This window comes from Episyrphus balteatus, chromosome 1 (genome assembly GCF_945859705.1).
Source record: "Episyrphus balteatus chromosome 1, idEpiBalt1.1, whole genome shotgun sequence".
NCBI classification, from domain to species: Eukaryota; Metazoa; Arthropoda; class Insecta; order Diptera; family Syrphidae; genus Episyrphus; species Episyrphus balteatus.
Genome location: NC_079134.1, coordinates 26,266,952 through 26,339,040, shown reverse-complemented (window position 1 = coordinate 26,339,040; position 72,089 = coordinate 26,266,952).

Genomic DNA, 72,089 nt, shown 5'->3' with positions numbered 1-72,089 from the left:
GAAGATGTCCCGAAGTTGTCCCGAAGTTGTCCCGAAGATGTCCCGAAGATGTCCCGAAGATGTCCCGAAGATGTCCCGAAGATGTCCCGAAGATGTCCCGAAGATGTCCCGAAGAAGTCCCGAAGATGTCCCGAGTATGTCCCGAGAATGTCCCGAAGATGTCCCGAAGATGTCCCGAGCATGTCCTGAAGATGTCCCGAAGATGTCCCGAAGATGTCCCGAAGATGTCCCGAGCATGTCCCGAAGATGTCCCGAAGATGTCCCGAGCATGTCCCGAAGATGTCCCGAAGATGTCCCGAAGATGTCCCGAAGAAGTCCCGAAGATGTCCCGAAGATGTCCCGAGCATGTCCCGAAGATGTCCCGAAGTTGTCCCGAGCATGTCCCGAAGATGTCCCGAAGATGTCCCGAAGATGTCCCGAAGATGTCCCGAAGATGTCCCGAGCATGTCCCGAGCATGTCCCGAAGATGTCCCGAAGTTGTCCCGAGCATGTCCCGAAGATGTCCCGAAGATGTCCCGAAGATGTCCCGAAGATGTCCCGAAGTTGTCCCGAGCATGTCCCGAAGATGTCCCGAAGATGTCCCGAAGATGTCCCGAAGATGTCCCGAAGATGTCCCGAAGATGTCCCGAAGATGTCCCGAGCATGTCCCGAAGATGTCCCGAAGTTGTCCCGAGCATGTCCCGAAGATGTCCCGAAGTTGTCCCGAAGATGTCCCGAAGATGTCCCGAAGATGTCCCGAGCATGTCCCGAGCATGTCCCGAAGATGTCCCGAAGTTGTCCCGAGCATGTCCCGAAGATGTCCCGAAGATGTCCCGAAGATGTCCCGAAGATGTCCCGAAGATGTCCCTAGCATGTCCCGAAGATGTCCCGAAGATGTCCCGAAGATGTCCTGAGAATGTCCCGAAGATGTCCCGAAGATGTCCCGAAGTTGTCCCGAAGATGTCCCGAGCATGTCCCGAAGATGTCATGAAGATGTCCCGAGCATGTCCCGAAGATGTCCCGAAGATGTCCCGAAGATGTCCCGAAGATGTCCCGAGCGTGTCCCGAAGATGTCCCGAAGATGTCCCGAAGATGTCCCGAGCATGTCCCGAAGTTGTCCCGAGCATGTCCCGAGCATGTCCCGAAGATGTCCCGAAGATGTCCCGAGCATGTCCCGAAGATGTCCTGAAGATGTCCCGAAGATGTCCCGAGCATGTCCCGAAGATGTCCCGAAGATGTTCCGAGCATGTCCCGAGCATGTCCCGAAGATGTCCCGAGCATGTCCCGAAGATGTCCCGAAGATGTCCCGAGCATGTCCCGAAGATGTCCCGAAGTTGTCCCGAAGTTGTCCCGAAGATGTCCCGAAGATGTCCCGAAGATGTCCCGAAGATGTCCCGAAGATGTCCCGAAGATGTCCCGAAGAAGTCCCGAAGATGTCCCGAGCATGTCCCGAGCATGTCCCGAGCATGTCCCGAAGATGTCCCGAAGTTGTCCCGAAGATGTCCCGAGCATGTCCCGAAGATGTCCCGAAGATGTCCCGAAGATGTCCCGAGCATGTCCCGAAGATGTCCCGAAGTTGTCCCGAAGATGTCCCGAAGATGTCCCGAAGATGTCCCGAAGAAGTCCCGAAGATGTCCCGAGCATGTCCCGAGAATGTCCCGAAGACGTCCCGAAGATGTCCCGAAGATGTCCCGAGCATGTCCCGAAGATGTCCCGAAGATATCCTGAAGATGTCCCGAAGATGTCCCGAAGATGTCCCGAAGATGTCCCGAAGATGTCCCGAAGTTGTCCCGAAGTTGTCCCGAAGATGTCCCGAAGATGTCCCGAAGATGTCCCGAAGATGTCCCGAAGATGTCCCGAAGATGTCCCGAAGATGTCCCGAAGAAGTCCCGAAGATGTCCCGAGTATGTCCCGAGAATGTCCCGAAGATGTCCCGAAGATGTCCCGAGCATGTCCTGAAGATGTCCCGAAGATGTCCCGAAGATGTCCCGAAGATGTCCCGAGCATGTCCCGAAGATGTCCCGAAGATGTCCCGAGCATGTCCCGAAGATGTCCCGAAGATGTCCCGAAGATGTCCCGAAGATGTCCCGAAGATGTCCCGAAGATGTCCCGAGCATGTCCCGAAGATGTCCCGAAGATGTCCCGAAGATGTCCCGAGCATGTCCCGAGCATGTCCCGAGCATGTCCCGAAGTTGTCCCGAAGATGTCCCGAGCATGTCCCGAAGATGTCCCGAGCATGTCCCGAAGATGTCCCGAAGATGTCCCGAGCATGTCCCGAAGATATCCCGAAGATGTCCCGAAGATGTCCCGAAGATGTCCCGAAGATGTCCCGAAGATGTCCCGAAGATGTCCCGAAGATGTCCCGAAATGTCCCGAAGATATCCCGAAGATGTCCCGAAGATGTCCCGAGCATGTCCCGAAGATGTCCCGAAGTTGTCCCGAAGATGTCCCGAAGATGTCCCGAAGAAGTCCCGAAGATGTCCCGAGCATGTCCCGAGAATGTCCCGAAGATGTCCCGAAGATGTCCCGAAGATGTCCCGAGCATGTCCCGAAGATGTCCCGAAGATATCCCGAAGATGTCCCAAAGATGTCCCGAAGATGTCCCGAAGATGTCCCGAAGATGTCCCGAAGTTGTCCCGAAGTTGTCAAGAAGATGTCCCGAAGATGTCCCGAAGATGTCCCGAGCATGTCCCGAAGATGTCCCGAAGATGTCCCGAAGTTGTCCCGAAGATGTCCCGAAGATGTCCCGAAGATGTCCCGAAGAAGTCCCGAAGATGTCCCGAGCATGTCCCGAGAATGTCCCGAAGATGTCCCGAAGATGTCCCGAAGATGTCCCGAGCATGTCCCGAAGATGTCCCGAAGATGTCCCGAAGATGTCCCGAAGATGTCCCGAGCATGTCCCGAAGATGTCCCGAAGATGTCCCGAAGATGTCCCGAGCATGTCCCGAAGATGTCCCGAAGATGTCCCGAAGATGTCCCGAAGATGTCCCGAAGATGTCCCGAAGAAGTCCCGAAGATGTCCCGAGCATGTCCCGAGAATGTCCCGAAGATGTCCCGAAGATGTCCCGAGCATGTCCCGAAGATGTCCCGAAGATGTCCCGAAGATGTCCCGAGCATGTCCCGAAGATGTAGATGTCCCGAAGATGTCCCGAGCATGTCCCGAGCATGTCCCGAAGATGTCCCGAAGTTGTCCCGAAGATGTCCCGAGCATGTCCCGAAGATGTCCCGAGCATGTCCCGAGCATGTCCCGAAGATGTCCCGAAGATGTCCCGAAGATGTCCCGAGCATGTCCCGAAGATGTCCCGAAGATGTCCCGAAGATGTCCCGAAGATGTCCCGAAGATGTCCCGAGCATGTCCCGAAGATGTCCCGAAGATGTCCCGAAGATGTCCCGAAGATGTCCCGAAGATGTCCCGAGCATGTCCCGAGCATGTCCCGAAGATGTCCCGAAGTTGTCCCGAAGATGTCCCGAAGATGTCCCGAGCATGTCCCGAAGATGTATCGAGGATGTCCCGAAGAAGTCCCGAAGATGTCCCGAGCATGTCCCGAGAATGTCCCGAAGATGTCCCGAAGATGTCCCGAAGATGTCCCGAGCATGTCCCGAAGATGTCCCGAAGATATCCCGAAGATGTCCCGAAGATGTCCCGAAGATGTCCCGAAGATGTCCCGAAGATGTCCCGAAGATGTCCCGAAGTTGTCCCGAAGTTGTCCCGAAGATGTCCCGAAGATGTCTCGAAGATGTCCCGAAGATGTCCCGAAGATGTCCCGAAGATGTCCCGAAGAAGTCCCGAAGATGTCCCGAGCATGTCCCGAGAATGTCCCGAAGATGTCCCGAAGATGTCCCGAGCATGTCCCGAAGATGTCCCTAAGATGTCCCGAAGATGTCCCGAGCATGTCCCGTGCATGTCCCGAAGATGTCCCGAAGATGTCCCGAGCATGTCCCGAAGATGTCCCGAAGATGTCCCGAGCATGTCCCGAAGATGTCGCGAAGATGTCCCGAAGATGTCCCGAGCATGTCCCGAGCATGTCCCGAAGATGTCCCGAAGTTGTCCCGAAGATGTCCCGAGCATGTCCCGAAGATGTCCCGAGCATGTCCCGAAGATGTCCCGAAGATGTCCCGAAGATGTCCCTAAGATGTCCCGAAGATGTCCCGAGCATGTCCCGTGCATGTCCCGAAGATGTCCCGAAGATGTCCCGAGCATGTCCCGAAGATATCCCGAAGATGTCCCGAAGATGTCCCGAAGATGTCCCGAAGATGTCCCGAAGATGTCCCGAAGATGTCCCGAAGATGTCCCGAGCATGCCCCGAGCATATCCCGAGGATATCCCGAGCTGTTGTCCGATGTTGACTCGTCGACGACCATGGGCCAACTGAATAAATTTCTTGTGGAGTTGCCCTTTTATAGGAAATTTTTCATTTATTTTGTTTGTGTATTTTGTTTTTCTTTAGCCCGCCTTATTAATTTGAATAAAAATCTCTTGTTTGTATTGCTTCGTTGACAATCTTAAAAAAATCGAAACAATGAAATTTTATGAAAAATAGACTACTCGTTTATTGAAATTGTCGTTGAGTTTTTGAAAATTTTGAAAAAAAAAATTGAAAACTTTGAAAAAATTGAAAAATCCTTATAATCCAGTCAAATAATAAGGGTCGGAATGAATGCTAATAGAAATTTTTTTTGCTCAATAGGTACCTTCGTTTTGGCATTCTATAACATACCTTAAAAGTCTAGAAAAATCTCATGCCCGCAAGTTGCGATTTTCAAGGTCAAAGCGCGATATGGAGATTTTCAAAATTAACAATAATAAACAATGTTACTATATACACATACACATATGATACATGATTTCAGGGTATTTTGAAATGTTGATTCCAAAAAATCTAAAATCAAGGAAATCTGAAGTCTCTGAAAAAAATTATACCTGTATTCCATCTGTCAACCTATATTTTTATAACAAATGCAAAATTACTACCGAAAAACCCTTAAAAGTTATGGTAGAGGAACCAAATTTTGCATGAAGGTTTTTATATCCATTATCATTAAGAACTTGCCTCTTACTCCTGCTGACATCTTTTAAACTCAATTTTAAGAAATTACTAGAAAACCTGTATGCATCACCGTTCTTTCTCCACTCTCCCTTACTTACAACTAACAATATCCTTGAAAACATCAAGAGTAAAATCTTCCAACTGAAAATTCCTTTCGTATAAAATCAACCATCACAAACTATTTCTAAAAAAAAAAAAAAACTAACTTCATTCGAACGTGCTTTCACTATCTCAGGAAATAACCCAAGACTCATGATAATAAGACAAAACCCCAAAATGCCACTAAACGTCCCCATAAATTATGTTTCTTTCTAAATGCAAAGAAAATCTCAAACTCTCTTTGCTTAGACAATGTTAGTGTTCTCTTAAATAAATTGAAAATGTTTGTTTTCATTGCAACCAAACCCAAAAACTTCTCCAAGAAAACCAAAAACGAAAAAAAAAAAAACCATCAAAATGATGGCCACAAAACTCATTAATTTTCCAAAATGCACTCAACCACTTTACTTATTCTGCAAATACTCATCGCCTCATGGAACACCACTCGAACATATATTTATCAGAAAAAGGAACACAGAATTTCACGAAAAATAAAAACGACGACAAGTGAAGTAGTCAAGAGTCACCATTCATTCATTCACTCACTCACTCATTCACCATTCATTCCACCAAGAACCAGATCCACCAACTCTCTAGAACCAGAACCCGAACTCACTATCAGATCGAATTCTCGGATATGTGAGTTGACTTTTCGCTTGAAAAGTTTTAATATCAAATGATGCACATATTGCAGATACTCATTTCGTATTCCCTTTTCTACATGGTTAATTCGAAATGAATATCCCAAGTGAGTCCTGCTGCTCCTCCTGTGTGTGTGTGTGCAAATGGAAAAGTAGTATAGTCCTAGTGAGGAATAGTATAATATGTGAATATGCTGCCTGCCACGTCTCTGTGGCGTAGCATGGCACAAGGCAACAGCACAGTGAAATACTGCTGCCATGTGATATAGCCGTAGGTGAATATACGGGGTCAAAACTCAGCACAACTCGATATCAATGAGAGAGCGAGAGTCCTTCCATATAATACACGAAAAACTGCACTCGTACCTACTATATGTATCCACCTCACCATAATTGGGTTGTTTCGCTTGTGGCCATGAATAAAATATAACTTCGGTTGTCACTGTCAAAGTGTATGCGGGAATGGCAACACGGGAGAACGGGCAACTTACATGCATTTAAAGGACACACGGATTTAAATGACGAAGAATCCGTACCCGGGCGCCATTTCATCCTCAACTCAGCCCTCTTCGCGAAGTTACAACATGTTGTATCAGAAAACTCACAAGTATTCGGCAGTGCGAATGACATGGATAAACATGGGCTATCCAATCAAAAGAATGTGTACTTAAGGATGGAATCGTTTTCGCTTTGGTACATGTACGCTGCGCTGCTGCTTTGCAATGATGGACGTCAATGAGTTGGCCGGGGTAGGGACAGTGTTTATCTTTTTCTGTGAAATATTTCAGTGAAAATTGATTTTTTTTTCTTCATTTTTTTTTTTTTTTTTGAAATATACAGATTTTGTGGAAAGGACTGGACATTATTTGGTGTCCAGATAAGACTTGTTTGTGGCTTCAAAAATTCTGTAAATAAGAATAAACATTTTCTAATTAGAATTTAGACGAGATTTGATATCCTTGGATTCTTATCGTTGGTTGGGGTTATTCAACTCTAATTAACGCTGAATGAATTCGGATTCAGACTTCTTTATTTAAACATTAATTAAAAATGCGGTTTGTATATGACAAAATTCTTAATCATACCAAGCCTTTTTAATGACATTGACATAAGACTTTAGTATTTCATTCTCATATTTTTACTTTTTAAAAAAGGCTTACACTCAAGTCGTTAAAAAATTTCTTTTTTAAATAAATAAATAGCAGTTAAAGGTGTCCTTTTCAGTCTTAATATCACAGACAATAATATCAAAAAGCTTTGAAATATAATTTCTTCTTCGTTCTTCGCAGAACGAGAAAGAGAAGTTGTTTTATAATACCACAAAGCAAACAAAATTCCTTCTCCATTTACCAAATTAAAATAAATATTTATGAGTTCTTAATTTTACGAGTATAATGATAATGAGTTGAGAAATGGACATTTTATTTATTTTTATTTTGTTTTTAAGCTTCAAAAGTTACTTTGGTGATGATGAGCTCTGTTCAGTCGTAAATTTATTATTATCATTGTTATTTTTGTTGTTATTTTCTTTAACTTTATTAATTTAATTATAAATTTATTGCGTGTTAAGATTTAAAGAATAATTAATTTGATAGTAAAGGGGGAAAAAAAGGATTTAATTGACATAATTTTTGGTAAAAAAAAAACAAGAGACTGAAAGAGATTATTAAAAGTTTTTTTGTTTTCGAAATACTACGGTTATAAAATTAAAAATAAAAAGTTATTTTGACTGATTTTGAGGTAATGCTTTAATTTGTTAATGAATTTAAACAAATATATTGATAGTGTGTTAAGAACCTTACTTTACTTTGTTTTTTTTTTTTTTTTTTTCAAAAACTGTGTAAATTTATTCAATATTTCTTTTATTGCCCGAGATATCTTAAGTTAGAAGTAATAAGCCAATGGATCTAAAGTGTAAGCTACTGGTCAACAAGATTTTTGCCATAAGAACCAACGTTTACTGTTCTGAAGGTTTTAGAGATGCTGAATTCGAAAGCTACGCCAAAAATATACTATTAGTTAGTACCCGTTTTTGAAATATAATCGTTAAAAATTGCAAATAAAGTAGATTATTAATAACGATTGTTTGATTAGAACTTTTTTTTACTTGCTCTATAGGGCAAGTATTGGTTTCGTGTCGAAAAAAAAATTGAGGTTTTAATCAAAACCAACATTACGATGATGGAGAATTCCGAAAAAGTGGGTCCCGCAATTCCGTCCGTGCGTCTGTGCGTCCATCTGTACACATTTCCACAGCCTAAACGGGTGGATGGTTTTTCTTCAAATTTGGTACAGATGATTTTTATGGAATTCTGAAAGTGGTTTTTTTTTTGTTTTTTTATATCTCGTTTAGAACGTATACCACCCATACAAAAAAATACGATATTACGAATTTCTCGAAAACGGCTCTAAAGATTTTGATTAAACTTCGTATACGTAATATTTAAAGCAGTGGCAATAAAACTGCATTTTTATTTTTTCTCAAAAAAGTCAAATAACAAAAAAAATTTTTTTCATTTAACAAAATTTTGCCCTAAATGTCGGCTCTTCCCCAATATCAATTTTTTTAAAATTTAGATCCAGCTTTTAAAATCTACAAGTAGACTAACATAAAAGTGCTTTGAACTGCAAGAGCAAGTACGTGCGACCCCAATCGTAAGATTTTTTAACTGATTTCAACGAAAATTTTTGTACGAATATACTTAAGTAATTTCGATTAAAGAAATAAGAAAAACTTTCAAAAATATCAAATTTGGATTTTTGAAAAAAAAACTAATATTTTTTTTTTAATTTCTGCATATTCAAAAAATTTTTTTTTTAAGAAACGGCTGAAAAAACGAAATTAATGATGAAAATTAAATAAAATTATTCTTTTATGAATTCAGTAATAACTTTAATGGTCTAGGCAACTTTACCCTTAAAAAAAAGTACGTGCAACCCAGTCAAGCAATTAATTTATTTAAATTAAAAAACAAAACAAAAATGAAATGCCATGACACAAATAACTCTAATATTAAAGCTTTTTATTGAACAAAATTAATTTGTATAATTAATTATAAATAAACAACGTTTTGAATAAACTTTTACACTAATCCAAGGATTCTATTTGATTTCTTGTATATAAAAGAATTTTCAGGAAAAAAATCCGAAAATCGTTAGAGTCATTTTAAAAAACAAAATATTTTTTTATACATAAAAATTTTCCAAAATTTTTCAAAAAATGCCAAATATTATTCAACACATAAAACAAATTTCAAGAACTTAAAAAAAAAAATTAAATATTTTAAAAAAATCCAAAAATGTGTTTGTGTGTTTTATAAAATTTGTATATAACGTTCATTTTAGCGTTTCCTTAAAAAAATTTTGCTTGAAATATGCTTGTTCGTACGAGAAATTAAAAAAATAAAAAAAAAACCGTAATCCAGTCAAATAAGGGTTTAACCTCGGAATGAATGTTAGTAGACATTTTTTTTGCTCAATATCTTCCTTTTGCCATTCTATAACATATCTCAAAAGTCTAGAAAAATCTCATGTCCGCTTGTCGCGATTTCAAGGTCAAATCGTGAAATGGAGATTTTCAAAATTAGCAAAAATAGGCTATGTATACACATATGATACATGATTTCAAGGTATTTTTTAATGCTGATTCCAAAAAATCTAAAATCAAGACAATCTGACGTTTTTGGAAAAAGTTATACCTATTTTTCATCTGTCAACTCATATTATTATAACAGTTGCAAACTTACTGCCGAAAAACCCTTAAAAGTTATGGTAGATGAACCAAATTTTGCATGAAGATTTTAGAATCCATCATTATTAAAAATCAAAACAATCCATTACAAAAAATTTATATACCTACGAAATAATGGTATTTTTTGATGGAGGGGCAAATTTTAGGATATGCACTAAAGAAGATTCTTGTTCATCTTAGGAATAAGTGCTAATAGGCTAATTTTTTCATTTTAATCTTTGTTTGGATATATTCTTTAACTACCCTCAAAAATCTAAAAAAAATCTTATGTCCGCAAGTCCTAATTTTCTTGGTTTGAAAATAAGGTGCAGATTTTAAAAAATTAATAAGAAAAGTTTAAATTTTTATATGTATACCAACATAAGCGACATGATTTAAAGGTATTTTTTAACACTTATTCCAACAAAACTCACAAACAAGTCAACTTGACCATCCCTGAAAAGTAATTCATGTTGATCTGACACAAATATCTAAAGTGTAGTTTTTCAATTTTTTAAAATCTGCACCTTATTTTCAAACCAAGAAAATTAAGACTTGCGGACATGAGATTTTTTTAGATTTTTGAGGGTAGTTAAAGAATATCCAAACAAAGATTAAAATGAAAAAATTAGTTTATTAGCACTTTTTCCTAAGATGAACAAGAATCTTCTTTAGTGCATATCCTAAAATTTGCCCCTCCATCAAAAAATACCATTATTTCGTAGGTATATATATTTTTTGTAATGGATTGTTTTCATTTTTAATAATGATGGATTCTAAAATCTTCATGCAAAATTTGGTTCATCTACCATAACTTTTAAGGGTTTTTCGGCAGTAAGTTTGCAACTGTTATAATAATATGAGTTGACAGATGAAAAATAGGTATAACTTTTTCCAAAAACGTCAGATTGTCTTGATTTTAGATTTTTTGGAATCAGCATTAAAAAATACCTTGAAATCATGTATCATATGTGTATATAATACCATAGCCTATTATTGCTAATTTTGAAAATCTCCATTTCGCAATTTGACCTTGACAAGCGCGACAAGCGGACATGAGATTTTTCTAGACTTTTGAGATATGTTTTAGAATGGCAAAAGGAAGATATTGAGCAAAAAAAATGTCTACTAACATTCATTCCGAGGTTAAACCCTTATTTGACTGGATTATTTATTGCCCGAGATATCTTAAGTTAAAAGTAATAGGTAAGCCAATGACTAATCTAAAGTTTAAGCTACTGGCAAACAAGATTTTTGCCAAAAGAACCAATGTTTACTGTTCTGAAGGTTTTAGAGATGCTGAATTTGAATGCTACCCTAGAAATATACTATTAGTTAGTACCCGTTTTTGAAATATAATCGTTAAAAATTACAAATAAAGTAGATTTTTAATAACGATTCATTGATTAGAACTTTTTTTTATTTTTGATTTCCTCGTAAAATTCTTAACCGATTCCAACGAAAATTTTTGTACGAATATACTTAAGTAATTTCGATTAAAGAAATAAGAAAAACTTTCAAAAATATCAATTTTGGATTTTTGAAAAAAGTTTTTTTTTTTAATTTCTGAGAGTAAAATCTAATGGCCGAATAACTCTTATATTAAAGCTTTTTATTGAACAAAATTAGTTTTTATAATTGTGCCCATTATTATGAAAGTTGACTAAGTCACTTTTTGCATTGTTTAAAGAAAAACTTACATAATAATTTTATTATAACGATTTAATTATATTTCTTTTATGAAATAACTATAGGAGCAATAAAGAAGTTTATTTACTGCAATTTCGCTTTCAAATAAACTTTACCTCTTAAATTATAATTATTTCAAGGCTAGATTTGAGGCCATTTTTAGGAGTGACTTAGTCCACTTTCATAATTAAGGGCACTGTTAATTAATTAAACAATGTTTTGAATAGTCCTTTACACTAAATCATGTATTCTATTTGATTTCTTGTATATAAAAGAATTTTCAGGAAAAAAATCCGAAAATCGTTAGAGTCATTTTAAAAAACAAAATATTTTTTTGTAAAAGATCATTTTAAACGGTGTTTAATTAGTTTTAAAAACAGATTTTACTTCTTTTTTTAATTTCTTGAAAATATAAAATTTTAATTTTTTCTCTTATTTTCTTTTATAAAAAGCTTTAACATAAGAGTTACTTTTAGCATAAGAGCAAGTACGTGCGACCCCAGTCGTGCAATTTATTTTTTATTAATTCCATATTATCTCCTTTAACCTTTAAGGCTTAATCGATTTTGTTCTAATTTTGCACAATTATATTAACAATGATTGATTGATAAAATAATTGAAGTGGTTATTTTACACAAACAGAATCTAATGTTGCGTATACACCTCAGTGATCAAATAGGATATCTAATAGGAAATTCGATTTTTGACAATTCTTATAAAAACTTTAAGATTCCCAAAGGAAATAGAACAGTTGTTAATATTTAAACATATTTAAATATTATCTCAAACTGATTTTTTTAAGTTAGTTAGAGTTAATCGAATGGTATTATTCGATTACAGATAAAATTGAAAAAAACTCGAAAAAAGTTTATAAAATCTGTTCATACAAAAAAAGCAATACTGTCCTTAAAATGAAAGCAAAAAACTCCAACAACAAATGACAAAGTCCAAAAATCTAGCACAAACATTTCGGTAAATAGAACACAGACAAATATTTGTTCCAGAAATAAAAAATAATAATCATTACAATTATTATTATTATTTCGGTCAATGCAAAGACTTTTACTCGAAAGCTGTTTATTTTATAATGGATGACTTCTTTATTATTATGAGTTTAATAACCGACGAAAAAACATTAAACAAAACGATTGCGATAAAAAGATACTAAAAACCAAAAGAGAGAGAGAAATGCATAGTTAAAAGATACTTGCCAGATTAATTGCCTCTCATAACAATAATAAACATTTCATCAAAAAAAAAAAAAAAAATACCAACATAAACTGTTATTTCTATACAGTATATAGGTTAAAAGATAGCAACTCTGTTATATACATTTGATGAGAGTATATTCTTGTGAATAAATGTATGTATGTCATTTTTAAATAAAAATGAATTTTCGCGGGATGTAACTCATTTTCATGATATTTTGTCAAGGACATTTTTTTTAGGGCTAACAACGACGACGGCGACGGACGATTCTATCAGATACAAGCCTTCTGATGTTTTTGTTGGTTTGATAAATTCCCTTTCCCTATCTTTATTATTTTGGTTATGGTCATTTAACTGCTGCTACAAGTGACAGACAAGGTGGCTTTTGTGTAAAATGATGAGAGTACGGTTTCGGGTAAGGATTCTTTTATTATCATATTTTGTCATAAAAAAAAGTTGTCCGTTTTTAATATTATTTATGCTGTGTAAAAAATTTAAATAAAAGGTTAATTTTTTTTTTTTGGCTTGAGTAAAGTTGTATAAATTCATTTCATTTTGGTGGGTTTTAAGGATTCTGTTATTAACACGATGATTTACTAGGTACAATAGAAAGTGTCAATTTCGCTTTCCGCATGAATTATTAAAAAAAAAAAATAACTCACAAGGAAAATATTTGAATTTATTCTTTATTTTATCTTTTTTGTCAGGATTTTAAGGAAATGTGTGCAATTAACATTTATCAAATATAATTAAATTTATATAATTTAATTTTTTAAATTATCAAATTATCAATACATCAAATTCTTAAATTTGCAACAGCGACATACTCACTAACTTTTTTTTGCAAACTTTCAACAGCAACAAAACTAAAATCTTTTAATCAAAAAAAGTTACAACACATAAAAAAAAAAAAAAAACTAAACTTAATCTCATGGTAATCCAAAAATATTTTATTCTTTTAATTTTTTTTTTTTATTTTGTTTCATGCACATGCATATTTTATTATCAGAAAACAACACAAAGTCATTAAAAGTTTAAATCCTGTTAGTGTTTTGTTCATTAAATATCAAACTAACATCCTGTGGTTTGTTCACAGTTTTGTGACTCTGCGTTCATGATATATGACTTAATATCCTCTTCTGTTAGACCACCAAAGTTTTGTTGCATTCTACAATCAATGCTGTTAAAATCCTAATGGAAGTTACATGCAAAATTTTACATGACTAAGTTGGTATTGGTAGCAATATGCAACATTGTTTTGAGGATTGTTATTACTATTTTGAAAAAGTTATAAGGACAAAAAAATAATAACTTTCTAACCCGCATCGTTTGTTCGTCTGTTATTTTATAGTTAAAATATAAATTTTTCAATTATTGTCAAATAGAAAAGTTTTTTTTTGGAGTTTTAATTGACCACAAAATATTTTAAAATTACTTTCTAAGATACCAACTGAATGTGTTATTTAATTTTTAAAATAATTGTTATTTTTTTTTTAAATAAATGTTTTTATTTTTAGAATTAAGTTGAAAAGTTGGAAAAAATAAGCATCCAATAGCTTAAGGGGTAATAACACCTTGTAAACCATGAAATCGAGCGTCATATTCATCAGCGTATAAAACAAAGAAGAAATATTATTTTCTTTTGGTGTTTGTTAAGTTTAATTAAGTATATTAATAGGCAACAGAATAGGCTAATGTTAAACTTTTTAATGATGTGAAATTTTTTAAATGGCGGTGTAGTTCAGGATGATAGTAAAATCCTGTGCTCCCATCGGGCGACCAACTAACTCCTACAGTTTTTAACCGATTGGGCTGAAATTTTGTGCGGAGCTTAAAAATACTATTTTTTAGTGAAGTACGTAGGATTTTTTAATTTTAAAAGATATGACATTAGTTTGAATAAAATTATTTCATTCCAAAAACAAAATTCGTTGAAAAAAAGACCATAAAATCGTAAATATATAATATTTCAAAAAAATCCTACGTACTTCACTAGAGAATAGTATTTTTAAGCTCCACACAAAATCGGTTAAAAACTGTAGGAGTTAGTTGGTCGCCCGATGGGAGCACAGGATTTTACTATCATCCTGAACTACACCGCCATTTAAAAAAATTTACATCATTAAAAAACTTAACATTAGCCTATTCTGTTACCTATTAATATACTTAATTAAACTAAACAAACACCAAAAGAAAATAATATTTTTTCTTTGTTTTATACGCTGATGAAAATGACGCTGGATTTCGTGGTTTACAAGGTGTTATTACCCCTTAAAGAATGCAATGAATAAGTTAATATTTTTGGCAAATATAAGAGGTGTTTATTGTTCAAACTCTTCAATAATAATTATTAATATCAGAACTAAAAAAAAAAAAAACGTGTGTGTACACATGTACACGCGACTGAAGTTTTACTTCTCACTTTTTTTTTTGCAAAACTACAAATTTTATTTCTAATAACATTCATTAATTTCTAATAACATAGGGTAGAGTTGCCTATTTTCTGCCGTCTCCAGTTTCCGGCCACCTTTCGAAAAATCGTTATAACTAGTGATTTCGAAGGCGTTTATTCCAAATTTTCCCTCGTATGCTGTTCTAACAAATAAGAAAACAGCATAAGAACAAAATTTTGGAATAAACCCTATGAAATCCCTAGCTATAACGATTTTCCAAAAGGTGGCCGAAAATAGGCAACTCTACCCTACCTAATAAGTTCAGGACTAATGATATTGCAATAGAAAACAATACCATTCTGATTAAAGAAAGCCGACTAGGCTCTTCAAAAATTTCACATCTTATTTCACATAATTATGTAGATTAAAAAAGAATCGATTTTTTGTTCAGTACAACAGACTTCGCGAATTATTTACGACAAGTAAAACGCAATGAGATCGATTTTAATTCGATTTTAGAAGAAGTTTGTGTATGGGCAATTCCATGGTAACTCACGTTACATTCACAAAAATTTCCAACACATAAATAATTTTTTTTTCAATTTTAATGTAAATTGATACGAAATTACTATCCATGAATGGAGCATAACTATTACTTTCATAATTCACTAAAAAAATTGTCTTTATGTTTAACATTTACTTGGGAAAAATAAAAGTTTGATGGTAACTCACGTTACAAAAATCGGACACGAATTTTAAGGGTCCGACAGTATGAAGTTTTTATGTGAAATTAAGTATCTTAATTTGTTTTCAATGAAGATTCCATACATACTAAATTACAAGCTTTTAATATGAGTGACAAAACCAAACATTTTTTCAATATTTCAAGGAAAAATTTTTAAATATTTAGGTAACTCACGTTACATTATTTTGGTAACTCATGTTACCTGCGATTTGTGGTTCCAAAAGTAAAAAAAAGATGCATTTTCACTCAAGTTTTGTTTTAATCGAATAGTGTGTAACGAAGCTTGCTTAAATGTTAACTTATTTTAGCACTCACCAGGGGATATTGTCATCGTCACTATTAGACTCATCATATTTTCAGTTTGCTTGTTTTTCCGTCATTTTCATGTGAAATTCTTCTGTTGCTGGCAAGCTTATGCTATAAAAATGCTTTAAGATTATTAAACTCCCTGAATTTTTATGTTGCTATTTATAAATAGTAATTTTCTAATAAAAAAAGTTAAAATGACTGCATAATTTGTTCAAAATTCGTGTCCACTTTTTCATGGAATTACCCGTATGGCTTTTCATTCTTGCAGGGAAGCTGCCTATGTAATCAATTTATATTGAAGGTTTTGAGTGAACAACAACAACTTGTGTGTACTTTCAAATAAACTACAAGAAACAAGAATCTTATGTCAAAATTCAAATAAAAAAAAACACTACTGGAAAAGTCAAAATGACATTTTCCTATAGCGTAGATAACTCAGCAGCTACATGTGCATTATTTTTGTGTGCATTATTGTGCCTGTTCACACGTGAAGAACGTCTAGGGTTATCATACGTGAAGAATTACTTCTGCGTATTTTGTTTTTCATTTTATGTTTAAAGAAAAATATAAAAATGGTTTTGAAACCAAATTTATGTTTTTTGCATCTTTGTTTAAAATTTTGTCACAAAATGACTTTGTAAATTTGCACTTTTCTCTTTTGGCAAATAGTAGTAATGGAATGACGACACCAGAAAGAGATGCGTACCTACGGGAACGGGTAGTTGTATGAAAAAATTCCAAACCAGAAAGTCAAAGTTCACGTGTGGAAAAGTTTCTCATGTAAACGTCGGTCGTCGCCGTTCCAGCTTGGAATTTTTCCACACGTGAGCGTTGACGTAAATCACCGGTTTGGAATTTTTTTTCATACAATTTCCCGTGTGGAACTGTTCCGGCTTGGAATTTTTCCCTACCGTAGTGCCACCGTATTCACTTTTTCGATTTTGGTTAACAGCTGTGGTGAGTTAAAAAATTTATTTTTCCGAAAAAATCTTAAAAAATTGGGTGATTTGCCTACGGCCTCTAATGGCCCTATTCTGGCAAACCTCACAAGTTATGAGGACCTCACAAGGTGAGCTGATTTTGATTTTGTGAGGTTTTCGCGTCACAAAAACTTTCGAATTTGTGATCTGCTCTGAAGGAGGTCACAACTCACAAGTTGGATTTTTGCTAGTAAGAAGTTTGTGAGAAATAAATTCTTACAAAATCGAGTTATGATCACCTTGTGAGGTTTTTGTGACTTGTGAGGTTTGCCAGAATAGGGGGGTAAATCACTTGATTTACCATACAAATATAAAGGCTTGGCCACACCGGAGGGTACATGCGGTAGCGGTACGGGTATTTGTATGAACAAAATTCCAAACTGACACATCAACGTTCAGATGTGGAATTTCTTTCATACAAATACCCGTAGCGGCAACGATATTTGTATTAAAAAAATTCCACACCCGAACGTTGATGTGTCAGTTTGGAATTTTTTCCATACAAATACACGTACCGTTACCTGTACCTCTACCGCGTAGCGGTGAGGGTACTTGTATGAAAAAATTCCAAACTGACACATCAACGTTCAGGTGTGGAATTTTTTTAGTACAAATATCGTTACCGCTATACCGCATACCCTCCGGTGTGGCCAAGCCTTTAAAGGCTTGGCCACACTGGAGGGTATGCGGTAGCGGTACGGGTAGCGGTGAGGGTACTTGTATGAAAAAATTTCCAAACTGACACGTCAACGTTCAGGTGTGGAATTTTTTTAGTACAAATATCGTTACCGCTATACCGCATACCCTCCGGTGTGGCCAAGCCTTTAAATCTCCCCAAAACAAGATTTAGGCCGTTTTTGAATTGGGTTAAATACTTAACCTCTGTTAAATTTTTGACACTATTGTGGTGAATAAAAATGTTAAGTTGTTAAAAATTTAATGGGCTCTGGGACCAGGTTAAATTTTGTTGGCAGATGTTTTTTTTTTTTTATTGAAAAGGAGTAGTATCATGGTAGAAAGAGGCAGAGAAAAATATTAAACAATAAGCTATACAACTGAAAATTTTTTTATTCACCTGAATAGTGTCAAAAATTTAACAGAGGTTAAATATTTAACCCAATTCACACACGGCCTTATAATCGAAATCGAAAATGAGGAAATCAAACATACCCAAACACACAGATTTTGATGTGCTGAACGCACTCATTTTCTTTTTTGACAACTTATGAAAAAAATGTCATAATAGGGGGGTTCACATTGACCAACTTACCGGACAGACTAGCTGCCATTTGGTCTGATCGGATAGTATTTTGATAATGGGAACACACATCCGACGGCCACCCAACTAACTATTTCGATGTTATAACGATGGTGAGAAGCTTCTCGTCATGACTAATTTCACACCTAAAAGACTCATATAACCCTGTTTATCATCAAAAAGGCCCCCTTTTTCACTCCTATTAAACTTATGAGAAGTGCAATGAAATACTCCTGTAAAGTTTCTCATCAGTAGCCGAAAGTGGTATTCGATCCTATAAGTGTGGGAAGAAGTACACTGTAAGACTACTGTAAAGTTTGTCATCAACAAACGCAAGTGGAGGAGAAATAAAAGGTGAGTGAGGATATAAAAGGAGTGGAAATAAAACGAGGAGAAATAAAAAGAAATTAAATTGTGTTGCATTTATGTTGATTTTTATTTAAGTATTAATTTATTTTTATAAAGTTTATCTGAGGAGCTAGGAACAACTAGCACAACAGCTTCTATAAATTGAGATCTCTACTACTAATACTACTTTTTATACAGCTTGTATTGAGCTTGCTTCAGAATTTAATTTCTTATAGAAGTTCGAACTTGTTTAACAACTTCTAATAAGTTGTTTAAATACTGTTAAAGAAACTTAAACGAAAAAAAAAAATTGTTGTCGGAAAAGCCTGCTTAATGAATTTATACAAGCTTTACAGAAATTACCAAGTTTAGTAATTGATTTTTGGTTTTGATATTGAATAATCTAGCTCGGACACTTTTTGGTTTTGACATTGAATAACTTAGCTCAGACATTTTTTTTTGACATTTCTGATATTTGAACTGATTAAGTTTTTGATTTCATTAATGAATATACTAGGATGGCCGAAAGTAAAAAAGAATTCTTTTTTGTTTTTGTAGTTGTTTTTTTTTTTTTTAATTTCGATAAGACATGTATTAAAGAGCTATACAAGTTCTTCCGAAGCTATCTGTCAAATCTCACAGCTTCGGTAAAGCTTCATTTAAACTTCTTAAAGAGTTTCAAACTTGTATAACGTTCTCCTTTTTCCATGCCCAACAACCTTACTAAAGTTTAAAAGAAGCTGAAATGTAGCTTTTGTAATATCTTAACCGAAGCTGAAATTTTAGTTGGGTACTGTGTAACAAAAAATAAAGTATCTTGGCACTACTGTTTTCATCGAGATAATAGTAAAATCTGGATAATGATCTGGATTTTTCAAATATTTATACAATTAAAGTTGTTGTTGTTGTTTTTAATGCGTAAATTGTCTTGATTTCAAATGTCTCGATTTCGTTTTTTTGAGCAAAACTCTATATAGAAAAACAAAAAAGCACACCAAATAGCACAAACTTAAACAAATTTTGAATTCATTTAAAAAATAAAGAAATATCTAATTGTTAAATATAATTGAGAAAATTGAACGAAATTATCATCTTTAAATTGTTTGCATTTCCGATTTACAATTGTAGAGATAAAATTTAGTAAAGCGCGATTTGTATACTGGACTTTTGGCCAGAAATTCACTTTCTACCGTGTGAACATTAATTATTATAATGTGCGCAATAATTATGCCCATGTAGCTGCTAAGTTATTTAATATTGGTACTTGTAATAGAGCTAGGTGGCGCTACTTGCTAATCCTTTTGACAGTTCTTGTCAAAAAGTAAATTTTCACAGTCCACCGCCGGAAAAGAAGTAAAACTTCAAAAATTAAAAACAATTTCAGTAAAGATGTGAGTGTAATGACTCACATGGCGCATTTCCTAATTCCCCCGGTGGGAAATTAGCACGTAGGGCATTTGGAAATGCTCCAAGTGGGGCATTAAAAATATTTATCTCAAAATACGGTGAGAAATGGGTCTCTACTTTTTTGCTGCTCTGGGGCCTCCCTCCACATCTTAAAATCCAGCCCTATGTCAGACCATTCACGAACGAACGAAATATGCTATAATGACGAATTCAGAGTGAGATGGTGGGTTACCTTTGAAGGAGATGGGAAATGACCAAACTCAAAGTGAGATGGTGGCCTCGGAGAGAGACCTACCTAACTAACTCAAGAAAACTTGACAAAATTAGGAACAATTTTATAATAATCTATTATATACAGGGTGTCCCACAGTCACCGCCCCAAATGAAAACCATGGATTCCTGAGGTCATTTTAAGTCGAAAAACTTAAGAGGTAATTTTCTCGTTTTCGTCCCGTTTTCGAGTTACCACAGTTTTTATGATTTTTGCTCTCTTGTCCTTTAACTGGCCTTATCTTTGCCAAACTACGTTTGATTTGAAAGACTTTTTTTACAAGCAATCAAGAATTTATTACAGTTTAAGTTTGTCTCAAAACTTTTTTTTCTGCGGACATCCGTTTCTCCACAATTTTGCATCAAACACAATTTTCTTCGTTTTTTAAGTTGTTTTTTACACTTTCATATCATTTAAGTCAAAAAAACACGTTAATGAGTATTAATTTTTTGTGCTTTTTATTAAAGCCCAGTTTATTTCCATAAAAAAATAAGTTTTATTTCATAAAAAAGGCTACTGAAAGTAATTAAAAAAAAAAAAAAATAAACAAACTGAGTGAATTAAAAAAAAATAATTTTTAAATACAAAATTAATTTAAATGAATTAAAACTTTTTCTGAGCTTTATCTATTTGTTCTTTTCTTAACCACAATAGCTCAGTAAAAGTTTATAATTCATTTAAATTAATTTTTTATTTAAAAATTATTTTTTTTTAATTCACTCAGTTTGTTTATTTTTTTTTTTTAATTACTTTCAGTAGCCTTTTTTATGAAATAAAACTTATTTTTTTATGGAAATAAACTGGGCTTTAATAAAAAGCACAAAAAATTAATACTCATTAACGTGTTTTTTTGACTTAAATGATATGAAAGTGTAAAAAACAACTTAAAAAACGAAGAAAAATGTGTTTGATGCAAAATTGTGGAGAAACGGATGTCCGCAGAAAAAAAAGTTTTGAGACAAACTTAAACTGTAATAAACTCTTGATTGGTTGTAAAAAAAATCTTTCAAATCAAACTTAGTTTGGCAAAGATAAGGCCAGTTAAAGGACAAGAGAGCAAAAATCATAAAAACCGTGGTAACTCGAAAACGGGACGAAAACGAGAAAATTACCTCTTAAGTTTTTCGACTTAAAATGAGCTCAGGAATCTATGGTTTTCATTTGGGGCGGTGACTGTGGGACACCCTGTATATTAAAGTTTTGTGTACGTTCGCTAACCGGCCAAACCGGCTGACTTATTTCCTTAATTTTTTTTTAAATCAAAGAGGCATAAGAGGAGAAGGCTTAAGGCAAAAAAAATTTAAGATTTTATAGGGTAAATAGGGGTAACACAACATTGAAAAAAGAGGCTATTTTCTAAACGGTAAACGGTAAGATAGACAAATTTATTCAATAGTTAAAAAAGGTATTGAAAAAATTCAAAAAAATTTCAAAACCAAGTTGTGAAGGTTTTTTTGCAGTCATAGACCTTCCACAAAAGACTAATTAGAGGTACGCAAAATTTTGCACAGAAATTTGAGTTACACCATGAGAAAGATATTAAAAAAAAAATTAGGGGGTCTAAAACGGATTTTTTCATAGGCATTGTATTTTGAAATACAAATTTTTGAAAAACAACCAAATTTTTAGGGACATTTTTGAGTAGTCTTTTATTTTTTTTTGAATTTTTTAAAGTCTGAAAAAAATCTAAAACTTATAGGAAATATAGGTTTTAATCATGCGCATGCATGTACAAAATTTTTAAAATTATTTTTGACCGAATAACTTGAAAAACAAGTTTTTTTGACCCAAATTTTTTGCCGTTTTTAACATAGGATACTTTTGCTTAAAGTTTAAAAGTGAATATTTTAAAAGTCATTTTACGAACTTTTCAAGTTTTGATTCTCTTTTTTTATTGGAAATTATGACTTATTACAGAGTCGAAAGTTAGAAATAAACACATGAAATGGCGGAACGAAGTCCGCCGGGTCAGCTAGTACTATAACTATTATAAGAACTATAAAGTATAAATCTATTATGGCTTAAATTAATGTATTGAGGGGAGATCATCTACTAATAAATGAAGACTAAGAATAAGAAAATCTCTAATTTTACGCTTCTACTTGCTAAAATTTTTGTAAAAAGCAAATGTGAATTATATAAAGTCAAACAGTAAAATTGAACTCAAATTAATATTAATAATATTTTCGCATTCAAATTACAAAATAAAGATTACTGTAGTGTTGCTGCTGTTCTTGTCATTTAAATTCTGGCTTTCTATGTTGCAAAATATTATTATAGTAAGGGAAGTAAAGTTGTCGGATTATTAATAATGGAATGTTGTGTTTATACTGAAAGCGGTTGCATTTCAAATGACGCCAGTTGACGGTGGTATAGTCAAAAGTTGATGGGCGGAAGGAAAGTGTGACGCAACGTTGCTGTAAGAATGCACCTTTTTCTACCTCAAAACTCTATAAATTACCTTAAGGAACACAACATTTATATCAAGTCAATAAAATTGGCTCATTTATACTCCTGGGATAAATTTCTTCTAAATTAAGTGTGTTTTTTGAAGAACGACCTTATGAAACGTGTTATGCAATTTATGTATCCGAAATATCTGGTAACAATAATAATTATTATTATTTGCAGCAATAAAACTCTATACACAATAAACTTCATTTCTATTATTAACTATACTTTTCTAACCACCAAATAAATATAAATTATAAAATATCCATCCCCAAGGATATAAGTAAGAATTATTTCCTTGCCAAATTACCAAACAACACTTAAAGTTATTCTTCTTCCAAAACTTCTACTACTAACTGCTGCTTAACACACAAAAACACCAAAATACACAGCAAAAACCATCTCAAAATATCATCCCACCTCGACTCGACTACTGTCGCTTTTTTGCTCTTCGTTCGTCCTTCTTCTATGCCAAAACCATCGAATTTTATTCCTGGGAATTAATTAAACGCCTATTGGCAGTATTATGGGAATAAAACATCTGTTGAATATTGATATTCGTGGCAGAATAAATTTCTATATATTCGCTTCTGATGGCTGTGGTGGGTTTGTGTAATTTGTTGTTTTTGTTGTTGTTGGTTGTTTTGTGTATGGTTGTCAGATCTGGGATCCTTCCTTAACTCGAGAATGAGGGTGAACAACTGATAGTTTCCGCAATTTATGGTTTTCTATCGGCTGCTAGGTATATGTAGAGTAGATTGGGAATAGGGACTTTGCTTGCTTGTGATATGTAGGACTGTTTTTATTGCAACATTCAAGGAGTGATGTAGTGCCACTGTAATAATACTTGACGGTGACGGTGGTGTTGGTGGTGGCATTCTTTGGTGGCCTGGATGTATCGATAGTGATCTAGAAACACATATTTATTTTTGTATTATTGTTAGTTTTGAGGAGAAAGGAAAAGCTTTGGGGAAATCGTTTTTGTATCGCTAACAGGAGCGAGGATTTGCATTGTGTAAATAAATTATTTGAATTCAATCGATTTCAGTGGAAAAATAATAACGAAATCATCAATTTTTTATTGCGCGACTTCGTGTTCGCGGGACATTAGGTTATGTATCTATTTTATTTTCATTTTCACTAAAAAATAATGGAAATATAAAATTGAGTAGCTTTTTTTTTTGGTTTATGAGTTTTTAAGGGTGATAGTAAAAAGTTATGAGTTATGAAGCCTTTTCATTCTTAGGAGTCACAATTTTCACTTCGTGGAATTCTAATACAATATGAAGACTTTTACTCAGCATAAATTTGCATTTTGAATGAAGTCTTTTCACTCCAGGGAGTAACAATTTTCACTTCCTGGAGTTCTAATACAATATGAAGACTTTTACTCAGCATAAATTCGCATTTTGAATGAAGTCTTTTCACTCCAGGGAGTAACAATTTTCACTTCGTGGAGTTCTAATACAATATGAAGACTTTTACTCAGCATAAATTCGCATTTTGAATGAAGTCTTTCACTCCAGGGAGTAACAATTTTCACTTCGTGGAGTTCTAATACAATATGAAGACTTTTACTCAGCATAAATTCGCATTTTGAATGAAGTCTTTTCACTCCAGGGAGTAACAATTTTCACTTCGTGGAGTTCTAATACAATATGAAGACTTTTACTCAGCATAAATTCGCATTTTGAATGAAGTCTTTTCACTCCTAAGAGTCACAATTTTCACTTCGTGGAGTTCTAATACAATATGAAGACTTTTACCTAGCATAAATTCGCATTTTGAATGAAGTCTTTTCACTCCTAAGAGTCACAATTTTCACTTCGTGGGGTTCTAATACAATATGAAGACTTTTACTCAGCATAAATTCGCATTTTGAATGAAGTCTTTTCATTCCTAGGAGTCACAATTTTCACTTCGTGGAATTCTAATACAATATGAAGACTTTTAGTCAGCATAAATTCGAATTTTGAATGAAGTCTTTTCACTCCGGAGTGTCACAATTTTTACTTCGTGGAATTCTAATACAATATGGAGACCATTACACAGCATAAATTCGCATTTTGAATGAAGTCTTTTCATTCCTAGGAGTCACAATTTTCACTTCGTGGAATTCTAATACAATATGAAGACTTTTAGTCAGCATAAATTCGAATTTTGAATAAAGTCTTTTCACTCCTAGGAGTCACAATTTTCACTTCGTGGAGTTCTAATACAATATGAAGACTTTTACTCAGCATAAATTTGCATTTTGAATGAAGTCTTTTCACTCCAGGGAGTAACAATTTTCACTTCGTGGAGTTCTAATACAATATGAAGACTTTTACTCAGCATAAATTTGCATTTTGAATGAAGTCTTTTCACTCCAGGGAGTCACAATTTTCACTTCGTGGAGTTCTAATACAATATGAAAACTTTTACTCAGCATAAATTTGCATTTTGAATGAAGTCTTTTCACTCCAGGGAGTCACAATTTTCACTTCGTGGAGTTCTAATACAATATGAAGACTTTTACTCAGCATAAATTCGCATTTTGAATGAAGTCTTTCACTCCAGGGAGTAACAATTTTCACTTCCTGGAGTTCTAATACAATATGAAGACTTTTACTCAGCATAAATTTGCATTTTGAATGAAGTCTTTTCACTCCAGGGAGTAACAATTTTCACTTCGTGGAGTTCTAATACAATATGAAGACTTTTACTCAGCATAAATTTGCATTTTAAATGAAGTCTTTTCACTCCAGGGAGTCACAATTTTCACTTCGTGGAGTTCTAATACAATATGAAGACTTTTACTCAGCATAAATTTGCATTTTGAATGAAGTCTTTTCACTCCAGGGAGTCACAATTTTCACTTCGTGGAGTTCTAATACAATATGAAAACTTTTACTCAGCATAAATTTGCATTTTGAATGAAGTCTTTTCATTCCTAGGAGTCACAATTTTCACTTCGTGGAGTTCTAATACAATATGAAGACTTTTACTCAGCATAAATTCGCATTTTGAATGAAGTCTTTTCACTCCAGGGAGTAACAATTTTCACTTCCTGGAGTTCTAATACAATATGAAGACTTTTACTCAGCATAAATTTGCATTTTGAATGAAGTCTTTTCACTCCAGGGAGTCACAATTTTCACTTCGTGGAGTTCTAATACAATATGAAAACTTTTACTCAGCATAAATTTGCATTTTGAATGAAGTCTTTTCACTCCAGGGAGTCACAATTTTCACTTCGTGGAGTTCTAATACAATATGAAGACTTTTACTCAGCATAAATTCGCATTTTGAATGAAGTCTTTTCACTCCAGGGAGTAACAATTTTCACTTCGTGGAGTTCTAATACAATATGAAGACTTTTACTCAGCATAAATTCGCATTTTGAATGAAGTCTTTTCACTCCAGGGAGTAACAATTTTCACTTCGTGGAGTTCTAATACAATATGAAGACTTTTACTCAGCATAAATTTGCATTTTGAATGAAGTCTTTTCACTCCAGGGAGTCACAATTTTCACTTCGTGGAGTTCTAATACAATATGAAAACTTTTACTCAGCATAAATTTGCATTTTGAATGAAGTCTTTTCACTCCAGGGAGTCACAATTTTCACTTCGTGGAGTTCTAATACAATATGAAGACTTTTACTCAGCATAAATTTGCATTTTGAATGAAGTCTTTTCACTCCAGGGAGTCACAATTTTCACTTCGTGGAGTTCTAAAACAATATGAAAACGTTTACTCAGCATAAATTTGCATTTTGAATGAAGTCTTTTCACTCCAGGGAGTCACAATTTTCACTTCGTGGAGTTCTAATACAATATGAAGACTTTTACTCAGCATAAATTTGCATTTTGAATGAAGTCTTTTCACTCCAGGGAGTCACAATTTTCACTTCGTGGAGTTCTAATACAATATGAAAACTTTTACTCAGCATAAATTTGCATTTTGAATGAAGTCTTTTCACTCCAGGGAGTCACAATTTTCACTTCGTGGAGTTCTAATACAATATGAAGACTTTTACTCAGCATAAATTCGCATTTTGAATGAAGTCTTTTCACTCCAGGGAGTAACAATTTTCACTTCGTGGAGTTCTAATACAATATGAAGACTTTTACTCAGCATAAATTCGCATTTTGAATGAAGTCTTTTCACTCCTTAGAGTCACAATTTTCACTTCGTGGAGTTCTAATACAATATGAAGACTTTTACCTAGCATAAATTCGCATTTTGAATGAAGTCTTTTCACTCCTAAGAGTCACAATTTTCACTTCGTGGGGTTCTAATACAATATGAAGACTTTTACTCAGCATAAATTCGCATTTTGAATGAAGTCTTTTCATTCCTAGGAGTCACAATTTTCACTTCGTGGAGTTCTAATACAATATGAAGACTTTTACCTAGCATAAATTCGCATTTTGAATGAAGTCTTTTCACTCCTAAGAGTCACAATTTTCACTTCGTGGGGTTCTAATACAATATGAAGACTTTTACTCAGCATAAATTTGCATTTTGAATGAAGTCTTTTCACTCCAGGGAGTCACAATTTTCACTTCGTGGAGTTCTAATACAATATGAAAACTTTTACTCAGCATAAATTTGCATTTTGAATGAAGTCTTTTCACTCCAGGGAGTCACAATTTTCACTTCGTGGAGTTCTAATACAATATGAAGACTTTTACTCAGCATAAATTCGCATTTTGAATGAAGTCTTTTCACTCCAGGGAGTAACAATTTTCACTTCGTGGAGTTCTAATACAATATGAAGACTTTTACTCAGCATAAATTCGCATTTTGAATGAAGTCTTTTCACTCCTTAGAGTCACAATTTTCACTTCGTGGAGTTCTAATACAATATGAAGACTTTTACCTAGCATAAATTCGCATTTTGAATGAAGTCTTTTCACTCCTAAGAGTCACAATTTTCACTTCGTGGAGTTCTAATACAATATGAAAACTTTTACTCAGCATAAATTTGCATTTTGAATGAAGTCTTTTCACTCCAGGGAGTCACAATTTTCACTTCGTGGAGTTCTAATACAATATGAAGACTTTTACTCAGCATAAATTTGCATTTTGAATGAAGTCTTTTCACTCCAGGGAGTCACAATTTTCACTTCGTGGAGTTCTAATACAATATGAAAACTTTTACTCAGCATAAATTTGCATTTTGAATGAAGTCTTTTCACTCCAGGGAGTCACAATTTTCACTTCGTGGAGTTCTAATACAATATGAAGACTTTTACTCAGCATAAATTCGCATTTTGAATGAAGTCTTTTCACTCCAGGGAGTAACAATTTTCACTTCGTGGAGTTCTAATACAATATGAAGACTTTTACTCAGCATAAATTCGCATTTTGAATGAAGTCTTTTCACTCCTTAGAGTCACAATTTTCACTTCGTGGAGTTCTAATACAATATGAAGACTTTTACCTAGCATAAATTCGCATTTTGAATGAAGTCTTTTCACTCCTAAGAGTCACAATTTTCACTTCGTGGGGTTCTAATACAATATGAAGACTTTTACTCAGCATAAATTCGCATTTTGAATGAAGTCTTTTCATTCCTAGGAGTCACAATTTTCACTTCGTGGAATTCTAATACAATATGAAGACTTTTAGTCAGCATAAATTCGAATTTTGAATAAAGTCTTTTCACTCCTAGGAGTCACAATTTTCACTTCGTGGAGTTCTAATACAATATGAAGACTTTTACTCAGCATAAATTCGCATTTTGAATGAAGTCTTTTCACTCCAGGGAGTAACAATTTTCACTTCCTGGAGTTCTAATACAATATGAAGACTTTTACTCAGCATAAATTTGCATTTTGAATGAAGTCTTTTCACTCCAGGGAGTAACAATTTTCACTTCGTGGAGTTCTAATACAATATGAAGACTTTTACTCAGCATAAATTTGCATTTTGAATGAAGTCTTTTCATTCCTAGGAGTCACAATTTTCACTTCGTGGAGTTCTAATACAATATGAAGACTTTTACTCAGCATAAATTTGCATTTTGAATGAAGTCTTTTCACTCCAGGGAGTCACAATTTTCACTTCGTGGAGTTCTAATACAATATGAAAACTTTTACTCAGCATAAATTTGCATTTTGAATGAAGTCTTTTCACTCCAGGGAGTAACAATTTTCACTTCGTGGAGTTCTAATACAATATGAAAACTTTTACTCAGCATAAATTTGCATTTTGAATGAAGTCTTTTCACTCCTAGGAGTCACAATTTTCACTTAGTGGAATTCTAATACAATTTGAAGACTTTTACTCAGCATAAATTCGCATTTTGAATGAAGTCTTTTCATTCCTAGGAGTCACAATTTTCACTTCGTGGAGTTCTAATACAATATGAAGACTTTTACTCAGCATAAATTTGCATTTTGAATGAAGTCTTTTCATTCCTAGGAGTCACAATTTTCACTTCGTGGAGTTCTAATACAATATGAAGACTTTTACTCAGCATAAATTTGCATTTTGAATGAAGTCTTTTCACTCCAGGGAGTAACAATTTTCACTTCCTGGAGTTCTAATACAATATGAAGACTTTTACTCAGCATAAATTTGCATTTTGAATGAAGTCTTTTCACTCCAGGGAGTAACAATTTTCACTTCGTGGAGTTCTAATACAATATGAAGACTTTTACTCAGCATAAATTCGCATTTTGAATGAAGTCTTTTCACTCCTAAGAGTCACAATTTTCACTTCGTGGAGTTCTAATACAATATGAAGACTTTTACCTAGCATAAATTCGCATTTTGAATGAAGTCTTTTCACTCCTAAGAGTCACAATTTTCACTTCGTGGGGTTCTAATACAATATGAAGACTTTTACTCAGCATAAATTCGCATTTTGAATGAAGTCTTTTCATTCCTAGGAGTCACAATTTTCACTTCGTGGAATTCTAATACAATATGAAGACTTTTAGTCAGCATAAATTCGAATTTTGAATGAAGTCTTTTCACTCCGGAGTGTCACAATTTTTACTTCGTGGAATTCTAATACAATAATACAATATGGAGACCATTACACAGCATAAATTCGCATTTTGAATGAAGTCTTTTCATTCCTAGGAGTCACAATTTTCACTTCGTGGAATTCTAATACAATATGAAGACTTTTAGTCAGCATAAATTCGAATTTTGAATGAAGTCTTTTCACTCCGGAGTGTCACAATTTTTACTTCGTGGAATTCTAATACAATAATACAATATGGAGACCATTACACAGCATAAATTCGCATTTTGAATGAAGTCTTTTCATTCCTAGGAGTCACAATTTTCACTTCGTGGAATTCTAATACAATATGAAGACTTTTAGTCAGCATAAATTCGAATTTTGAATAAAGTCTTTTCACTCCTAGGAGTCACAATTTTCACTTCGTGGAGTTCTAATACAATATGAAGACTTTTACTCAGCATAAATTCGCATTTTGAATGAAGTCTTTTCACTCCAGGGAGTAACAATTTTCACTTCCTGGAGTTCTAATACAATATGAAGACTTTTACTCAGCATAAATTTGCATTTTGAATGAAGTCTTTTCACTCCAGGGAGTAACAATTTTCCCTTCGTGGAGTTCTAATACAATATGAAGACTTTTACTCAGCATAAATTTGCATTTTGAATGAAGTCTTTTCACTCCAGGGAGTCACAATTTTCACTTCGTGGAGTTCTAATACAATATGAAGACTTTTACTCAGCATAAATTTGCATTTTGAATGAAGTCTTTTCACTCCAGGGAGTCACAATTTTCACTTCGTGGAGTTCTAATACAATATGAAAACTTTTACTCAGCATAAATTTGCATTTTGAATGAAGTCTTTTCATTCCTAGGAGTCACAATTTTCACTTCGTGGAGTTCTAATACAATATGAAGACTTTTACTCAGCATAAATTCGCATTTTGAATGAAGTCTTTTCACTCCAGGGAGTAACAATTTTCACTTCCTGGAGTTCTAATACAATATGAAGACTTTTACTCAGCATAAATTTGCATTTTGAATGAAGTCTTTTCACTCCAGGGAGTCACAATTTTCACTTCGTGGAGTTCTAATACAATATGAAGACTTTTACTCAGCATAAATTCGCATTTTGAATGAAGTCTTTTCACTCCAGGGAGTAACAATTTTCACTTCGTGGAGTTCTAATACAATATGAAGACTTTTACTCAGCATAAATTCGCATTTTGAATGAAGTCTTTTCACTCCTAAGAGTCACAATTTTCACTTCGTGGAGTTCTAATACAATATGAAGACTTTTACCTAGCATAAATTCGCATTTTGAATGAAGTCTTTTCACTCCTAAGAGTCACAATTTTCACTTCGTGGGGTTCTAATACAATATGAAGACTTTTACTCAGCATAAATTCGCATTTTGAATGAAGTCTTTTCATTCCTAGGAGTCACAATTTTCACTTCGTGGAATTCTAATACAATATGAAGACTTTTAGTCAGCATAAATTCGAATTTTGAATGAAGTCTTTTCACTTCGGAGTGTCACAATTTTTACTTCGTGGAATTCTAATACAATATGGAGACCATTACACAGCATAAATTCGCATTTTGAATGAAGTCTTTTCATTCCTAGGAGTCACAATTTTCACTTCGTGGAATTCTAATACAATATGAAGACTTTTAGTCAGCATAAATTCGAATTTTGAATAAAGTCTTTTCACTCCTAGGAGTCACAATTTTCACTTCGTGGAGTTCTAATACAATATGAAGACTTTTACTCAGCATAAATTCGCATTTTGAATGAAGTCTTTTCACTCCAGGGAGTAACAATTTTCACTTCCTGGAGTTCTAATACAATATGAAGACTTTTACTCAGCATAAATTTGCATTTTGAATGAAGTCTTTTCACTCCAGGGAGTAACAATTTTCACTTCGTGGAGTTCTAATACAATATGAAGACTTTTACTCAGCATAAATTTGCATTTTGAATGAAGTCTTTTCATTCCTAGGAGTCACAATTTTCACTTCGTGGAGTTCTAATACAATATGAAGACTTTTACTCAGCATAAATTTGCATTTTGAATGAAGTCTTTTCACTCCAGGGAGTCACAATTTTCACTTCGTGGAGTTCTAATACAATATGAAAACTTTTACTCAGCATAAATTTGCATTTTGAATGAAGTCTTTTCACTCCAGGGAGTAACAATTTTCACTTCGTGGAGTTCTAATACAATATGAAGACTTTTACTCAGCATAAATTTGCATTTTGAATGAAGTCTTTTCACTCCTAGGAGTCACAATTTTCACTTAGTGGAATTCTAATACAATTTGAAGACTTTTACTCAGCATAAATTCGCATTTTGAATGAAGTCTTTTCATTCCTAGGAGTCACAATTTTCACTTCGTGGAGTTCTAATACAATATGAAGACTTTTACTCAGCATAAATTTGCATTTTGAATGAAGTCTTTTCATTCCTAGGAGTCACAATTTTCACTTCGTGGAGTTCTAATACAATATGAAGACTTTTACTCAGCATAAATTTGCATTTTGAATGAAGTCTTTTCACTCCAGGGAGTAACAATTTTCACTTCCTGGAGTTCTAATACAATATGAAGACTTTTACTCAGCATAAATTTGCATTTTGAATGAAGTCTTTTCACTCCAGGGAGTAACAATTTTCACTTCGTGGAGTTCTAATACAATATGAAGACTTTTACTCAGCATAAATTCGCATTTTGAATGAAGTCTTTTCACTCCTAAGAGTCACAATTTTCACTTCGTGGAGTTCTAATACAATATGAAGACTTTTACCTAGCATAAATTCGCATTTTGAATGAAGTCTTTTCACTCCTAAGAGTCACAATTTTCACTTCGTGGGGTTCTAATACAATATGAAGACTTTTACTCAGCATAAATTCGCATTTTGAATGAAGTCTTTTCATTCCTAGGAGTCACAATTTTCACTTCGTGGAATTCTAATACAATATGAAGACTTTTAGTCAGCATAAATTCGAATTTTGAATGAAGTCTTTTCACTCCGGAGTGTCACAATTTTTACTTCGTGGAATTCTAATACAATAATACAATATGGAGACCATTACACAGCATAAATTCGCATTTTGAATGAAGTCTTTTCATTCCTAGGAGTCACAATTTTCACTTCGTGGAATTCTAATACAATATGAAGACTTTTAGTCAGCATAAATTCGAATTTTGAATAAAGTCTTTTCACTCCTAGGAGTCACAATTTTCACTTCGTGGAGTTCTAATACAATATGAAGACTTTTACTCAGCATAAATTCGCATTTTGAATGAAGTCTTTTCACTCCAGGGAGTAACAATTTTCACTTCCTGGAGTTCTAATACAATATGAAGACTTTTACTCAGCATAAATTTGCATTTTGAATGAAGTCTTTTCACTCCAGGGAGTAACAATTTTCACTTCGTGGAGTTCTAATACAATATGAAGACTTTTACTCAGCATAAATTTGCATTTTGAATGAAGTCTTTTCACTCCGGAGTGTCACAATTTTTACTTCGTGGAATTCTAATACAATATGGAGACCATTACACAGCATAAATTCGCATTTTGAATGAAGTCTTTTCATTCCTAGGAGTCACAATTTTCACTTCGTGGAATTCTAATACAATATGAAGACTTTTAGTCAGCATAAATTCGAATTTTGAATGAAGTCTTTTCACTCCGGAGTGTCACAATTTTTACTTCGTGGAATTCTAATACAATATGGAGACCATTAAACAGCATAAATTCGCATTTTGAATGAAGTCTTTTCATTCCTAGGAGTCACAATTTTCACTTAGTGGAATTCTAATACAATTTGAAGACTTTTACTCAGCATAAATTCGCATTTTGAATGAAGTCTTTTCACTCCGGAATAACACAATTTTTACTTCGTGGAATTTTATAACAATATGAAGGGGTTTATACAGCATAAATTTGCATTTTGAATGAAGTCTTTTCACTCCAGGGAGTAACAATTTTCCCTTCGTGGAGTTCTAATACAATATGAAGACTTTTACTCAGCATAAATTTGCATTTTGAATGAAGTCTTTTCACTCCGGAGTGTCACAATTTTTACTTCGTGGAATTCTAATACAATATGGAGACCATTAAACAGCATAAATTCGCATTTTGAATGAAGTCTTTTCATTCCTAGGAGTCACAATTTTCACTTAGTGGAATTCTAATACAATTTGAAGACTTTTACTCAGCATAAATTCGCATTTTGAATGAAGTCTTTTCACTCCGGAATAACACAATTTTTACTTCGTGGAATTTTATAACAATATGAAGGCCTTTATACAGCATAAATTTGCATTTTGAATGAAGTCTTTTCACTCCAGGGAGTAACAATTTTCCCTTCGTGGAGTTCTAATACAATATGAAGACTTTTACTCAGCATAAATTTGCATTTTGAATGAAGTCTTTTCACTCCAGGGAGTCACAATTTTCACTTCGTGGAGTTCTAATACAATATGAAAACTTTTACTCAGCATAAATTTGCATTTTGAATGAAGTCTTTTCATTCCTAGGAGTCACAATTTTCACTTCGTGGAGTTCTAATACAATATGAAGAGTTTTACTCAGCATAAATTCGCATTTTGAATGAAGTCTTTTCACTCCAGGGAGTAACAATTTTCACTTCCTGGAGTTCTAATACAATATGAAGACTTTTACTCAGCATAAATTTGCATTTTGAATGAAGTCTTTTCACTCCAGGGAGTAACAATTTTCACTTCGTGGAGTTCTAATACAATATGAAGACTTTTACTCAGCATAAATTTGCATTTTGAATGAAGTCTTTTCACTCCAGGGAGTCACAATTTTCACTTCGTGGAGTTCTAATACAATATGAAAACTTTTACTCAGCATAAATTTGCATTTTGAATGAAGTCTTTTCATTCCTAGGAGTCACAATTTTCACTTCGTGGAGTTCTAATACAATATGAAGAGTTTTACTCAGCATAAATTCGCATTTTGAATGAAGTCTTTTCACTCCAGGGAGTAACAATTTTCACTTCCTGGAGTTCTAATACAATATGAAGACTTTTACTCAGCATAAATTTGCATTTTGAATGAAGTCTTTTCACTCCAGGGAGTAACAATTTTCACTTCGTGGAGTTCTAATACAATATGAAGACTTTTACTCAGCATAAATTTGCATTTTGAATGAAGTCTTTTCACTCCGGAGTGTCACAATTTTTACTTCGTGGAATTCTAATACAATATGGAGACCATTACACAGCATAAATTCGCATTTTGAATGAAGTCTTTTCATTCCTAGGAGTCACAATTTTCACTTCGTGGAATTCTAATACAATATGAAGACTTTTAGTCAGCATAAATTCGAATTTTGAATGAAGTCTTTTCACTCCGGAGTGTCACAATTTTTACTTCGTGGAATTCTAATACAATATGGAGACCATTACACAGCATAAATTCGCATTTTGAATGAAGTCTTTTCATTCCTAGGAGTCACAATTTTCACTTCGTGGAATTCTAATACAATATGAAGACTTTTAGTCAGCATAAATTCGAATTTTGAATGAAGTCTTTTCACTCCGGAGTGTCACAATTTTTACTTCGTGGAATTCTAATACAATATGGAGACCATTACACAGCATAAATTCGCATTTTGAATGAAGTCTTTTCATTCCTAGGAGTCACAATTTTCACTTCGTGGAATTCTAATACAATATGAAGACTTTTAGTCAGCATAAATTCGAATTTTGAATGAAGTCTTTTCACTCCGGAGTGTCACAATTTTTACTTCGTGGAATTCTAATACAATATGGAGACCATTACACAGCATAAATTCGCATTTTGAATGAAGTCTTTTCATTCCTAGGAGTCACAATTTTCACTTCGTGGAATTCTAATACAATATGAAGACTTTTACTCAGCATAAATTTGCATTTTGAATGAAGTCTTTTCACTCCAGGGAGTCACAATTTTCACTTCGTGGAGTTCTAATACAATATGAAAACTTTTACTCAGCATAAATTTGCATTTTGAATGAAGTCTTTTCATTCCTAGGAGTCACAATTTTCACTTCGTGGAGTTCTAATACAATATGAAGACTTTTACTCAGCATAAATTCGCATTTTGAATGAAGTCTTTTCACTCCAGGGAGTAACAATTTTCACTTCCTGGAGTTCTAATACAATATGAAGACTTTTACTCAGCATAAATTTGCATTTTGAATGAAGTCTTTTCACTCCAGGGAGTAACAATTTTCACTTCGTGGAGTTCTAATACAATATGAAGACTTTTACTCAGCATAAATTTGCATTTTGAATGAAGTCTTTTCACTCCGGAGTGTCACAATTTTTACTTCGTGGAATTCTAATACAATATGGAGACCATTACACAGCATAAATTCGCATTTTGAATGAAGTCTTTTCATTCCTAGGAGTCACAATTTTCACTTCGTGGAATTCTAATACAATATGAAGACTTTTAGTCAGCATAAATTCGAATTTTGAATGAAGTCTTTTCACTCCGGAGTGTCACAATTTTTACTTCGTGGAGTTCTAATACAATATGGAGACCATTAAACAGCATAAATTCGCATTTTGAATGAAGTCTTTTCATTCCTAGGAGTCACAATTTTCACTTCGTGGAATTCTAATACAATATGAAGACTTTTAGTCAGCATAAATTCGAATTTTGAATGAAGTCTTTTCACTCCGGAGTGTCACAATTTTTACTTCGTGGAATTCTAATACAATATGGAGACCATTACACAGCATAAATTCGCATTTTGAATGAAGTCTTTTCATTCCTAGGAGTCACAATTTTCACTTCGTGGAATTCTAATACAATATGAAGACTTTTAGTCAGCATAAATTCGAATTTTGAATGAAGTCTTTTCACTCCGGAGTGTCACAATTTTTACTTCGTGGAATTCTAATACAATATGGAGACCATTACACAGCATAAATTCGCATTTTGAATGAAGTCTTTTCATTCCTAGGAGTCACAATTTTCACTTCGTGGAATTCTAATACAATATGAAGACTTTTACTCAGCATAAATTTGCATTTTGAATGAAGTCTTTTCACTCCAGGGAGTCACAATTTTCACTTCGTGGAGTTCTAATACAATATGAAAACTTTTACTCAGCATAAATTTGCATTTTGAATGAAGTCTTTTCATTCCTAGGAGTCACAATTTTCACTTCGTGGAGTTCTAATACAATATGAAGACTTTTACTCAGCATAAATTCGCATTTTGAATGAAGTCTTTTCACTCCAGGGAGTAACAATTTTCACTTCCTGGAGTTCTAATACAATATGAAGACTTTTACTCAGCATAAATTTGCATTTTGAATGAAGTCTTTTCACTCCTAGGAGTCACAATTTTCACTTAGTGGAATTCTAATACAATTTGAAGACTTTTACTCAGCATAAATTCGCATTTTGAATAAAGTCTTTTCACTCCTAGGAGTCACAATTTTCACTTCGTGGAGTTCTAATACAATATGAAGACTTTTACTCAGCATAAATTCGCATTTTGAATGAAGTCTTTTCATTTCTAGGAGTCACAATTTTCACTTCTTGTTTCACCTTGAATATTTAAAAAATTATAAAACTAACTAATCAAAAACTTGTGTTACAAGTTTTGATTTAAGATTCGTTGCTATCAGAATTATTACATATATCGGTTTCCAACAAATGAAAAAAACTTCTTCCCTCAGGTAAATTATTTCTGTAAAACACACCTTTTGTTTGTATTTCTAGACGAAAATTATTTTACTCAAAAAAATCTGAAAATGAAAAAAAGAACAAAAAACAACAAGTAACCAACCAACCTACATATTCCAAAGATGAATAATAAATGCCAGAGGATATCCATCAGGTGAGCAAAAAAAAAAAAAAAAAAAACAGAAATCCACTGGAAGCTTCTCACTTATTCATTCTGTTGAATTCATATTCCGAAAGAAGGTTCTTTTTTTTTGTATGTATTTCCATTTTACCCTGGCATTGATTGTTTATGCAAGTCGAAGGTTTTCCAGAGAAAATTTTACCTTCAAGTATCCTTCGAGCGAGTGTCCTTAAAGTAAAAAAAAAATAAAAATAATAAACAAACACAACACAAAACTCACTTAAGTGCGTTTTGAACCATAAAACACACAGCTTTGCTACAGAAAGGACATACTGCATATAGCCCAACTCATGTGTATGTTATGTAAACTAAAGATGTAAAATATTAAACTTAAAATAGAGATATATTGAAAAGTCTCTGTGATATCCTTCACAAGGATATTTCAATAGAAGTAGAGTAGGTATTAGTCCGGTGGTGTCTATGATTTTCATAACTTGAACAATTTTCAAATTAAAACCTCTTGAAAATTAATCGAGTTTTAGCTCTATCGCAAAAGTGTTCTTTGAAATTGATTGAAGATGAATTACAATCTATACATGCAATGGAGCTTAACTCCTGTTGAGGAGAGAAAGAGAGTGCCAATGAATTCACAGACAAGACATCGTCTATAAGGCACTCTACCTTTACCAATAATAGAAAATGAAGGGAAAAGTTTATCTTTCCTGTCAGCATCTATCTGTTAATACGCCTACACATAAATTGAAATTTCGGTTCATTCAAAGGATATATCCGAAACAGGATATCTTTCTATTGATCATGTATCTTTTATACTATACCTCTGGTCAACTAGAAACAACATGACTATGGTTGCAAAGTAATTGAATGTCAGACAAATATTTAATAAACTTCTGGAGAAGACCACTCATTGGCTTTATAGGTATAGGAACCAATAATTGCAAATAGGTTCTTTGGAAAATACTGTTATCTTGGTGTTTTCTAGAGGCGATTTTATGAAAATATTCCAAAATTACAAAGAGTGTATTTTACCATATTATCTAACATAAACCAGGTAGCTAAAGAAACTTTTAGTGTACGCTATCAAAGTTCAACAAAATTTGTTGGTTTTAATATAAAAGGTTAAAATATTGTTCTTTGGAAAGATATGTAATTTTTCGACAATTAGCATTGCTTGTTTTGCAAAAAGCAGATATATTATGATTTAAGTTTAATAAACCCAATATTAATAGAGTTTTTCAAAAATTTAATACAAATATGATGCAATATCCTGATTTAAAAATACATGTAGCTTAAGAGACAAGAAGCTAGTGGGTATTTGTCTGAGGAAAATGTCGTTTGAGGACAGTTCTCCTGAAATGAAATGACTTCAGCTTTTTAGGTCAAAAATTTCTTATAATGTCTCTTATAAAAAATGATCCTAAGAAACATGGCGTAAGAGACTTGTCTTTAAGGTATGTCCACCAGAAAGAAACTTGTCACTTGGGAACTTGTCACTTAATGATGTGTCTTACAAAGGTTTTTATAGATTTTTTTTAAATTTTATCTGTAGGTATTCATCGCAATTTTTGTTTTAACACATTGTTATTACTGACGTAATTTTATGGATTTATTCTTTGTTTAATTTATTTTAGGCGTATGAGCAACATTTTGTGAAATTAAAAATGTTGCTCATACGCCACATTGACCTCAAAACCGTGACTACTTAAGATGGTACATCCATTGAAATTTTAACTTTTTATAACAAAATAAATATTTTTCAGTAAGCTTAAAACTTTTAAAAATAATGGAACGTTACTAAAATTTGGCATTGATTTTGAATTGGCTTCACAAATAAATATTACATAATGTCTTTTTTTTTATTTTGCACATGAGCAGGTAGCTTTTTGAAGGATATGGGGGATTTAGAACTAATAACGAAACACCCTATGAATAAAACAAATTTGTGAAACTAAGCGAAAGTGTTGCAGTTAGTAACATATTCAAAATTAAAGTTGATTGTTGCTTAAATTTTTAAGACTTTTTATATAGAAATTTGGGAAATATGTAGTTATACATAAAAGAAACAAAAATTTAAAAAAAAACATAAAATTGGTTTTTTTTAAAGCAATAAAACAACATCTCAAATCAAATTGGCCTCTAAAACAAGTATTCAGTTTTATTTGATATATTAAGATGCATTTTTAGGAAAAACAATTTATAATCGTAAGAGCCGGTTTTTTTAAAAAACTATTTTTTTTTAAATAATTTTTTTTTTCAAAATTTTTATTTAAATTACATAAGTGCTTCAGTATAAATTTTGTTTGAAATTGAATGAGTAGTTTAGGAGAAAATCCGATTTGAAAAAAAAAAAACAGTTTTATGGCAGGTACCGTTAATAATGATATTCAAAAACAACTTTTTTCTATAGAAAGATAGACCTTGATTCGTGTAAAACGTCTAAGAACTTAAATATAAACTTTCAATTTGTCATCAATACCAAAAATAATATGAATCAATGGCTTTTTTGGACCAATTGCAGATTTTACTGTCTCTTCGAAAAAAAACACCCTTTCACCTAGTTTTTTTTTTTTATAAAAAACTCTTTATTCTTGCTTTCTATCCCAAATTCAACGTTTTTACCAAATTTCATTAGGGTAACCCATCATTTTTGTTTTCACCATGAAATTCTTATAGACACTTTATAGATTCTTGTTTATTAGTAGAGTAACTAAAGCAAATTATTAGGGAACCCGGCCGAACAGCTCTGATTTTGACGATTTTTTTTTTCAAACGTAGGTAATTAAAAATACTTTAAAGTCTATATTTTAAAAATTGCCGGTGTTGCCGTATTGTTTTTAAAATTCAAATTAAATTTTTTTTAACAAAACCATTTTTTTTTGCTTAAATTTCATAAAACAAATGATAGCAAAAGATTCTCTAGGTAATTTAAGGAAAATATATAAAAAGCAGTTAGGGAAAATCTTCCATCGTTTAAGCGATAAATACAATTTTCTAACATTCTGACCTCAAACACAAAAAAAATATTTTGAAAACAACGGCAACACCTACAATATTTTAAAATACATTTTTAAAAAGCCAGAAGCTCATTCTTATCTCTTAAATTTAAATCCACTTAAGTTAATCAAGACTTTTTGAAAAAATGATCCTCAAACTCAGAATTAAAAAAAAAAATGTTATTAGAAAAATTTAAAATGACTTTTTTCCAAACTTTTTCTAATAAAATATGAATTTATTTAAAAAAAATTTTTGGCCATAAATATTATCAGTTGAATTTCGAAGTAAAAAAGGTAAAATATATCACACTTGAAAAAAAAAAAAATGAAAAATTACTTCAATTTGAATGGTTTTTTTTTTATTAAAACTGAATTTTTGCATTGAAATAATTAATTTTCTCAAAGACTGTGGTAAATAGGAACTTTAAATTTTTGCTATTTAACTTTCAACAGTAAGGGTTATTTAATGAATAAAAAATAATTTTATGTTTAAATGTTGAACTTTAAAAAAAAAATAAGTTACATTTTTTTCAAAACTTTTATTAAAAAAAGTTCTTCGAAAATGAAATACTTTTTGTTGTTTTTTTCATAAACCGTAATACATATTGACATTTCCTTTTATAATTTGAAATCATAATAAATGCGGCCAAAAAAATTTGAAAATAAATACATTTTATATTACGACCAAGTTTAAAAAACGACATGTTAAAATTTTTTCAATAATTTTTTTTTTCAAAAATCTGATCAATCTGATCATTCTTTCAAAAGCCGTTCATTCAATGAACTTAATTTTAATTTTAAATATATGACTTAGCTTCTAGCTTTTAAAAAATGTATATTTGAATATTGTAGGTGTTGCCGTTGTGTTCAAATATTTTTTTTTGTGTTTGAAGTCAATTAATAAGAAAAGTGCATCTATCACTTGAACTATGGAAGACTGTCCCTCACTCCCATATATTTTTTTTCCTTGAATTTACTAGACAATCTTTAAGCATCAATTAATTTATGAAATTTAAGAAAAATTTTTGAAAAAAATTTGTTTTTGTTCACAAAAATCTTCAATTAAATTTAAAAAATCAAAACGGCAACACCGGAAATTTTTAATCTATAGACTTTAAAGTATTTTTAATTACCGACGCTTGAAAAAAAAGATCATCAAAATCTAAGCTGTTCGGCCGGGTTCCCTAATATTGCCAATTTTTGAGCTTTAGTTACTATACTATATTATCTAAAAAGTAACATAATTCCTGAATTTCAATAGGGTACCACTTGTATTACTCTAGTATTGCACACTTTTCCAAATATACACATACTTTCTCTACACCTAAAAAATGTATAGTATAACATTATTCGTAATTCGTAAGGGTAACTTATTTCCCAAAAAAAAAAAAACACCCTTTCACATAAAATATTTGTATAGACTACTTAGATTCTTGTTTTCTGTTATAAATCAAACATTTATACCAATTTTCATTGGTGTAACCATTTTTTCCCATTTTTTGTGGTACTAATTCCGAATTTCATCATATCTTAAATAAAAAACACCATTCCACTCAAGATAATTTTTTACACTTTATAGATTCTTATTCTTATACCAAACAAATCTTTTTAAAAAGTAATAAAATATAAGTCAGATGTTATGATACCTTTCTCACACACAACTTAACCCATCAAAAAAACACCCTTTCACCAAAAATATTTTTAAGAACTTTTTGAATCCTCTGTCCCTGCTTTATCTAAAACCTTCATCCCGAATTGCATCAGTGTAGGATGTTTTTCACATGGGTTTCAGTTATATTTTGCCTGTTGAAGTCAAAAAACAAACACCCTTGTTTTTAATCGGCTATAACTTTTCTTAGAGCAATCGTATTGACTTTGTTTTCTATGTCATTAGATTCAGCTTCAAAAAAATACCTTGAAAATATGTGTCATATGATGATATTCGACAAAAAAAAATTTTCAGTATATTTTTGACCTTCACCCCCTCCCTCTTGTCCGCGGAAATACACCCTTCCATCAAACTTTTTTTATAGACTTTTTCTATCCTTTGTTCTCATCCCAAAAGCAAACTTTTTGCCAAGTTTCATGAGTGTAACAATTTTTTATTTTTTTAATGAAGCTCTACAAATTTGTTTTTGAAAACGCATTTTAAAGAAAAATTAATATTTAGATAATTTATGTTTCTTTATTTCATTATAGCTAAATTCACTCAGATACAAATATTTTCCAACAATTACTGACATTGTTTTGCTTTGCTCCAGAAAAACATGCATGTATTTTTATATTCTGGTATAGTGTTTGAAGAATAAGTTGTTTGCTTTTAGCGGGATGTGAAAAATTGAATTTTTGGTCTTCATTTTTTTTTAAATGGAAATTTTCCACTTTTTTTTAGACTATTTAAAATTAAAAATACATCATCATTAATAAATATCTATTTTATAGAGAAACAATGCCAATTAAAAACAACATTCGTTTCAACCAATTTAGCTGTGTATAGCTAAAAAAAAGACCCAAATAATTCACATTTTTGTGGCTAATTTTAAATAAACATAAAACACTTAGAATTAACGTGAGTACATTATTTATTTATTTTTTTTCTTCCCTATTCCTGTTTCTGAAGAAAAGAAAAAAAAAATTAAAGAAGTAATTTATATCTTAGGCCTTAATGACTTTAAATAAATTACCCATTTCGTCCTTTTATAAATCAGACAGTGATTTTCTTTATTTTTAAACTTCAGAAGAAAATTTGTCTTTTTTTGCCACTTTGAGGAAAAATTCCAATTCCATACTTGTTACCACCACGACCGACACCATCCCATTGAATGTATTTAAGCACGTTCCATAATTATTATTATTCACACCTGCGTGAGAACATAATTAGAATTACATAGACCGACCAGCAACACAGAGAAAGGAGAGGATATGCTTTTGTAGCACATGAATATGCAAAGGATGTTTTCTTGGAAAAAAAAATAGGAAACTTAAAAGTGGAAGGAGGCTATGATTGCGGTTTTTTTTTGTTTTTTTTTTTTTGTTTAAGAAAAAATAAAAACTTAATTATAAAAATTTTGTATTTCTCCTTGAGGTTATTTGACACAAAATAAAAAGTATAACAGTGCATTTTTTTGTATTGCCCTTTATCAAAAAAAAATAAAATAAAAAAAAAAAAAAAATATTATAAAATAGCTTGAGGATGGAAGGTAGTAATATTTACAAAAGGGCAATTTCAATTTTTGCCTCTTATTGAAGTTTTTTCGCAGCAACAACAGCACAACAACCACTTCATCAATCCAAGTGAAAGTCCTAAGTACCTCATTTAAAAAAATGTAAAAAAATAAAAATGTAAAAAAAAAAGTTTTCTTTTCTCTCCTGGCTGATGGAGTTTAAGGAAGTCGTTCAGTTTCAAGGATAAGGGAAAACTTTTTCCATTATTCTGTTATTCTTGTCGCATGTTAGTTGTAGATTTATATTTTTTTTTATTATTATTTTGTGGTTGTTGTATTTTTTTGTTCTGTTGAACTTTTGAGTTTTTCAATGATTTTTTTTTTGTTGTAAAGAAAAACAAACGGGTTACATTTTTTCATTGTTTACAAAAATATACTTATTTTTTACTCTAATATTATTTTAACAAGTTTTTACTTGGAAGAAAGTTATTTTGTTTTAAAATTTAATTTATGTATTTTTTTTTTTCATTTTAATTTAAATTTAAGGGGTCAGAAAGTTTTACACTTCGTTACTCATTTATAAATTGAAAAGTCGGTCACTTTCTGATGGACTCATTCATCATTGTATAGTGAATGTATACACGGTTAAAAATTCTGGAGTAGTTTTTAATACAGCTCTTGTATTAAAGTAATTTTCAATTAAAAAAATATTACATTTTAATACTTCCAAAATATTAAAATTATTTTTAATCTTTTTTTGTATTGAATTTCAATACTCCTTGTAATACAAACATTATTAGAAAATAACCTCCGTGTGTTAAATTCTAATCTTGTATTGAATTTTAATACAGCTGTATTAGATTTTAATATTTTTGTATTAGATTTTAATATATTGTATTACATTTTTAATTGTATTAAAATATAATACAAATTTATTTAAAACTAATATATAAAGTATTAAATTGTAATACAGCCATTTTTAAAAAAGAAAAAAATCCATTGTTTTAGGCACCTTTTTAAAAAAAAATTAAATCAAAACTTGTAAATTTGAACTAATTTGAAAGCGCTTTGTGTTTTTTCGAAGCAAAACGCATACATTGCAGATGAAATTTGATCGGCAGTAAGATTTTAAATGCCACAGTTTGTGAAACACATAAAATAGAGACAATAATATCACCATTATTATATTATTTTATGATTAATATTTATTTTCAGTAGGTAGGTAATGAATTTTGGAAAAAGAATACATTTTATTAACTTTAAATAAATATTTTTTTATTATCTTTTAATATAATTCTTATTAGAAATTATTATAAAAAAATTAAACTTGAAATTTAATACATTTGGTATTAAATTCTAATATAAACTGTATTATTTTTTAATACAACTATATTAAATTTTAATACATTTTGTGTTAACTAAAAAATTTAATACTTGTCATGTATTAAATTTTAATACATTTCTGGTGTAGACCTATATGTAACCCAAAAAATATTAAAAAATACTCCAGAATTTTTAACCGTGTATCATGACTCGATAGGTGTCACTGTGGTCAAGTTTTCGAAGTTTTTGTATTAATGGTGTTGTTATAAGGTTTCGTGGGTTCCTGTTTTACAAAAGAATCCAGAGAGAAGCGAAAGAGCATTTAAATTGGACTCAGGACATGAAGAAAATGTCATCTTTTTCGATAAATTGAAGTTCAAGCTGCATGTTAAAGATGGGAGAACTCTCGCTCGAAGAAAACCAAAGGAAATACTGAGCTCTCAATGCACTTAACGAATGCGCTGAAGTTTTTATGGTATGATGGTGCTTCTCTAAAGATGAAAATGGTAAAATTGTCTTTCAAGAATTTTTTTATTTTTGAAATGACAACTTCTTTAGTATCGTAGTGATTTGAAATACGATGAAACGAAAAAAAAAAATCACGTGTGCAATTTACACGTGGTAGAAGTGAAACCTTAAATAATCATTTTTCTTGAAAAAAAAAATAGAAAAAATCTACCTATTTTTATTCTATCACCTTCAAATATGTACATGTTTTTTATATGACAACCTATATAAATCTTATATCATCTGAAAGCTTGTTGTCTTAGCTCAAAATATATTTATCGATCAGGTCTATGAGACATCTACAAACAGAGCTAGAATTGTTTGAACTCGATCAATTTCCATAAAAAAAAGCGAAAAAACACGTATTTTTATCTTCTCACGCTATTAAATCCATTTTTTCACTAACAACCTATACAAATTTTTACACAATCTGAAAGCTTATTGTCTTAGCTCAAAATATATATATTGATCAGGTGTATGAGACATCTACAAAAAGAGCTAGAATTCTTTTAAACTCGATGAAATTTCATCCCAAAAGCAAAAAAAAACATTTCTTTTTATGTTCTCATGCTATTAAATCAATTTTTTTGTTTAACACCCTATACAAAATTTTATACCATGTCAAAGCTTATTGTTTCACCTTGTATAATGATGTATAAATCTTATTTTAAAGATGTCTACAAGAGAAGTTAGAATTTTTTAAAGTCAACCATGTCGAATTTCCAGACTGAGATTACGGTACTTCCTACACTGGTAGCTGGTCATCGCCAACAGATCTCCACAGGTGTTTTGAGGTATTTTTAAATTTTTTTCAATTTAAGATTGTGTAACTTGTGGAGCATGTACCGTTATGTGTGATATATAAAATAAAAGGTTATGTTATCAGCATGCGTATTAAAGTTAAAACAAATTTGTATGTGCACTAGGTCAAAAGATATAACGTGTGTTGGAAAAGAACATCTTTTTACCGTTATCTCCAAATTTTGAATATGAAATTAATTGAAATTTTGTACAATTATAATTTATTTACCTATCTACAGTACAAATTTCATTCATCAATCTATTAAAACAAAAAAGTTATAACAAGTTGAAGTCGTGTCGCGATTTCGTTTTATCTTGTTTCAAATCACTACGATACTAAAGAAGTTTTCACTTCAAAAAAGTGACAGTAAATTAATAATTGATTATAATTTTGTTGTTTAAATAGATAGATGAATGAAATTTATACTGAAGATAGATAAATAAACAGGACTTTGTACAAAATTTCAATTAGTTTCATATTCTCAATCCTGAAATAACGGTGAAAAGATGCCTTCTTTTTTAACACGTTGTATCTTTTGATTTAGTGCACATCAAAGATTGATTTATATTTATTTTGCATAAAGACAATATAACCTTTCATTTGATATATCACACATAACGGTACATTACTACAAGATACACAATCTTAAATTGAAAAAAACTTCAAAATTACCACATTATTGCTTTTTTGATGAAAATTGCATTCAAAAATTTACAAACCATTTTGTAAATGTTGTACAGACATAATTGAGAGAAATATTTTAAGCTGAAATAAAAAGCTTTCGTATTATATAAAAATTATTATAAATTGTTATATAAAAAAATGGATTTAAGGGCGATGGAAGAAAAAAGTCGAGGGTCGAGGGGATCATAACTATCCCACGTTTCTGCTTCACACTAGTGATCCGTTTGTGGGTTCGAAGTACTTTTGTTATATTCACTGTATAGGAGTATAAATAAAGTTTAATTTATAAACTTTAAGCTTTTAAGAAGTGTAAGTTTTTTACCGACTTCCATTTAGGAAGACGAGACTTCTATATGCAAAATTCGTTGATTATTTTTTCAAATTCGATTTGATCTTTTTCGTACCCTCAGAAGTTTAATTTTTGCATGATTGTGATAATAAAAAAAAAAAAAACTTTTTATCTTAACACCTTTTCTAAAAGTTCTTCAACTATTAACCAAACATTTTAAACATTTTGACCGCGCCACCTTTGACTAAATGCAAAAAAAAAGCCAATTAACAGTCTGGAAAATTAAATGCTAAAGGCGTTATAAATTCAAAAAAAAGTAGAAAAAAAAAATTATAGAAATGAAACATAAACCACAAGCCACTTCAAGGCAAAATAAATTAAATTTCACCTCTTGTTGTTTTAAAGGAAAACGGAACGAAAAAATAAAAAAAAAACCAAAAAACATAAAAACGCTATCCACTTGCTGTGTTGAAAACCGTTGAAACCACAAACTTGTGGACGTGCAATTTTTTCAGAAACACATAAAATGATAAAGTATCCATATGCAGGAAGGATGCCAGAAAAAAAAAAAAAAATAGAAAAAAAAGGAGATTCCTACTCTCTGCGAAAAAATTACACAAAAAAAAAGAAATTCTCCTTTGGCAAGATGAAAGCTGTACTAGGTGAAAATTGTACCAGTATATGCAATATACACAAGGATATACTAACCAACACACCACCTGATGTTGTCATCGTTCTGTAACAATATTTTGCCTAGAAACATCATTAGAATGTCATGTGGAGGATGTTAATGCAATACCACTGCTGCAGCAGATATGTAGATACTCGAGCGAGGTAACATATACTGCAAAAGAGTTTTGTCCTGCAAAACTAAAAAAAAAAAAAAAAAATCAACAACAAAAAAAAATAAAACAGCAATAAACTGGAACCAACCTTAGGGAATACGAAAAGGCTAACTTACAAGAATGCTAGAGACACGTCCTTGTTAGGGGATAAACATGAAACATTTGTCGACAACCGTGAAAATCGTGCTTGCTATGGGTTTTTTTTAAAAGGTTTTGGTTTTTTTAAAGATTTTTTTGTTGTTGTTGTAATGCCATTGGCAAGCATTATCCTTGTTGAAAATTCATTTATAAAAAAAGAAGAATTTGATGCGACAACGTCAACGCTGCGCGGTGTTGATGCCGTTAGAATAATTATGAGCTTAAGCCATAACGATACAACTGATGTATGAGAGAGTGAAATAGTGGAAGGAAGTTATTGCGCTTATATGTATCTACTTTTATGTGTTGCACATTTTATTTTTTGACTTTTTGCATATCAACTATTATGTGACCAAAATTTCATTTAAATCAAGTTAAGTCGTTTTGCGTTGGGAGAGTATTTTATGTATTCAAAGAACACAGAAAAGGACTAAGGTTAATCGGTACTTTGTGATGCATTTGCGAGAGGAGTTACAAGAAATCCAACTTTTTGATGTACACAACATTTTTGCATGAATTTTTTTTTTTTTCGTATGAAAACTAAGATAGCAAATCAATTTTTAAAGAGAATTCATTAATTAATGTAAATACACTATAAACTGAAAAGGGAAGATTCTATCAAGGACAAATGGAGGTATTGTGATTGCTGATGTACATTGTTGAGGGCTCAAAGGCATTAGCAATATGTGTGTGCTCTTGTCAAATAGAGTAATAGAACTTCATTTGTTAATCAAGACTTTAGGCATTTAGAGAGAATTGAAATGAAAGCTTTAATGCACATATATCTACCTTTTAGGATAAACTTTAGCGTGTTAGGACAATTAGTGACATGTAAAATACATGTAGTAATTTTTTGTAAATATGATGGAAATATAATTTAAGATGCTGTATGGAACTCTTAAAGAATTTTATTTAGTTTTTTTAAATTTTAACTATCATTGTAAAGTAAAAAAAATAACATGAAACAGATAGGGTCACTATGGCGTATACGTGTTTTTTTTAATTCAAATAATTTATACTAGCCGACCCCGCCCTCGAAATTATTTATTTGCAACAATAATTATACCAAAATAGTTTCTTTATTTTTTGTATTTGTTGTTGTTTCCTTGCGACAAAAATTGTTTTTGAAACCAAAAAATAGGCTTTCTGCATACCTAATTATTTTTAGTTTTGTGGTGGGAGAAACTGTCACAAAATGAGTTTGAAAATTTTCATTGGCCATTGTAGTTATACATACCTTAAAGTGACCTAAAAAGTGAAAAAGTGGGAAATTTACAAAATTAAAATTTTATTTTATTTTAAATCAAAAAATAAGCTTTTTGCATCATTATTTTTACTTGCGATATAGGTACTATAGGGCAAGTTTAGGATTCGTAAAAAAAATCGAACTCGAGATAACAATTTTACATGACATTACGATGATGGAGAATGCCAAAAAAGTGGGTCCGGCAATTCTGTCTGTCTGTCTGTCTGTGTGTCTGTCTCTATCTGGAGCTGCAGCCTAAACGAGTGAAGTGATTTTCTTCAAACTTGGTAGTTAGCAGTTTTTGGTGATTCCCTAGAGGGGAAATTGAAATTTTTTTTATATGACCAAAACTAACGGTACCTGCCATATAACGGAAATAGAAAAGGTAATTTTTTTCAAAAACGGCTCTAATGATTTTGATTAAAATTTTTGTGTGTAGTACTACACATAAGGGCCAACTTTTTAAATAAAAAAAATATTTTTTGTACCGTTTTTAACGGTACCTGTCATAGAACGGTTTTTTTCGTTTCTGAATATCTCGTACAAAATTAACCCGATTTAAATGAAAATTTTTATACAAAAGTGTGTAAGTAAAGATAATATTAAAATTTTAGAAAATTTTCAAAAAACGCATTTTTGGTTTTTTAAAAAATATTTCAAAATTTTTTTTTTAAAAAATCTATTTTTTGAAAACGGATCAATGAAAAATTTTGAAATTTAGTTTTTATGTGTAAATTAATTATTTCTTCAAAATAGCATACCAACTTTTTTTTTTTTAAATGTTAAAAAAATTTTATATATAAAAAATTATTTTTTTAAAAAACGGTTCCTACAATTTTCAAAATTTTTTTTCTAAAAATACGTTTTTATACGAGAAATAAAATGGCATATTTGTTTTTTTTTTTAAGATATTTTAAAACGGAGTTTTATTAATTATAAAAACAGATTTAATTTTTTTCTACTACTTTTGAAATTTCTTCAAAATATCAAATTTTAAATTTCTTGAATAAAAAGCTTTAACATTATAGTTACTTTAAGCATAAGAGCAAGTACGTGCGACCCCAGTCGTGCAATTTATTTATTTTGTCGTCGTTAAAACTGTCATAAAATGAGTTTGAAATCTATCACTTTTTGACTTTTTGCAAAAAGTTGCCGTCCCAATAAACAATTTTGCTTCTGTAAAGCTTTACAGGTGCTTCTATAGCTTCTGTAAAGCTTTATAGAAACTAAATTGTTATTTGAGGTTGTAGTTATAATTTTAAAGCCTTAAGGCTTAACTACAATGACCTAAAAAGTGAAAAAGTGGGAAATTTACAAAAGTAAAAAAAAAATTATTTCTTTCAAGCTGGATTTGTTTTTGGAAAAAAACTACAAAAATTGTTTTTCAAGCCAAAAAATAAGCTTTCTGTATCATTATTTTTAATTTTTTGGTCGAAAAAACTATCACAAAATGAGTTTGAAAATTTTCATAAGAAAAACGCTTTGTCATGTGGCGATAAAATATTAGTGCCTTTTATGCAAAAAATGTAAGCGTCTAAAAGTGAAAACTTGGTAAAATGATAAAGGAACTGTCAAATTCTTATGTTCTTTCAAGAGAGAAAATGACGAAGATAGATTTCATTGGTATCAAAAGTGTTTACAAAAGATTGGACCTTAGTAATAGACTCGATTTTAATAGAATTCGATTTTTACAAAAAAATACATGGTAATAAAACAAACATCTTATTTCTAAACTTAGATTACTAAAACAATGAAAGTTAACCATATTTAACATGTGATCTTAAAACAACGCACCAATGTGAAACTTCCTTCGGTTTTTGTGGGCCCGGTATTTTGTACCACAAAAACCATGTTCGCCGTTTTATTATATGATTCATCTAATGAACGTTATTGATAACCTTTTCTTGTCGAAATCTATTCTTAGCCAAAAACTAAAATAAGAGCTCTTTTTATTTTGTTGTACCACCACTGAGCAAAAATGTTCTAAGCGAAACATTTTATGAAAATCTTTTTATAATTCTTTGAGCTAAGTGGCAAATTTAAGTCTGAGTTTTTTGCTCTAGGATCTACTAGTATGAAAATGAAATAAAAATGTATCTATCGCCAAAAAGTCTTAACAAAGTAGTATTTAACCCTGAAATTTGTGCTACCCGTAAAAAAAAAATATACTAAGGCCACTTTTCAATACAAATTTTCGCGTCAAACAAGTTTTTTTTTAAGACAAAATTGTACTTTGATCTAACTGAAAAACTGCCCAAAAAAAAAGTTGCAATAATGATCCAAATCATATATCAAATATCTAATCTGTCTTAATAATATCTCGTTTTATTAAAGCCTATTGCTTAGCCTTACAAATTTTCCCACAATCATATTAAATAAAGAATCTCGCATATCATCATCCTTTTCAACTTTAATTTCTTCAAAATCAATAAAAATAATCATTATGTTAAACCATCCCAACAACAGCGTGTTCCAACATTATCCACAGCATTAACAATTTGATTTGACACTTAACACTCGTATTATATAGGATTTAATAACGTTGTCAGCATGTGATTTATATTTAATATTTTCCATCTTGTATATGCTCTCATGGGATGTTGTAAGCACATGAAAGGACACATATCATCACCCTTGTTGACTGTTAAAGTCAATTTGATCCTCAATGGAAATATAATATTATGTTTTAACATAATCTGTAATATTTATACAAAAGCACACATCAGTTTGTTAAAGAATGTGAATATAATTTTTAATCTGTGGAATCATAAAACAAAAAATTCCACAACAATAACAACAAAAGAAATCTCAAAAACGATTATTATTATTTTATTGTTCTTTTGAATTCTTTTATTGTGGGAGATAAGATGTTTTATAATGGTTAAGTTGAATAAACATTATCGACCTTTTTAAAGCCACAGGAATTGAAATTACGCTTAAAAAATATAATTTGTAAGATATTTTGAAAATGCAGTCGTGCTTTTTTTTTTAATTTTAAATATACATAGCAAAATATTTACCAGAAATAGGTTTTTTAGATTCGTATTAATTTTTATTTAAGAGATAAACTACGTGTAGAAACAACAAGATAATCAGAACGTTTTTTTGTTTTTGGCAAGGCATAGATTTTGACAACCAATAGTTTTTAATATCGTTTATTTGGTGTATATGATGAAAAAAAGCATGTATACGCCATAGTGACCATTATGTGTTTTTTTTTGTTTTTGTTTTTTTTTTTTGACTTTTGAGGAGCAATAATTTGGTGGCTTATCGAATGATGGCAGCTGTTGAAAAATAATAAATATAATCAATTGATGAATGTCAGAATATTTGTGTACATGCCGAATATAATAAAACTGAAAACGATAACAAAAGAAATAAAATGCACCACAGGGTCGCATGAACTTGCTCTTAGAGTTCAATGTTGCAATGATTTGTGAGCCTTTTTTTTAAGAAGATTTTGTAAATTAATGTACACATGAAGGGTCCAGGGGAAAAACAGCACAAATCCATTCCAACTCATTTCGAGAAAAACGCATTTTAAAATTTTGTTCTCCATACAACTAAGTACTAAATGCAGACAATTTCTTTATTTTTTGCAGCGTGGCTTAAATTTGTTTTATAATTGTATGGATGCCATCAGACAGTGCTCAGTATATACTACAAGACTTCATCATTAGTTTACTTTGACAAAAAGTTGACATGTGCCTGTTTTCCCCTGGATCCTTCATATGTACCTATATGAAAAAAATGTTTTTTTTTAAAACGCCATTTTAAGTCAAATTGAGCTTTAAAACAAGTATGAAATTAAATTTTTTAAATCGTTAGTTAAAAAACTAATTCAAAAAAAGGTATTAAATAAAATTGGTATGCATTTTGTAGCAATTATCAATCAAAACCTTAAGCCAAAATTTCAAAAAAAAAATAATAATAATGATTTTCTAAAAAAATGTCAGTCTAAAAACTAATACTTGATTTTTTTTTTTATTAAAATCATATCAGCCAATTTTGAGAAAATTATTTTTTTTTCCTCATTGTAGGTACCACAATTCACAATCCGTTATGGAACAAATAACATAAATTGAGTAAAAACCCACAAAAAAAAATGAAAAAAAATTCTTGCAAATAAAAAAACTGAAGCTTAAGGATTTTTATTGATTCCCTAGAGGAGAACTTGAAATTTTGATTTAAGTACCAAAATAAACTTTATTTTGACCAAAATTAAAAAAATTTCCTTTTCTGTAAAACGGCTTTAACGATTTCGAAATAGAAAAAAAAATTATGTAATGTCGGAAAAAAATCTACTATCTTTGAAATAAAAAATATTATAGTATTACAACTGTTTTCATTATGTCAAGAAAATAACGAAATTCAACCAAAAATGTTTGTACAAAAAAGTTTTAGTTACTTTAATGTTTAAAAATGTAGAATTTTTTTCTAACAATTCCTTGTTTTACAAGAAATTAAAAAACATACATGGTTTGGAAAGGAGACCCGCTTAGCTGCGCCAACTACAGAAAAATCAGCCTTCTGAATATTGCCAATAAGATCTTCTCTGCCGTAATATGTGAACGTCTGAAGCCTTTAGTCAAGTTCTTATCAGTGTGGCCTTAGACCAGGAAAGTCCAACATCAACCAAATATTTATATTACGACAGATCTAGGAAAAAAATTGATTTCAAAATCACTCATAGTCTAAGCATCCTTGGCCTTGCCAAACTCGTCCGCTTGTGCAGGATTACGATAGACATTGCAAGCTGCTGCCATTGACCAGCAAAGCCCTATCTCGTGCAACTAAGGTGCCCCTCTAACCCTTATCTATAATGTGGCGCATACGCAAGTGGAAGTGGACCTTTAATTAAATTGGAGTGCAAAACTGGAAGCAGCTAGCTAAGGAAAGAGCTGGCTGGAGAAGCTTGTTGGATGAGGCTGAAATCTACAATAGATCCGAGCCGCATTATGGTGCTCAAATCACCCTAAGTAAATACCTGCTTCGAAGATTAACATTATTTAAAAAGATATGTTTTGCATTTTTAAAAATTAATTTTATATTAATTCAGCACATACTTATTAAGTTATTTAGTAATTAATTAATTTATTTCTACTCTTCTTTCCATAGTAAACAAAAATAGTGAATATATGTAGCTAAAAGCTATGGCTTCTATTTTATTTTTTTTTTATATAAAATTTCTTAAAAAATTAAATTAAAAATATTCTTTTATGAATGCTTTAAAGAAATATTTTCTTACAACAAAAATAAATAAAAATCAATATTTTCTTCAAATAAAGTCATCGCTCGTTTGTATAAAGTCTTCTTCAACTAACATAACCTTGGGTACTTTTGATTCACTTTTTTTTTTTTAATCCTTCATAAGGATTCATGCGTTCACCACGAAAATATAACTATTATTCAAAGGATTCTTCATACAAAAATATTCTTTAGAAATAATTTTAAAACTGAATGTTACATTGCGCAGCTGATGTTAAAATCAAATGAAGTACATTTCTGGAGAGCACGTTTTTCATATTATGTCTTTAAGATGTGCAACGTATAGAATTTAAAATGATAGTTTTTGATGTATGAAATATTATTCAATGCAAAAATAATTTTAAGTCTAAAGGAAGATTGAAAGAAAAAAAAAAAAAATACACGAATGCAAGGATGTTATTATAATGCATTTTAAATATAGAATTAAGAAATGTTTTAAATGATGAACTAATGTAGATGAAAATATTAGTTAATAAATCAATTTTTGTTGTATGCAAATATGTCAAGGAAATTCTTAGAGCAGCGATGGTTCGCTACGATTTTCCTCTTAATATGTAGTTTAAAAAAAAAACACACACATAATTTTGATTAATTCAATTTTCATTAATTAAATTTTTTGCTATCCACTACGTATTTAACACAAAATAACCAAAAAATTACATTTGGAACTCATAAAGTTGTCAAACCACACAAAGGCGAAATAGTTGATAATTTTGTGCCCACAAAGCAAATAACCAAAAAAAAAAGCAACAAATCGATGGTTAAAAAAATAAAATATTTACACTTTGTTGGCTATACTGTATATAGAGAAAAAAGCTTTGACCAATCTGTAATTGAAATAAAAACCACTACCATCAATGTTATTAAATGAAGTGATTTCAATTACCAAATTAGATTTTTTGACCATATTATTGAAAATCTTTTTTTTTTTTTATTTCATTTTATTTGATATTCATGCAAACATTTGACAAGGTATGGTTATTTTTAGCTTCTGAAATGAGGGAATTTGTTTGAAATTGAATATGCAAAAAATAAATCGATGCAATTAAATTCTTTTGTTTTCATATTAGATACACATTATTGCAAATAAATTTAAACGTGATGATAATGAAAGGATAGTTCTAAAATAACAGCTGGAAAAACACTTTACATCACACTTTTACAACGTGTTTTAGTTATTTGTTAAAATGGTGTCCACAAATTAAATTACCCTCAATAAAAAAAAAAATAATATTTATAATAGTTTATTATATTTTGCAACTTCTTTTTGACCTTGTATAAAATTTCTATAGAATGTTGTAGGTATTTTTTTTGGTATTTTGACTTTGGTTTTTAATAGAGCATTTTGCACAACTCCACCTATTGTCGCCATATTTTGATTTTTTGTTCATAACTGTCGTGTTTTTGACCCTAGAATATCAAGTTACTGGGCAAACTTATAGAAAATTTAATTTACTACAAAAAAGTACTTTTAAGTACTTTTTTTTCGTTAAATGCAAGAAGTTAAAGCCAACTGTTTTAGGAAATAAGGTACATATTTTTGTATACCTACATTTTTAACTGCCATAACGTAAAGGTAGGTAGAGTTTTTCACTGCAAAACGAGTATTGCGTCAGGTCAGTCATATTCGTTATTGAGAAAAAGTGTAAAAAAAAATTTTTGGTAATTTGAAAGAGTTTATGTCATAATTTTTGAACTTAGGTCACGAAAAAAAATTGTTAGGCTATCCTTTGCTATCTTTGGAATATTTTTATTAATGAAAAAAATTTAACAAGACCTTTTTTATGGAGCAATCTTTTTCCAACAAGAATATGTCTTGCGCATTTGATTATTATAATATTTCAATTTGTTACAAAATTAAGAACAAAAAACGAATTTTTAAAGATTTTCTCGATTTTTGGACCTCAAATATCTATTAAACGGTTAGATAAACGAAAAAAGTGTAGAAGTCCTTTTTTGTAAGGCTTTCAATTTCCTACAAGAATACCTATGTAAATGTAAAGACATTTGCTAAAAAGTCAATTAATAAAAAAGTATTTTTTTTTGGTAAAAGCTTGATGTAAAAATGGAAAATTGGTGTGTATATTCTAGAGGTGTCTAGCAATAGATTTTATCGGAGTACAAAATCAAAAAAAAAAAAAAAAACACCCTAGTGGTAAGTATTAAGAAAAAAAATGTTGGACTAACTTTGAGCAAATGAACCACAGTGCAAAATATACAACTTTTACACTGAACAAAAAAAAAATATTTTTTGTGTGTTTTCGAGGTGAAAAAAAAAAATAAATAAATCCCTTAGGTAAAGTCCATAGTGCATTTATAATTTGACCCAGCAGTTTGTACCACCCTCAATTTATGATGTTCACCCAAATTTTTTTTGCTCATTCGATAGAGAGCATTGGCTGAATATCATTACCCTGATTTTTCGCACTTGCGAAATTCACCTTTCAGCCGCCATCTTGGATTTTAGTTTTTTTTTAAATATCTCGATTTCTATTTATCCTACATAAAAGTTGTATATACAAAAAAGGTAGGCAATTAAATTTCGCGTCTTTTATGTTCTTATATTATTCGATATTCTGAATATTAAAAAAGTTACAAGCCAAAAAAGTAAAAAAAAATGACAATTTTAAAGTTTTGAGCACTTTTTATCAAAATTATAAAAAAAACCTTCCGAAAAAAGATTATTCACCTTTAAATTCTCTACAACTCTGCTATACAACTTTTTTTTTGTATCTCTATAAATACAAAAGTTATTAATACTTTTTTTGTTAAAAAAATGCTCTTTTTTGTTTGTGTTTTTTATCTTTACTTTTTTCTTAAATTTTTTTTTTACCAAATCTTGAATATTAAATGATTAGTGAGTATTTTATTGCTTTATGTTGCAAGAGAAAATTCAGGACCTACAATTTTTTTGTATTGAAGTCTCTTCATTTCGTAAAAAAGGGGTATTTTTTAACGAAAAAGTATTAATAACTTTATTAATATTATAGTGAATAATCTTTTGTCGGAACGTTTTTTCATAATTTCGATAAAAAGTGCTCAAAATTTTAAAATTGTCATTTTTTTTGTTTTTTTTTTTTACTTTTATGGCTTGTAACTTTTTTAATATTCAGAATATAGAAAAGGTGTTTTACATAAAAGACGCGAAATTTAATTGCCTACCTTTTTTGTATATACAATTTTTATGTAGGATAAACAGAAATCGAGATATTTAACAAAAACTAAAATCCAAGATGGCGGAAGAAAGGTGAATTTAGCAAGTGCGAAAAATCAGGGTAATGATATTCAGCCAATGCTCTATCGAATGAGCAAAACAAAAATTTGAGGGTGGTACAAACTGCTGGGTCGCCCATATATGAACATCATAAATGCACTGGACTATTATAACTTAAGAACTAAGGGTGGGCTAGCGAAAAAAAAGTTGGACTATCCTAAAAAAAATTAGAATTTGGGGGAAAAAACATTGGAATTTTAAAAATCGACCAACATATCGGTACATATCGAAAGTGATACACTTTTTCTTAGCTGATGATGCAGCCATCATGAGTAAAAATAGAATGCAACAAGGACTTTATATGGAGGGAAAGTTATACCGAATTAAGGCAAAAAAGACAGAATAGCTCAGATCAAGCCGGAGATTTAAAATATAATTTTGTAAAAAAAAGACTAGCTATAATTTGTGTAAAACTAACAGATTTTTAGTTTTTGTATTGTTTAAGATTTTTAAAATTTTTGGTGTATTTGATATTAATATTTAAAAAGTCTTCCTTAGGACGCTAAAACAATTGTTCTTACTTTCCATTAACTCATAAATGTGGTTATTGTTATATAATAATTTTATTTCTTATACAATATGAACCAATATCCCAAGTTGTATGAACAACACAATTTTTATTGTATGCATCTGTATAGCCTGTATTATTTTTATCCCAATTCATAAATTATGTAATCGTAAATATTATTAAAATAACCAAAGGACGAAAAATCCATTTGCAAATGTTATCCTAGGGCAACATACAACAAAAAAAATATACAAAAAATACAAAAAAAAAAAACAACAGGAAAGAAAGAAAAACCAACAGAGAAAATGAAACAATGAAAATTCATTCTCATTTGCATATCCTTTTCATAGGAAACAAAAGGAAAAAGTAAATACAAAAATAATAGTACATACAACAGAAAAAAAAAAATGGAAATACATAATATCATTTAATATATGAAAATCCAATGGGGTATTTATCAGAAAAACGAAGGATATTTTGATTACGAAAAAAATGGTAGCTAAAAGTACCCATGCACCAATCCAACCATAATCATCGATGATTTTATTTTATATTTTGTTCCATGTCCTTCCTTCAGTTGGTTTGGTATCCAAAAATGATTTTGCTGTTTTAGTTTCCATAACTCAAAAATAAAAAAATAAAAAACAAAAACAGAAAAAAAAAATAGATGGAAATATCCTCAAATGAATAGATCTTCATCATGTTTATCAATAAAACGTGTTTGCTTGCGGGCAAATGGGATTCCGAGCACGTTTTTTCATTACATTAATTCCGAAAATGGTGTTAGGTTATGTTGTTCTATACTCTCCATGTCTCCATCACCTAAACATCTATCTACTACATCCATGAATTCGCACATTTATTCGATTTGAAAGTCTTCAATAAATCGAAAATCCTCGAGGGTCCTTAATTTTTGTGTCTTCCTTTGGCAAAAAAATGAGGAAAAAACAAACAAACAAACATCTATGAAAAATAGCCCCGAGAGGAATTTATTTTTATTCCAGATTAGCATTCTTATATTTAAATTTTCCATTTCGTCCTTGAAGAGGATCTCTGCCAAAATCATGACAGAGATTTCCTATCATGGTATCTCTTTTTTCTATGTGTTATAGTTTTGTCATTTATTTGAAGACATTTTCTGTTATCCAGGAGTCTATCTGAAAACAACTTATTTTAATTGCAATTAAATAAATATCCGAATGTTTTTCTATTCAAAATAAAACTATTAGAATCTAGTCCTTTTTTTTGGATGTCATTAAAATTGACTACCTATATAGAACCCTTTTTATTCGACATATCGATGACATTTGAAACGTGACTGACTTCACCCCCAATTTCTCATTCACACAACACCAAATGTTGTGTTGTGAATAGACACCAGATGATGATGATGATGATTTTATTCAAAAAAATGTTTTGCGATGATATAGATAAACTCAATCGGAAAAGGGTTAGAATTTATTTTGTTTTCGTTCGCCTGTGTTGAATATAGGTAAAAATAATTAAAATATCCTGATGACATTTGTTGATGTATTATTTATTTCATTTTATATGTGATTCCACACATGGCAAAGAAGAACGTGCCATGCTAACAAATAAATGGTTTTATCGATTTTGGTGAAACGTTTAGCCCAGTGTATATAGATAACCCTTTGCATACCAATAATGGAATGTTTTGCGAAAACAAAAAATAAAAAAATATGGAATTTACCTGAGACGTGAATTTTTCAAGTTGAACAAAAATAATGGGAATGGACAGTCATTTCTTGAATGAATACACAAAACACGTAACGATTGGTTGCAGTAACATAAGAATTTTTTTTTGATTTTCCTGTCTTAAGTTTTAAGTGGACCGTTTCAGTGGCGTAGATAGCTTTTTGCTAAGGGGGGGATAGATCTAGTTCGCAAATTTTTTTTTAAGTTTTAATAATGCTTCTTTGTATTGTTTTTATTCTCTTTAAATTGGAGAAAGTTCTTTCGGAAACGTAGAAACCAGCAGTGTAGCTAATATCTTTAATAAAATATAAATACCAGGACAACTTTTTTCGGTGCAGCTTTCGAGCGCTTTCAATAAGTTCATAGAGTATTTTTCCTTCTGATCAAATATCTTTTCTGAGTTTTTAATTCCTCACACAGAGAAAAATATGACCAGGACCACCTAAATACCAACAGATTTAAATCTTGAACTGCTTTATGAAGAAACCTTATTAATATCAACAATTAATAAGGTTTTTCCATAGAGATTTCTTATTATTTTCATGTACAAAATCTTTCAAAATTTTTTGTAAAAATTTCATATTTTTTCCAACTTGGCACTAGAACAAAAATTGTGACCAATATTTCTATAGTAAGTTGGAATAGGTGATCCCGTACATGATCGTATTTTTTTTATTAGAAAAACAAAACCGACTTCCATGGATCAAAACTGGGTTTTATGGTTTTTCTAATGGTACTGAACAGGCACCAGCTTTTCAATACCTACAAAAAGAATTATCAAAATTGGTTCACTCGGTCCAAAGTTATGAGGTGACAAACACAAAAAAAATAAATTGCACGACTGGGGTCGCACGTACTTGCTCTTATGCTTAAAGTAACTATAATGTTAAAGCTTTTTATTCAAGAAATTTAAAATTCGATATTTTGAAGAAATTTCATAAGCAGATAAAAAAATTAAATCTGTTTTTATAATTAATAAAACTCCGTTTTAAAATATCTTAAAAAAAAAAAACAAATATGCCATTTTATTTCTCGTATAAAAAGGTATTTTTAGAAAAAAATTTTGAAAATTGTAGGAGCCGTTTTTTAAAAAAATAATTTTTTATATATAAAATTTGTTTAACATTTTTCAAAAAAAAAGTTGGTATGCTATTTTGAAGAAATAATTAATTTACACAAAAAAACTAAATTTCAAAATTTTTCATTGATCCGTTTTCAAAAAATTGATTTTTCAAAAAAAAATTTTGAAATATTTTTTAAAAAACCAAAAATGCGTTTTTTGAAAATTTTCTAAAATTTTAATATTATCTTTACTTACACACTTTTGTATAAAAATTTTCATTTAAATCGGGTTAATTTTGTACGAGATATTCAGAAACGAAAAAAACCGTTCTATGACAGGTACCGTTAATAACGGTACAAAAAATATTTTTTTTATTTAAAAAGTTGGCCCTTATGTGTAGTATTACACACAAAAATTTTAATCAAAATCGTTAGAGCCGTTTTTGAAAAAAATTAACTTTTCTATTTCCGTTATATGGCAGGTACCGTTAGTTTTGGTCATAAAAAAAAAATTTCAATTTCCCCTCTAGGGAATCACCAAAAACTGCTAACTACCAAGTTTGAAGAAAATCACTTCACTCGTTTAGGCTGCAGCTCCAGATAGAGACAGACGGACAGACAGACAGACAGACAGACAGACAGACAGACAGACAGACAGACAGAATTGCCGGACCCACTTTTTTGGCATTCTCCATCATCGTAATGTCATGTAAAATTGTTATCTCGAGTTCGATTTTTTTACGAATCCTAAACTTGCCCTATAGTACCTATATCGCAAGTAAAAAAGTACAGACGAATTGAATAACTCCTCCTTTTTGGAAGTCGGTAAAACAATTAGGAAATCCCGATTGTTTAAATAATATTTCCTTCTTGGATGAAAACTATAAGGAAATCTTATTGTTTTTGTTCTATTTTATGTGGTCTAGTTTTTGGTAAAACTCAACAGTTTCATTAAATTTTTTAGCTGTTTTGTCTATTTCAGACGAAGAATCCTTAGAAAGAACCGGAAACCCTTCTAGTGTGTTTTCATGGTTTGTACATTTTTCTCCAAGGTCCATTACATAGAAATCGAGAAAAAGATTGAAAACAGTAACACGAAAATATTCTTTACTGTACTTTGAACCGAAGGGTTCGAACGATTCTTTTGTCGCTTCACTATTCTCTTATGTTTAACGCCTATAGCCTGGTACGCTGCTCGCGCTAAATTTTAGCTCCCATACAAATTATCGAAAATTTTTAGCCGAGATAAAATGGATCCCATACAAGTTATCGATAACTTGTATGGGAATTTTATCTCAGCTAAAATTTAGCGCGAGCAGCGTACCAGGCTTATGTCAAGGATTTCAACTAATTTTTCCCATATACAAAAAACTTTCGAAAATGAGTCGTCTTCTGAATGTTTAATTTTTAGTTGATCCCTTAAATCTTTAGCGAGCTCCATTGCTTGGACCAAGTCTAAATTCACTCTTTGAAACACCGACTTAATGGCAACGAAAGTTGGTAAACCATATTTATAACCTTTAAGCTAATCAAGAACTCGAAATCCATAGCGTTTTTTTTTCAAAGTGCGCTTCTTCAACTTATTTATTCATGACTGTTTATACTGCACAATTATCGATCCCAATGGGGGAGATATATCCCCCTGATCCCCCCCTATCTACGCCACTGGACCGTTTTAATAAATGATATCAAAATCGCTTAAGTGTGATCCATTTTGTAATTCATACCAACTCTTTTTTAAACTATTCAACTTTTGCGTAAAAGTTACCATAAAATTTAATTCGTCATTTTTGTGATTTATTAGACTGCTCTTCAAATTTAAACTTTTTTTAACAAAATTGTATGGGAAGGGGGCTATATCATAAATAAAAAAAAAATACATAAAATCAAGAAAAAGACATAGAATACTGTGCAATAGCTTTTTTGAAAGCTTATTTTGAATTTTTTCAAATGCTTTTCGATTTAAGTAGTTTTCGCGAATACCTTTTGTGAAATAAAATTTCAAAGTCAAAACTTTGAAAAAAATTGTCAAATTTGATGTTCAAGTTATTTTTTTTTTTTTTTTTCAAATTTGCTTAGTGAGGTGAGTTTTTTTTTTAAAACCTTATAGCCGCATTAATTTTAATTCGAAAAAAACTAATAATAAATTAAATTAAAAAATATTTTAATAAAAAAAAAAGTAAAAAACAAAAGCACTAACTTTATACAAATCGCCCTGTTTCACGAAACTTCTTATAATAAAATAAAAAAAAAAAACAACTTTTAAAAAGAAAAAAAAAAAAATATTGTTTATAAGTAATCAGTGCATGAATGTAAAAAAAGAATGATTTTGTAATTTATTTTAATAAAATCAAAAAAGAACTTTCCTTAAAAAAACCGTTTTTTGATGTTCAAAATTTCATTAAAAATATTTTAGGCAAACATTTAACAAAAGTGTTTATATGGGCTTATAAAGTAATTGCTCATCATGCTTTCTCCATTTTTAGACTTGCTAAATATTTGCCTAAACAGAAGATTTTGAGAAAAAACTTTAAGGTGCGTTTCAAAAAATTCATTATTTTCTCATTCAATTTTTAAGTATAAGAATTTTTTTTTTAAATTTTTTTACATACTTTTATCTATGCGAGAAATTTGTGTTTTATTTTTTTCTCAAATAATTTTTTTTAAACAAATAAACAAAAGAACACCTTTTTTATTACTTATTAAAAACTGAATTTTTGCTCTAAAACTCTCAACTTCAACCGCATGAATAAACATAAATCAAAGGCTTTGAACAAAACAAATATGCTCATCTTATCAATTTTACTGTTAAGTTTAGAAATCGTGATCTTTTTTTCCCATAGCTTTAGTTTAAAAAATAACCTTTATATCACCACACTATATGGGGCTGCCCCACTGTGTGGCGCCCCTGGGCAAGATTGCAAGTGGCGCCTCAAAAAAAAAAATCATTTTAAGACCTAAAATCCCTAAAACCCAGAACCCCGAAAACCCAAAATCCAGAATGGGATCCCGAAATCCCGAACATTTTTTCGGAATTTCGGTTTCGAAAACAATTAGTGTGTAATTAAGGTGTTAACACGTAAAAAACAATATAAAGTGATTTATATATAGGGGCGCCTTTGCAAAAATTAAATTGGTTGGAGGAATATTAAGATTGCTTTAGTCTTCCAAAAGAAATTGGGGCGCCTTGTTCTTGATTTTAGACACCATTGTCCCAAAATTGGGGGCGCTTTCATTCTTCAAAAAGTTTAGGACAAAAAATATGACCGCCGTTGAAAAAGTAAAACATAAAAAAATTTGTGAAAGTAAAAATAAATAAAACATCGATTGGAAAGACTTCGTTATTTATATAACTTTTGTAAAAGTTCGGGCGCCCATCAATTCTTGCGCCCCTGGGCGACGGCCCAGGCTGCCTCCCCCTAAAACTGGCCCTGTAAAAAATTTTAACTAAAAGTATTTTGCATTAGAAAAAAGTGTTTTTGCAAATACAACATTTTCTGCATTGAAAAAAAAAAAATCAAAATGTGTGCTATCAATATTTTTTTAATATTTCTGAATTATATTATATTTCAATTATATAATATTGAAGCTAATGTTTGGCCAAACAAAAAAAATGAATGCCCACATTTTGCAATAATTTTTTTAATGCAAAAAATTTTGTATTTGCTGGTTTTTTTTACGCCAATTATTTCTGGTTGCAATAATTGTTTTTTTAACTAGATTTTGTTTTATTTGCAACATATATAATTTTTTTTTTATTTGCAATGGAAACAAAATTGCATTAAAATGAAAATAGTTTTTTACAACCCTAAAGCACATTTATTATTCTATACATCGTGCATTTTATTTTTTAACTTTTTGCTTTTTTCTAAACAAAAAATCATTTTGGAAAAATGTATGAAATTGTTTTCGAAAAGTATTTTTTTTGAAAACTTGTAATTGATTTTTTAAAATTTTGTTTTTAACAAGGTTTTTTTTTTAGTCTTTTCTTCAAAAAATTGTTTATTAAATAAAATTTCTCTAATTTTTGACTTTTTTCGTCTTAAAAATCACTTTAAAATCAACCTCCTACTTTAACCTCAAATATCTCTGATATTTTAAAAAGTATAATTCTAGATAACACTTCAGTGATTATTATTTTTGGGTTATCAATACCTGATTTTATTAATAAGTACGAATATTTCCCAGATAAGAGGTAATGCAATTTTTTCGAAAACGGCTCTAACGATACCTATATTACGTAATGATCTTAGTGGTTACAGCAGTTGTACTGCCTTTTTGGTTTTATCAAAAAAAATCGGATACCGTTAATAAATGGCGTTGCAATTTTACACGCAGAAAAATGATCGGTTAAAAGTAACATAAAACTCGTGTAAAATTAACACAGGGAGTCTGCTAATAAAGCACCTGCAAACTAACCTGGGTTAAAACTACACGAGTCGACTCGGTTATTTAAAATTGTTTAATATTACCCACTATCTTAAATTGTATTAAAATCTCAAATTTTAACCGAGTTTTTTGATCAATATAAACAAGTTGGTGATGGATTAAAATATCCTTCAAAAATGGTAATTTTAAACAATTTAATTCAACCGAGGCGACTTCGTTGATTTTAGCAACGAGCCCTACGTACTTTTTAACCAAGACTAGGTACGTTATTTGTAACACACTTTTTACTTGCTCTATAGGGCAAGTATTGGTTTCGTGTAGAAAAAAAAAATCGAGGTTTTAATCAAAACCAACATTACGATTATGGAGAAGATCAAAAAAGTGGTTTTCGTCATGCCGTCCGTCGGTCTGTGCGTCTGTGCGTCTGTACGTCCATCTGTACATCGAGCTAGGGCCTAAACGGATGGATGGATTTGCTTGAAACTTGGTACAGATGATTTTTACATAATTCCCTAGACCCGCTTTTTTTATTTTTTTAATATCTCCATTTTAACGCATATCTCCTATATAACGTTTTCGAGGTATTGCAAATTTTTCGAAAACGGCTCTAACGATTTCGATTAAATTTGGTGTGCGCAATACTCTTATTGATTCTAACAAAACTGCGTTCTTAGTTTTTCTCAAAAAATTCGGAGAACGGAAATATGGCGTTGCCGTTTTTCAAAAATTAACATATTTTTTAAGTTCATATATTTCATCAAAACATGAGTTAATTTTATTCAAAATTTACAGACATAATTTTGAAGTGTCAAAAATTAAAAAAAAAATTAAAAAAGTTTTTGAAAAATTTTTTTTTTAAGTTTTTGAAAAAAAAAATTTAATTTTAATTTTTTTAACTTGCAACTTTATTTTTTGATTTTTTTTTCTCGACTTAACAAAATCTTAAATTTCCAATAGCTATTTAAGATAACGATACTTTGAACTGCAAGAGCAAGTACGTGCGACCCCAGTCGTGCATTTTATTTTTTAACACAAACGAAAAAAGCTCTCGGCTGGTGCCGTGTAGGTCGCATGTACTTGCTCTTGTGGATGAAAATACGAGTTCAAACTTTTCAGTTGAAGAGTGATCTCAGAATAATTACACTCTATAATATAACTAGCTGACCCGGCGGACTTCGTTCCGCCATTTTTTGTATTTATTTTAATTTTCGACTCTATAATTAGTTAGCAGTTTAAATGAAAAAGGGAATCAAAACTTGAAAAATTCGTAAAATGAGTTTAAAAATATTCACTTTTAAACTTTTAGCAAAAGTGGCCTATGTTAAAAACGGCCAAAAAACTTGGGACAAAAAAAATTGTTTTTCCCGTTATTCGGTCAAAAATCATTTTAAAATTTAAAAATTTGTAAATGCTTGCGCATGACTAAAGCCTATATTTCCTATAAGCTTGAGATTTTTTGGAGGCTTATAAAAATTACAACAAAATTAAAAACTACTCAAAAATGTCCCTAAAAATTAGTTGTTTTTCAAAAATTCAAATTTCAAAATCCAGATCCTATGAAAAAAATCCGTATAAGACGCAATCGTGTAACTCAAGTTTCCGGAAAAAATTTTCCCTATCTTTAATAAGCCTTTTGTCGAAGTTCTACCAGATGTTTTCACTGCACAAAAACCTTCACAACTTAGTTTTGAAATTTTTTAGAATTTTTGCAATACCTTTTTCAACCTTCATCATTTAAAAAAAAATTCAACTCTCTACAACTTACCGTTTAGAAAATAGCGTCTATTTTCAATGTCGTGTTACCCCTATTTACCCTATAAAATCTTCATTTTGCCCTAAACCTTCTCCTCTTATACCTCTTTTATTAAAAAAAAAAAAATTAGCGGTTAGCGAACGTACACAAAACCAAACTTTAATATATATAATAGATTAAGGAAATTAAAGCTGTTAGAAGTGGTGTAACAATATTATTAATTTTATTTTTAAACGATATCATTCAAGGAAGTTTTCGAAAAAAAAAAAAATTCCAAAGTTTTGTCTTATCTATAAGTCCATGGCACCCGTATATTTAAGTTTCAAGTAGGTACCTTCATAATGCTTACACCAAATATGAGATACTATTCAAAATCCCACACATTTATTTATAAATATTTAGTTTGAAATTTTGGGCAAAATTAGCATGCAGTTTAACGATTCATTTAAATAGATTAAATTATAATGCTTCGAAATATATCTTATCTTATGATATTAACCTTTAAACTTTGAACTTTCATAAATATTATAAAAAGAAACAAAAATAACATACAAACTTATGTTTTAACCTAAGCATAAATATGTGGGTACGGGTTGGGTATATAGAATATAGATACCTGTACTATAAAAGACAGAAAGTGCCTCAAGTATGAAAATTATCCTAAAATATCTTTATTACAACCTACAGTAACCTATGTAGGATCGTTCGTTATCTAAGAGCTTCTATACCTACAAGTAATTTTATGTTAGGTATCAAAGTTTGAAAATAATTTACTAACAGCTTTATGGGTTTTAAGCATAAAGGAAATATTTTCAATGAAATTGTGGTTGGTATCTCAAAACAAACAATGAAGCTAGGGTATAGGTAACAAAAAGGAATTAATTTAACGGAGCATGTTTTTGCTTTTAATAGAAAGTTTGATTGTGTGTTTTTAGCGAGTTATTGAATAAACGAATAGGTAAACTTTCAAACCCCCCAAATTAATTATACCTAATTTCTTTTTATTTAAAAATAGAAAAAAATTACCCAAAACTCTGATGTTTTTGGTCAAATTTTTTGAACTTTTTCAAAAATCTAAGAATTACAAAACAGCTTGAGGTATTATTTTCAATGTAATATTATTTTTGTTAAGAATCAATTTCGCATATATGCATTTTTCAATAAAATATAAAATAAATCCACTGAAAGAAAAATCTTATTAAACAAAAACAACCTCCATTACCTCGTTTAGGTATTCCATGTGCAATACAATAAACATTTTATTTTGAAAAATGTTGCAAAAGAGGGCAAAAAAAAGTGGCACAACTAATACGTACTCGTCCAAAACACACAGTGTGGGCGCTGATGCAATTGCATTAATCTAATTTAAGTAAAAAGTTTTTGATTTGACTTTCACGTTAACAGATGCGAAGCAAATGGATTTTCCATTATTTAAAACATATTCCAATTGCAATAGACTAATTGATTCAGTTGACAGATTGAAATAGTGAGTTGATACATTTTACAAACAAACTTTTTAAAGTTGCATAAAGATTTGGCTTCGAAATGAAATAGTACATATGGTTGAAATAATAGTTGAAAATTAGTATTTGAACAATATTTTGTAAGATACCAAAGAATTTATTTAAGATTTGTATGCGGTTTAGTTTTAAATAAGATATATTATTTATTGTTTTTAGTAGATAAGTACAGGGCTCTTATCTGTGAAAGAACTAAAAAAGAGTTTTGGAATATAGGCAAAGTAGCGTAACGGGTACAATGGTTGGCACCCCTAAGCAATTTTACTTGCGATACAGGTACTATATATCAAGTTATGCATTCGTACAACAAAAAAAAAGTTGACATAGCATTTTTCCATGACATTACGATGGTAGAGAATGCCAAAAAAGTGGGTCCCGGAAGTCCGTCTGTCCGTCTGTCTGTCAGTCTGTCAGTCTGTCAGTCTGTCAGTCTGTCAGTCTGTCAGTCTGTCAGTCTGTCAGTCTGTCAGTCTGTCAGTCTGTCAGTCTGTCAGTCTGTCAGTCTGTCAGTCTGTCAGTCTGTCAGTCTGTCAGTCTGTCAGTCTGTCAGTCTGTCAGTCTGTCAGTCTGTCAGTCTGTCAGTCTGTCAGTCTGTCAGTCTGTCAGTCTGTCAGTCTGTCAGTCTGTCAGTCTGTCAGTCTGTTAGTCTGTCAGTCTGTCAGTCTGTCAGTCTGTCAGTCTGTCTGTCTGTAAACGAAGCTACAGCTTAAACGGATGAACCGATTGATGTCAAACTTGGTATGTAGCATTATTTGGCGCCTCTCCAGAGGGGTTTTTGGAATTAATTTTTTTGGATCAAAAATAACGGTACTTGTCATATACCGATTTTAGTAAAATTGAAATTTCTCAAAACGGCTCCAACGATTTTGTTTAAAAAATTCAAATGTTAGTTTTAAGACAAGGTCTATCTTTCAATAAAAAAAATTTTTTTTGAAAATCATTATTAACGGTACCTGCCATAGAACCGTTTTTTTCAAATCCGATTATCTCTGAAAGAGCTTATTCGATTTCAACGAAACTTTTTGTGAAGAATCATTTATATAATTTAAATATAAACCAAAAACAAAATTTAAAAAAAAATAATTTTTGGATTTTTAAAAAAATGTTGAAAATTATTTTTTCAAAAATCAAATTTTCGAAAACGGGACATTGAATTTTTTTGAAATTTTTTTTTTAGATGTTGATTAGTGATTTTTACAAAATGGCATACCAATATTATTTTAAAACTTTTTTTCCAAAAAATTATTTATAAAAAATTAGATTTTAAAAAAACGGCTCTAACGATTTTGAAAATTTTTTTTCTAAAAATGCATGTTAATATATCAATCAAAATTGCATACTTGTTTTGGAGGGCAATTTGATTTCAGATTTTATTTTATTTTCTTAAAAAACTAATTTTAGTTTAGACCACATAAAATAGAACAAAAACAATAAGATTTCTCTATGGTTTTCATCCAAGAAGGAAACCTTATTAAAACAATCGGGTTTTCCTTATTGTTTTAAAATCTGCAAAAAAATAAAAAAAACGATGACCAGGCTGGGAATCGAACTGGAGACTTCAAATCATTAGTCGCCCACCTTACCACCTGAACCAACCTGCCATGAAAATATTGATAGCGATTTTTGTTCTAGTGCTAAGTTGCAAAAAAAAATCAACTTTTCAGTCAAATTTTATTAAGATTTTCTCTATAAAAATAATAAGAAATCTCCTTAAAAAAACCTTATTAATCGTTGATTTTAATAAGATTTCCTTATGAAATGTATGGACGGTAAAACAATATGGCAATCTGTTAGTTTTAAGCGGGTCATATTTTTCTCTGTGTAGGTAGGGTAGAAGGGGGAGGATTTGCCAGGATTTAGGAAAATTGACTTAACGCAAAGATTTCACGTTTGTATTAATTTTTTTATATCTGATATTATTATTGTCTTTATTATCTTCACTTAAATATTTTTTTCATCTTGATATATTAATTGTTTCTATTTTTAATAATTTATTCAAAAAAATGAAAAGTGATGTGGGAGGGATTGCCAGTTACCTAAATATCAAAGTTAATACAAATAAAACCAATAAAATCAAAAACAAAACTTCTTTTTAGCTGAAAATACGAAGAAGGGATTGATTGTTTAGGATTTTGCTATCCTCTTTTGAGGAAGCTCGCTTCTGGCAAATGTACCCCATGAGGTGCATATGCCAGAGCAAAACCTACCCAAAAACAAATGGCAAATGTACCCCACAAGCTAATCTTTCGAAAATTTACTTGTAACTTTTTTATAAGTTAAACAGTAAAAAAATCACTTCTACACAGCATAGTACACATAATTTTCAAAAGATATTTTTGTATGAAAAAGTAATTTAACAAGCCAAATACTAAAAATTTACGACGGTTACGTACCTTCATATTTTGGTTTTCAACATTAAAAAACTAACACAAGCGTCTAATTTATTTCGTGTCCAGCCAAAAGCTGTCAAACTTTGTGGAAAGTTTTCAATCATAAATGTGCAAAAGAAAATGATTTTTCGGTATTTAATATTCTGTTGGTTTGGAAAAAAACCTAGACTGGCAAAGGTACCCCATTGGCAAATGCTCCCCCTTCTACATTACCTACATTTTCCAAATTTCTATATAAAAAGTCTTAAAAATTTAAGCAACTTTAACTCTAAGAGCAAGTTCGTGCGACCCAGTCGTGCATTTTATTTCACTTTGAATTGCGAATTATTCTCGCATTTAAAGAGTTAGGAAAATGTGTTATATGTCAAATTACTATACTTTTCTATATGTTTTTGATGTGCTGAACTCGAATCTGAAGTCTCCAATTTTGAAATATTAAGGTTAGAAAATGCCGAAAAACGTCATTTTGGCTATTTTCGAGGTTATGTTTTTATGCGGGGTAATTCTTTATGAAAAAATTTGTAACGGTATCTATAAGAATTCGTTTTATTCTTCCAAAATATGTTTTAATCTTTTCGATATCTCTTTTACTGCCCGAGATATTTAAAATTTAAATAGCGGTCTTTGAATCAGAAACAACACTGGCCAACCAAATTAAAATTGTTTTGCCACAAGAACCAAAATATACTTTTCTAGAGGTTTTTGGGTTGCTGAACTCGAATCCGCAATCAGAAAAATTCCATTGGCCTCCGTTCTTGAAATATTACTGATATAAAATGCAAGTGCGGATTCGAGTTTAGCGACCCAAAAACCTTTAAAAAAAGTATATTTTGG